The sequence below is a fragment of the Glycine max genome, chromosome 6 (genome assembly GCF_000004515.6).
Source record: "Glycine max cultivar Williams 82 chromosome 6, Glycine_max_v4.0, whole genome shotgun sequence".
Taxonomy (NCBI): Eukaryota; Viridiplantae; Streptophyta; class Magnoliopsida; order Fabales; family Fabaceae; genus Glycine; species Glycine max.
The window spans coordinates 19858050-19930138 of NC_038242.2; the positions used below are offsets into that span (position 1 = coordinate 19858050).

The 72089-nt window shown below is 33.3% G+C and overlaps 4 protein-coding genes and 1 long non-coding RNA gene across 21 annotated transcripts; 1 reads left to right on the top strand and 4 right to left on the bottom strand.

The window, feature by feature from the left end:
- Positions 1–8480: 8480 nt before the first annotated feature.
- LOC100783203 (protein SOB FIVE-LIKE 4) lies at positions 8481–10066 on the top strand. Of its 3 annotated transcripts, none has more exons than XM_041016082.1 (2): positions 8481–8672; positions 9395–10066. In XM_041016082.1, the coding sequence occupies exons 1-2, from the start codon at positions 8630–8632 to the stop codon at positions 9808–9810; spliced, it is 459 nt and encodes a 152-aa protein (XP_040872016.1). In that variant the 5' UTR covers positions 8481–8629; the 3' UTR covers positions 9811–10066. The 3 variants fall into 3 exon arrangements, with proteins under 3 accessions (XP_040872016.1, XP_006582035.2, XP_040872017.1); XM_006581972.4 differs by lacking the exon at positions 8481–8672 and adding an exon at positions 8699–9005; XM_041016083.1 differs by lacking the exon at positions 8481–8672 and adding an exon at positions 9080–9219.
- A 16890-nt stretch (positions 10067–26956) lies between these two features.
- LOC102665257 (uncharacterized) lies at positions 26957–27607 on the bottom strand. The gene has a single exon (XM_014776974.3). It carries the CDS (start codon positions 27605–27607, stop codon positions 26957–26959), a length of 651 nt encoding a protein of 216 aa, XP_014632460.3.
- Positions 27608–29212: 1605 nt separating this feature from the next.
- LOC121174994 (uncharacterized) lies at positions 29213–31321 on the bottom strand. Its single transcript, XM_041016141.1, has 3 exons — positions 30022–31321; positions 29667–29937; positions 29213–29522 (listed from the first exon to the last, which is right to left on the bottom strand). The coding sequence occupies exons 1-3, from the start codon at positions 31319–31321 to the stop codon at positions 29213–29215; spliced, it is 1881 nt and encodes a 626-aa protein (XP_040872075.1).
- Positions 31322–39495: 8174 nt separating this feature from the next.
- Positions 39496–41063, bottom strand: LOC106798944 (uncharacterized). Of its 2 annotated transcripts, none has more exons than XR_005891855.1 (4): positions 40869–41063; positions 40290–40479; positions 39988–40113; positions 39496–39845 (listed from the first exon to the last, which is right to left on the bottom strand). It is a non-coding gene; the product is annotated as an uncharacterized lncRNA (long non-coding RNA). The 2 variants fall into 2 exon arrangements; XR_001388701.3 differs by having other exon boundaries at positions 39496–39850.
- A 569-nt stretch (positions 41064–41632) lies between these two features.
- On the bottom strand, positions 41633–44996 carry LOC100784800 (clustered mitochondria protein). Of its 14 annotated transcripts, none has more exons than XR_001388700.2 (7): positions 44771–44993; positions 44472–44629; positions 44203–44338; positions 43946–44074; positions 42787–43670; positions 41907–42021; positions 41633–41801 (listed from the first exon to the last, which is right to left on the bottom strand). XR_001388700.2 is itself a non-coding variant. In XM_014776623.2 (6 exons), exons 3-6 carry the CDS (start codon positions 44288–44290, stop codon positions 41734–41736), a joined length of 402 nt encoding a protein of 133 aa, XP_014632109.1. In that variant the 5' UTR covers positions 44291–44341; positions 44472–44629; positions 44771–44993; the 3' UTR covers positions 41633–41733. The 14 variants fall into 14 exon arrangements, 8 of the variants coding, with proteins under 8 accessions (XP_014632109.1, XP_014632110.1, XP_014632108.1 ...); XR_005891853.1 differs by having other exon boundaries at positions 41907–42961; positions 43501–43670; positions 44771–44986; XR_005891854.1 differs by having other exon boundaries at positions 41907–43670; positions 44465–44629; positions 44771–44996.
- Positions 44997–72089: the final 27093 nt, after the last annotated feature.

Consider the following 72089-nt stretch of genomic DNA (forward strand, 5'->3'; position numbering starts at 1 on the left):
CCAAAAGTGGATTCCCACTTAGCCAGACGAGCTCGCCAAGCGAGATCTACAAATTATAAATATGTTCTTCAGCATAAAATGGACTATGATAAAATAAATTATGGACTGTGATTTGATTAGACATCAAAGTGTTAATTTATTTATTTGTAAGTGGAATGCTTTCTTAAGAACTATTTTTTTTGTGATTAATTGTCGATAAGTGTCTACCCACAAATTCTTTTGCGGGGGATATTTTATTGTAACTTAATTATTTTAAGAACAAGAATAAATAATTGATTCTTGGAATTTGTTTGATGTCTGAAGTATTGAGTTTTATAATAAAATATTTATTGATTAGATTTAATTATTGAAGTTAGTAGAAAATTATTTTTTGTGCGAGAAAAATAAATTCACAGTGTAAGGTTACACTATGTAAATTAATTACACAATGTAAACCTTATTTAGCAATCATAACAAGCTGAACAATGGGAGAAGGGGCTGATCAAAATGACTTCCCCTATCCCTTTTTAGTCACTTCAACACTCAACCCTCACACCCCACACTCCTAACCAATCAAAATTCATCCAAACACCTCATACTCCACCCACCCACTCACTTCATTTATTTCATTCTAGCTTTGTCCACAAGTTTGGGGCTCATTTTCTCTCCTCTTCTTCAGATGAACCAAACCCAAAGCACAAACATCTCATCTTCCCCTATCAATTACTTGAACCACCAAGAACCAAGGAGGAATCACCCAAAAAAGTTTCAACACTAGCCTTTAATGTGCTTGCAAGGCCTAGAGCTTGCACCCTTACCCTCTCATCATTTTTGTGTGAATTGAATTTCAGTGGTAAGGGGGTCTTTATGGTGAACTTAGCCCCCATGGGTACTTTTTGAAGGAGGAAACCATGGTGATTTGATCTTGCATTGTGTTGCACGCATCAAAAATGTCTTTTCTTAATGTTTTTTGAAACTATTTTGAAAAGCTGAAATTTTTCTCTTTGCATGCATGTTCGCTCTTCTTCTTTTGTTCATTTTAATGATTTGGAAGAGCTTCTAGTACAAAGGAGATTCTATCCATTTTTTTTAGATTTTATAAATCAAGTTTGGATTTTTTAAAATGGGCAATAAGAAGGGGAAGGTTGGCTGGAAGGTTTTTTCCTTTTGGCCAATGTCAGTGTTTTGAGCCAACAATGAAATCTAGTTGTTGGATTTTCATGAAACTTGTTTTGGTTTACTCCAGGCTCAATTTTCAACAACTTTTTTGTTGAAGCCCTTGAGAGATGAGACCCATCTATGTCATGCAAGGTGACTAACTAGTTGTGCAATGAGTGTCTTACAATGATAGGTTTTTTTTGTAGCTTTTGGATTATGTGGTTGTCATATGAATAAAAGCTTTATTGTTCATAAGACAAGAGAAGAAATTCAGGAATGTAAATTATAAAAAAAATATGGATTTCATCTTCATTTTATAAAGGTGCAAGCAAAACAAGGTTTTTGTAGGAAAGTCAATTTTGATGTTTGGGAAACAGGGTTAGATAGAAAAATTTATTGAGAGCAACATATGACAAATTTTTGTATAACTTTTACCTTTCTGAAAATATGATTCTTTTAACTTCACGCTGTAAAATGTAAAGTCTTATGGATTTGGGAAGAGGTAGAAATGCGCAAATCTTTGAACTATGTTCAAAGTGAAGTTCTTTTTTTTGTAGATTTTTGCTAATGAAGTATTTTCGTTGTTGGAAAGATAAGAAAATTTCCTTTAAGTTTGTATGAAAATTTTTCAATGATATCTTTTTTGTGAAATTTTACAGAGGCTTGAATCTGCCCTTTTTTCAAAGCTAAGTTTTTTGAATGCATGTTGATGTATTAAATTGTTAAATTTTCACTAAGTGTTGATGTGTTGCCTTGTTAATTTTTGTCTAAGTCTTGTGTGTTGAATTTGATGTTTTCCATGAGTTAGGATCTGTTTGTTTATGATTGAAAGACTCAGAGAGTGTGAATCCTGGGAACTATAACTTTGGAATGTGATCTTTTAATTGGACGTCGAAAGGTGTGACCCCGAGCAACTGTTGCATGTGATGTGTTGTGGACGATAATGATTTATGTGTTAAGGTCTGTGTGGATGGATATAGGGACTCGAGCATAAGTCCTAGTGTCAACTAGGACCCCATTCTAGTAGGCACATGGTGTCTCGAAAGATGTGCACCTTTGTGGGATCGATGTAGGGATTGAAGCACAAGTCCCATTTTGGACTATAACCCCATTCTAGTGGACATTGTGTGTGTCGAACGACATGCAATGCTTTGTGCTAGTTCACAGGAACTCGAGAATGAGTGCCCATGTGACTAAGGTGTTTTCATTGAGAGAATAATGCACTTGAGAGATGTGCAAGTGGACTTAAAATCGCAGCAGAATATAGAGATTTTCTTCAAGATAGTCAAATGGGGGGCATGCTGGATGTTGTGAGAGCTCGCTAGATGGAGATCGATTGGCGGTTTCCAACATGAGGTGTGGATGAAATCCCTATTTTGTGATGATATTATGTCTGGATGCTTCTTGAGCTTGCTTTTCCTTTTGATGTCATTTTGTTCCTGTGCAGCCAGGCCCATAGTGACAATAAAGTGAACACTTAATGAGGCGTGTGTTGATGAGTAAGTCCTCAAAGTTTGGGATGACCTTATAGAGTGACACTTAAGGAATGTTCGCTGACTTATTTCTTGGGGATGTGGCGCTGAGTTTGTGGTCATATTTTCCTCAATGTTGACTTGGCAATCCCAAAAAATACGAGACATAGGCGGCTTGTGAGAGCTTGCCATTATACCATGGTGAGGGCATACTCTTGAAAATCATCCAAGCTAAATTGTTATAAGATCACTGTGTTCTGGGAGTTCCAATGACAGCTGACCAGTGTGTTATATATGTTGAGAAAGTAAGATGTGATGCCTTAATATGCATGTGAGATCCGGTAGATAACCACAACACAATGCTTGTTAGTCATGTGTATTTTGACTCATGTTAGGGTTTTTTGTGTCTTGGTTGACGAAGTGGAAAGACGCACCCCTTATGTTTTTATTTTAGGATCATACGACGGGCAGAGAGACAACTCTCCATCTCGAGGATGAGTGCACTTGAAGGTGGCGGATACCCAACGTGAGAGGTGTGGATCACTTTCTTAGGTATCCCAGTTATGTGCAAACACCTGCTGAATTATTATTGGGTGTAGTTTCCATATTGGGTTTGGTGTTAGAGATGATTGCTTTGAGTCTAGGACCTTTACTTCTATATGTACTTATTCTTGGTAGGCCTAGCATCAGACTTTTACTTGTATGTTCAGTCATTTTCGCTTACTCATGCATTAATTACATATATTTCAGCAATTAAAGTTTATTTCATTTGTATTTTCTTTCATCTAAAAAGGGTGTATGGTTATATCCAAAAATGATTTTTTGCACTCATTAAAGTATATTGATAGATGCATTTTTTTACCAAGAAAATTATCTTTTGTCATGACTTGCAAGTAATAAAGAAATAAAAAGAAAAATAAAAGAAAAGGAAAAAAAATTACTCATGTTTTCCCAAAGTAAAATGCTTTCCTGACTATATTAAATAACACAGTTATCTAATCAGAGTTTAAATAAAGGAAAAGTGCAATATTATTCATACTAGATTTTAGGGTGTTACAACCTTCACCACAAGCAAAACGAGACCAAAGACCGAGGCAGACCTAAAGCAAACAAGACAAGGAAATGATAAAGCACTTAGAAAGTGTGTCGGGAGAGCTCGGATATTATTCTATGCTAAGTTTTCATAATTTAATAATATAAGAAGTAAAAAGAGGTAATATCCTATAGGGTATTACATCTAACACCTCCTTATTTTTGTAACATTCTATTTGCCAGAGTCATAGTCAACTCGGGATGTTTGGGTTGTTACGCTTTTAAGTTGAAAGAGTTATGTCCTGACTATCAGTAATAACTTTTGGTCCAATGCTAAGTGCTCGATCCAACATCTCCTCCATGAGTACCTGATTTCCATTATTGTAAAGGGAAGATCTACCCAAATATGAACTCACATATATCTTTTGATATGATTCTATATATATATATATATATATATATATATATATATATATATATATATATATAAAATATTGCATATTTGTGTTCTTTGTTAGCATTTTGTATCTTTTCTTAATGTTTATTTTGGAAGTGATCAATCATAACACAATTTTGCTGAGAGACACTTTTATTATCTTGAACTAAACAATAAAAATGGAAGGAGTTAAGAGTTTCAAATATCACATTTTAGTATTTTTACACTTTTAATATTTCTTAAAGGTTTAATTACATTTGTTTTCATCTTATTTTGAAAATTTTGTACATTTTATTCCTAATTGCATATAACATGTTAGTGACATTATCAACATGAAATGTTAGTATCATGTGTATTGTCACCTCAACAACAGTACATATTAGTAATATTAGAACATTATATTAATAGTTAAAATTGTCATGTTAGAATTAACTAATGAAATTGGAGGAAAGATAGGATTAATTGGATGGTTAAAAAGAATAAAAGAATCGAAAAGTTGTGATCTTTGATTCTTCCTGCTAACAAACCAATAAATAATATTTGCGATAAAAACAACTAATGACCCTGGATGAATAATTAACCAACAGACAAAAGTTGCTTTTTTAAGGGAAAAAAACAAAGGCTAAGAATCTATCCATTTAAGTAAACGGATAAAAATATGGATTAAACCTTTAATTAATCCATATAAAAACACCTCTAATCAAAATCACCCCACTTCACTTTGCCATGTTCATCGTCCGCTTTTGTACCAAAATGGTGCAATATGTTTCATAAATTACCAAAATAGATAGATCAATCTTTCGAAAGATAAATTCAATATGAAGAAATTGTATTTTCAAAAATGATTTCACTTTTTCAGATTTTGTTTTTTTTTTTTATAAAAAATAATTGTTTCTTTAGCCATTATAAAATTGACATTTGTTTGTTTCTTTATGTAACAAAATAATTCGTGATACTTTTAGAAGCAATGTGTTGGGGTTTTAAACCGTCATAATTTGTTTATAAAATAATTGAAAAAATGAAATCATCTTTGAAAGCATGATTTTTTTCATATTGAAATTATCTTTCAAGAAATGATTTACCATTTGATTATTTTTTTTAAAAATCTATCCATTTATGTAATTTATAGAAAAAAAAAATCACCATTTTAGTAAAAAAGCCGTTCATCGTCAGCTTCGTCAAGAATAAACAACTTTTGGTCAGGTTAATTTGTGCGTCGCTGTTTCTTAGGTGCTTCTTTTTGTTCACTCATGTTTATACAGTAGCAGTTTTGCATCATGTTGGTCAAGTGACATAGACATATACTGCCTACGTGTTAAGTACAATTTGCATTTATTTGAAGGTTACATCCAATTCGAGCATCCCTAGCTAGCTCAATTCTGGTCTGCCACAGCTAGCTTATAACCCCACCTATTCCTCAGAAGCAGCATAAAGGTCAAAAAGCATTCACGTTAACATGTGCTACAACTACAACTACAATAGTAAATCAAATGTGACGTACCTGCACGGCTGCACCATAAGGTAATAAACAAAGAGTAAATTACACTAGTGATATTTGAATTATATTATTTTTTAATTTTAGATAATTACACTTTTTTTCTCTTTTGAAGATAACATACGTATATCATACTTAATTTATGGTTTATGCTAATATAGACCAAGAATTTATGATTATGAATGAATCTAATAAAAATGTTTTTCTTTTACAGCTTTCAGAGTGATTATTTCAATAAAATAAAAAAGGTAAACAATGATATTAATAGTTTTACATTTTGATTTAAATCATTATTTCTTCCTCTAAACCCTCACAAATTCGATATATGTATCGTTACCCCAAATACAAATTGACCAATGATAGTTAATTGACAAATCAATTCTTGATCAACTTCATTTAAATGTAAGCATACTAATAGCTAGCTAGTTTCACTTAATTGAAAAAATTATTACGGGGTGATATAAAATTAGTTTTCAAATGCACATTGTAGTACGTACGTAAATAAAAGAGAACCATACCTTCAGCTTTGAAAACATTGTCTTGATGCCGTAGAATCATATCGGCAATTCCTACGTGGAGCCCTCGGAAAGACAAACAAGAAGAATAATGAATGGGCCTTACCCTGTCCGGTAATACACCATTATAAGTCATGGGGATGATTTTAAAGTGGGGAACTGCCAAATTGTTGCTTAAAAATAATGGGGCATGGCATGCTCATCAAAACCCTTCTGGCTTTTCGAGACTCTATTTTTTCGTCTTCGTCCTGCCCTTCATCAATCAACAAGGGTCCCATCCCTTTAAGAGTAGTCAATTATACTAGCAGAATTATGCAAGTCCTCTTTTGGTTTTTTACCCTCTCTGTCTATGCTCTCGTGACTTGGCAAAACCCAATTTAGCCCCAAAATATGTTTGGCACCTATTAGTAAGGTCATTAAGTTAGTGTGATAACTTAGAATATTGACGAAATTAGCTCAATAATTAATTGAAAGTTGAAAAATTAGCTTATAGTTGAAAATTAATTAAAAACTATAAAATCATCTTATTAAATCATAAATATTTAATAAAATTATTTGTTGAAATAACTCGAAAATATAAAATTACATAAAAAATAAAAAATTATAAAAATTTACCTTAAATAAAAAAGATTACAAAGAAAATCTAATAAATATTCAAGGAAAAAAAATATATAAAATATATAAACTAAAAATTAGTATTTTAAAAAAAGTTATTTCAAGTAACGTTTCAAATTTTTTTTCAATTAGTAAAAAAATATAAAAAATAACAAAAATATTTTGTGAAATACACTCTTAGTTGAAGTGTCATTTTGGTCTAATAAAATACTTTTTAAGGGTCAAAAGTAAAACCTTTTAAACTTAAGAGATTATTTTTTTTTTTTAAATGTAGATAAGGATCCAAAATTTTATTTTACCCTTTTCTATACCATTTAACTTGTAGCGTAAGTGGAAGGAATAAGAAGAATCATAAATAAGAGTTTTTGTTGAAAAAAAAATATATATTTGCATTTAATGACTTTCATATATTTTTAAAATAATAATGAGTAAAAGAGTGAATAAATAAATTTATCATTTAATTATTTCACTATAAATTTGTAATCATTTTTTTTCTTATGAGCAATTTGTAATTAATTAAAAGCATATATATAATATTGCATCATTATCACAATATATTCCAAACTATTTTATTTGTAATTAAATAGTGCATGAAACATAATTAAATAATATTATAATTACATCTTTATCACTGTTTATTATTATAGTTTGTGTATATTCTTTTTTATAATAAAGATATGTAATGGTCTGGAGATAACATATTATGTATTTTATTAAATATAATGTTTAAATTCGCAATATATAATGACCTTTATACCTTCGTTTATTTACATACGGAATGTTTAAACTATATAATTTTTTTGTAATACTTCTTTTGTCTTATTATAAGTGTGGTTCTACGTTATTTAAAAAAAAAATATGGACAAAAGAATAATAATTTTATAAAATTAACTTTATAATTATTAAAAAAATATTTTTTATTGGTTATGATTAATATTATAACTAACATAAATACAAAAATATAATTAATGTTAGATTAAAAAATTAAAATAATTATTATGACACAAAGAAAATATATATATATATATATATATATATATATATATATATTATATCCTGATATTTATAAATAAGGTTAAATTACTGATTTGTATATAGTTTTATGGTTTTTATCTTTTTAGTTCCTATCATTTATATTTTAATTCTATTTTAGTTCATGTAGTTTAAAAGTATTCTTTTTAATTCCTATAATTTATATTTTAATTCTCTTTTAGTCCTATAATTTGAAAATTATAAGGACTAAATTAAAAAGTAATAATCATAAAATTATAGAAATTAAAAAGAATATTTTTAAACTACAATGACTAAAAGAGAATTAAAATATAAATTATAGAAAATAAAAAAACCAATTTCAAACTATTATGAACTAAAAAATGAAATTATAAGGATCAAATGAATAATTTAACCTATAAACGATTTGTGGAAGACAAAAAAAAAAGTGGGGAACGTGGTTTCTCATGATAGGAAATATGATTTACTTTGTTCAACCATGCAATCCCCAGTGGATATATTCACATTCTATCTATCAAACTTATCGTATAAAACAATATCCTCGATATATATATTATCATCTATAGAAAATCATATGATTAATATTCGAAAATATATAAAATCCTCATGATATAATACTACCATCTGCTTATATTTCTAGTTAGGAAAAAAACAAAGCAATTAAGGTTTTGTTTTGAGGTCAGAATATCTTTGACACTTTGTTCTTCCCCAACTATATATTATCCAATAAGCTATAGCAAACTAGAAAGGCTACATAGGTAGCAATAAGAGCTGCAGAGAGAACCAGAGAAGTCTCGATCACATATCTTGCAGCAAGAATTAGCAGTACATGTGGGCTTAATGTGAAAAATCTTAAAACTTGAGTTTTTTTTTTTCAGAAGTGAAGAAGGGTGAAAAAAGGGCCTGTTTGTTTCTCATGAAGCGACAAAAAATTAAAATGATGTTAAAAGCTAAATCAGGTAATGAAGAGGTCCTATTTAAACAATGGGCCTTATATTCTCTCCAGTTTTGTAGCCTGTAGCAATTCTGCACATTTTGCATTTAAGGCTATGTCTTTATATTTAATGACCGATGCAGAGAAAAGTAATTAATGATGATGATGATCGCATCTTCTTCTCTTAGTATATTATTGAAATCCTCAAGTGAACAACAACAGCAACCCCTTGTCCTTTCAAATTCAAGGGAACTGTGGTAGAAAAAGTATATATTTATGCTTTTTGTTTCACTTTCATCGACAGCTTCTCTCTCTCTCTCTCTTTCTCTCTCTCTCTCTGCTTCTGCTGCCGCAATAGGTAAGTCAGATAACAATTAATGAGTTATGTAGATTTTCCAGGTGGTGTGGTGAGGTGAGTCTCATCCATGCCATGCCATGCCATTCATTAATAAGACGATATATTGCTAAGTGGCTTTTGTGGCTGCAATCTGGCTTTATCCTTTCTATATGGAAAAAAAAAAAAAAAATCTGATTTTGGGGTCAGAGAGATGAAAGGATAAGAGTTTTTTCAGGTGTCAAGAAAAAGCTCTTTTTTCACCTCTATTTGAGAAATATGCTTTATATTATATTATATAGATAGTTCATGTTCACTTAAATTTTTTTCTACAGTTTCTACATGCTTTGGTTTGTTTAGTGTTTTACCCTTCTCAAAAACTAACTAATTAACCTACACTTTTTTCCTTCTAGCTATGGAGCCACCTATGTTGGGGGGTGAAGAGGAATGTCACAGCAATGAATCTGGATGGACCATGTACATAGGGTCCCCCAGAGACGAGGATGCACAACATTGTGATGATGATGATCATCATCATCATAGCTTCCTAGAAGAAGATTATGATTATGAATCAGCAGCAGCAGCAGCACAACATTGTGATGTTGAAAGTGACGATTCCATGGCTTCTGATGCATCTTCTGGCCCGAGTAAATCAAAGGAGCAAGTGAATAAGAAGGACAACAAGTATTATTGCTCAGAAAAAAAGGTGGAAAAGAAAAATGAGATCATGGCTTTCAATAGCAAAGAAAAGGCTCCTGCAGCAGTTCATCAGAACGATAGCAAAGTCAAGGTGAATAAAAATTATATGGTGGGAACAAGGAAATCATAGATGTGTATTAATTTGAAGCTTATATGCCTAGATATCAGGTTAATTTAATTTAGCTTATTTTCTTATTAGGTTTTAATTACTTTTTTTTTCTGTCACAAATTACTATATATGCACTGTATTTCATTTCTTAGGCCGCATTAATTAGTATGCATTTGTTTAATTAATTTCTAAATATTTCCACTTCTTTTTCATGTGTGCTACTACACAGTCTACACTATAGTTTGTGTATGTATGAGAAAGATGAACACTAGGTTATGACGTGTACGAGGAGTTTGAACTGTGAGTCAAATTACTCTACAATAATAGTAATATTTATTTTTATCCTCTTTAAACAAGGCAAAGCTAGAATATACCCCCAATTACATGGATGGCGACTGAGCACCGAAACTCGGTTAGTTGATTTAGTCAAGAAAGTAGTTGAAATAGGGGAAAATGAAAATAGTTAAATATATATACTATTTTCTTCTTTTTTTAAAAAAATAAAACTGTATTTGATTTGATTACATATTCATTTGTGAAGTTCCCTTTAATAGAAAAAGAGACTATATCTTTATCCTTGCTTAAAAAACAAAAAAATACGAATCCTTATAAAATATCAATAACTACTAGGAAAATGTTACATTAGATTATATGGAAGAGTTTTAGAAATACCTGAATCCATAATGATTGATCAAACAAACGCAGTAGAATTTGAATCCGTAAGTGATTTCGGATTTATGTACTCTTTTTAGGATTTGTTATGGAATGCTGTAGAGATTACGGATAATCGACTAATAGCGTAACCGGTGGCTTCATGGTTCTTCCTCAATCGAAGCCTTTTTAATCCTCAATAGGACTTTCGTAACTCTTCTAATGGGAAGAAGAGAAACTATATGTAACGGCTCGATATATTGGGCACCATAACCTTCTTATAGTGTGTTAACCTAATAGGGTTCTCATTATCTTCTAATGGGCCAACACTGATATCTATTCAATTAAGTTCATATCATCTGATTTAGTTGTCTAACAGGATCACTTAATTTGATCACATAAAATAAAACCCATTAATGATAAATAGTTAACATAATTGTCTTATAATATTAGCCCACATTAACTATTGGAATAAAAAATTCCAACAATTTCCGACTAGGGTTACATATTATAACGATTATATCAAAATCCATAAGCGTGCATCCGTATACTATTTACCTTTAGACTTCCACCTTAACAATCTGGTCCACCTCATGTATCAATAATGGAATCACTACGACTTTCGTCACCACAACAAATGTAACTAGATCCCAATGACCACCACATCAATACACTCAATGACATAGGTCAATATGGATAAGTAGCATGAAAATTACATACAATGTAATCTCAGTCATACCTATTTCCAATTGATCCAAACTTTATTTTTTATAGAGATCAATCCAAACAAAACATAAATATTGCAAACAAAACAAGCTTATAATAAAATGATAAACTTCAACTTTCTTTCTGCAGAAAATCCAAACAACAAAATGTTTGTAAACCATAAGATATAGAACATAAGCAAGACTCCCACTAAACTAAGATACTATCAGGAATTACACCCATATGAACAGTGTGCTCATGAAAAATCTTTAAGTGTCAAACATTTAGTAAGTGGATAAGCTAGTATGGAATGAGTCCCTATATGTTTTATATAGATCTGTATTTTCTGAATTCTTTATTTAACAATAAAATACTTTATGTCAAAAAACTTTTACTTGGTTGAATCCTCAATAAGACCGCTAAGATATTGTCCCAATAAACATATGATGACTACTTAATGTTGGCAACAACAGGCAAGCCAGTTACAATAATTTAGGAGTCATAAATTCTAGTATGGTGTCTCATAGCAAAAAATATTAACTCCACCAATATGGTTAAATAAGGATCCTTATGTGGAGTGATTGCTATTAAGATATTTCGTACAAATCAAAGTCAGAATACCCAATGATCTTTAAACTTTTAGACTTTCGATATGAAAGCATGTAGTTTCTTGTTCTCTTCAATTAGCACATTATGTGTTTTACTACTTTCTAGTGTTGCATATCAAGATTACTCATATATCACCTTAGCACTCCAACTAAAAATTATTTTAGGACAATAAAAAATAAACTTAAGAATACATGACAAATTGTAATATAACTGTCTTGCAACAATAAATCGTATAATGCTAGTAGGATGTCATCAACATATAATATCAAAATAATAAATTTACTCCCACTGAACTTTTAGTATATACAATCATCAACCAAAATTACCTCAACACCATAAGATGTAATCTTGATAAATTTTGTAATATCATAGATGAGAGACTTGTTTAAAATCATAAATAGATTTCTTTAGTTTGCATACCATAGAATTTAGATCATCTTAAACAAGGTTTTTTGGTTGCATTGTATAAATTGTTTCATCAATGTTTCCATTTAGAAACGTAATCTTTACATCCATTTATGCAAAAAAAAATTATCAAAATGATCTATAGTGTCATTATAGTCCCAAGAAAGTCTTTCTAAGAAATCAGAGAGAAAGTCTCTTTGTGATCAATGCATTACTTCTTGTAAAACTTTTGACGACAAGACAAACTTTATATATCTCAATATTATCCATTGAATTCATTTCGACTATAGATATTTATCTATAACATATGGGTTTCACACTTTCAAGCAATTTAACGATATCCCAAATGTCACATTCAACCATCGGTTTTATTACATCATTTATGACATCAATCCACTTGAGAGTTAGAGCATAATATAACTTGACTAAAGTCAATTAGACCTTCTCAGTCAACCTAATGTCATATTCATGTTCTTAAAGAAATATGACATAATCATATCAAATTACATTTTTCCTTTCTCTAGTGGATCTTCTTAATGACACTTCTTGAGGCTATTAAGTTTGAACTTTAGGTGGTGCTTGAGAGGAAATCTTAGTGTTGTCTTGTCTTTTAATAATGTTAGGAGTAATATCATTATTTAATTATGATTTTTGTTTCTTGAATGATGGTAAGTACAAAGACTTATCTATTGTCAATAACATGCTATTCTTTAATAATAACACTCTTTATGTTTCTTTCCCCTCCAAACTCAATTTCCTCAAGTAGTCTTGCATTCCCGTCTCAAACTTAACTGGACATCCCCAAATGTGTAAATGCCTAATGTTGGGATTTCCCTGGCTCATACCTATAGGGGTTCTTAGTGACTACTTTAATTGGCACCCTAAAAGATAAATTGCATTCTTTAATGTTTTTTCCCAAAGAGACTTTGGTAGAGAAAAATTAAACTTCTTATATATCTGTACAAGTCTAGTTTCATCATTTTACAATTTTAATTGTATTCTTAAGCTTTAATTGATGGTTGAAAAGTTTAAATTCAACAATTGTATTCAAAATCTCATGAATATGTACATCATTTGTTCTTAGGGGTAGAGCTTCATTGAAGCCAAGGGGAGGCCATGATCCCCCAATTTTTTTTATACAAACTTTTTTAAAAAAATTATACATATAACATTATTTAAATTATTTATTTTTTACTTAACATTAATATATTCTTTTTTATAATATTATCATATATTCTTTAAAGTTATTTTTATTATTTAGTTATCAATTATTTTATTAAAAGAGTATAGAGAAATTTAATTTATTATTGTTTAGTTACTAAAAGAGTATAAATAAGTTAATCTTTCATGTTTTTTTTATTAATATTATTATTATTATTATAAACAATTAAATGTTAATAATTAATTTTTTACTTTGAGTTTTTATTTTTTATACAATATTAACTCTAACGGATGATTTAGTAATTTTTTTTTATTAATTAATTGTTTACTTGTAATAAAAAAATTTATTTATATGATTTTTATATCTTCATTTTGGTATATATAAGCTTATATAATATGACTTGAACTTACATGTGGTCATTTATTGTGGTCTACAAAAATTTTGCTTCAAATTTTACTATAATCTTGAGAAAAAAGAATATGGTTATTTCTTTAAATTTATTGAAAAATCATGATTTTTTTTTTTTGTGTATTATCATACAAATTATGCTTTTTGTTTAAAAGAACTTAGTGTGTCTTGTAGAAAAATTGTAAAAATAATCTCGTGATATCTAGTTTTTGACTATATAATTTGTGATTTTGTTTTGTTTAGAATAAATATTAAAACTTAAACATACTTACTGTTAGGTCTAAACGACCATGCATCTCATCCACCTTAGATTTTGATGTATAACAATAAGTATAAATTATTGATATTCTAATGAGTTTTGACAAGTGGACAAAATTATTATGTTAAAGGAATTTACAACATTAAATATCGTCCACAACTATAGAAAATATCACTACTACAAAAATAAGTTTTAACGTCTCCTTGTTAACATTGATTTTCATCAAAACCTATGTTACAAAAATGCATGGTGACATTTTTGTAAATAAAATGTCATCATTAGCATCGGTTTTAGAAAAATTGGTGTTAACAGGATGATGTTAACATCGAGTTTTAAAAAACTGATGTTGTGAATACTCATTTAACATCGATTTTTTAAAAATCAATGTTGTGACTGGTCGTCAACATATATCATATATGCAGTGTGTGTGTGCGGATTTGGCTAGAAAGCAAGAAAGAAAGGACAAAGAAGCTTCCAAAGATCTTCACACCACCACCAACCTCTTTTCCTTCCACTCTAGAATCGCTTCATGTGCCGCCATTGACACTCTCCTTAACCTCAAAGCAAAAGCCCACGCCACCTCTCTCCTCTGTTGACCCAATCCTTTGCAACCTTTCCCGCACCCTCTCATCCATCCAAATCCTAAGTGCCTGGAGAAAGGTTTAGAAATGAACTGCTCAATTTGTTGTGATCAACTCGAGAGTTTATGAAGACTTGTGAGAGTTTCATGAACTCAACTCGTAGACTTGTATATAAGAGTCTACTTGATATAAAAATAATAACAAAATATATATAAATAACATACCAATTAAATATTTCAACAATGTAATAAAGCAAAATAGTAAATCATAAATTTCACAATGCTAAAATAACCAAGTCTAACAATGCATCACTGTTAAATAATAACTTGCGGATGTTATAGTAGTGGTAGATCATTCTCATTGAAGGTTTGATGTTATTAGAAAACAAGAGTTTGATGTTATTAAATATGAGAATTTCTTTATTCGGGAACAACACACTAAATGAATGTATGTTATTACTAAACAGACAAAAATAACTCAAAACGACTTACATTTTGGTCTATTCTTTTTACCTTGTTGACTCGGTAATAAACTTGAGAGTCTACCGAATTTACTTAAAGTTTAAAGAATCTACCCAGAGTCAACTAAAAAGAGAATTTACACATGAGTCAACTCATAAAGGATAAGTGGACTCGTAAACTGGTAAGAGTTAGCTAGTTAACTCGAGAGTTTGATAACCATAATTTGTTCACTTCAAGTGTCACATGTGGAAGCAATTCCTTCAAAGGTTATTTTGATGATGCCAAAGAATTCAAGAATCAAGAGAAAGATTCAAGAGTAGTTTCAAGTTTCCAAGAATCAAGAATCAAGAATAATCAAGAACAAAATTCAAGAATCAAGAGAAGACTTAATCATGATAAGTATGAAAATGTTTTTTCAAAAACTGAGTAGCACATGGATTTTTCTCAAAACATGTTTACCAAAGAGTTTTTACTCTCTGGTAATCGATTACCAGATTGTTGTAATCGATTACCAGTAGCAAAATGGATTTGAAAAAGTTTTCAAATGAATTTACAATGTTCCAATTGATTTCAAAAAAGCTGTAATCGATTACAATGTTTTGGTAATCGATTACCAGTGCCTTTGAACGTTGAAATTCAAATTCAAATGTGAAGAGTCACATCCTTTCACTAAAAGCTTTGTGTAATCGATTACCAGTGGTTGTTTCTGAATAAATCTAAAGATGTAACTCTTCAAATGGTTTTGACTTTTTCAAATTGGTTTTAAGTTTTTCTAAAATTTATAACTCTTCAAAATGGTTCTCTTGACCAGACATGAAGAGTCTATAAAAGCAAGACTTTATTTTGTATTTTCAATCAATCTTTCTAAGCAATCTTTCTATCAATTCATCTCAATCATTTCTTTCAATCATCTTTCAATATTTTCTTTCATCTCTTTTAACAATTGCTCTGTTTCATCTTCTCTTCATCTTTCTAAAAGTTTTTGTTCAAAACTTTCTCTTCCAAGAAAAGTTCTTTGTTCAAAAACTTGTGTTATTCATCTTTTTCATTCCCTTCTCCCTTTGCCAAAAAGAATTTGCCAAGGACTAACCGCCTGAATTCTTTTTGTGTCTCTCTGCTCCCTTTTCCAAAAGAATGAAGGACTAACCGCCTGAATTCTTTTGTGTCTCCCTTCTCCCTTGTCAAAGAATTCAAAACGACACAGTCTGAGAATTCTTTTGATTCTTCCCATTCCCTTATACAAAAGTGTTCAAAGGACTAACCGCCTGAGAATTCTTTTGTATCCCCATTCACAAAGTATCAAAGGTTTAACAGTCTGAGATCTTTGTCTTAACACATTGGAGGGTACATCCTTTGTGGTACAAGTAGAGGGTACATCTACTTGGGTTTGACTGAGAACAAGAGAGGGTACATCTCTTGTGGATCAGTTCTAGTGGAGGATACATCCACTAGGGTTTCAAAGAGAACAAGGGAGGGTACATCCCTTGTGGATCTTTGCTTGTAAAAGGATTTTTACAAGGTTGAAAGAAATCTCAAGGACCGCATGTCGCTTGGGGACTGGATGTAGGAAGTTGAAAATAGAAGTTGGAAGTTGAAAATGGAAGTTACTAGAAATTGAAAGTTGAAAATGGAAGTTGAAAATTAGAAGTGGAAGTTATTGGAAGTTGGAAGTTAAAATTTGAAATTTAAAATTTACTATTTGAAATTTGAAATTTGAAATTTAAAATTGAAATTTAAAAAATTTGAAATTTGAAATTTTTTTTGAAAGTATTGTGCATAGTTAGTTGATTGTTAATTAAATTTAATTAATTTGAAATGATTGATGATTGATTGTGCTTGAAAACTATTATGATTTTTTATATTTAAAAGTTATGTTGATTATTTTGATAATATATATTTTTAAAATAATTATGCATGATTTTTGATGTAATATGTGATTAATGATTTATGAATGGTTATGTATGGTTTTATATCTCTTGTATGATTCTTGCATTTTTTTTAATATGACATGAGAATTACTTGCTTAAGATTCATTCATAAAGTTTTTCAAAATCCATTATGTTATATTTATTTATTTTTATAAGAATTTTCATATATAAAATATCTTTTTTTTTATTCTGAAAAATGTGTTATCAAGCATGAACATGATAAAGATATTGAGCATGTAGGTTTCAGACAAAATAATGATTACATGATTGACTGAGTTCTTTGAACTTTCTAAGTTTTTAAATTATCTTTAACAAATCTGAATGTTTGATAATGCCTGTGATCTATATCCTTCAATCCTTGTATAATTCTTGTTTGATATGTTTGAATTACTTGATTGATTGTTCAAAATATTTTTTATGCTTTTCAAAATTATTATATTGTATTTCAAACAAAATTATTTTGATATGATAAAACCTTCTATGATAATAAAAACTCATTTTGGTAAGTGTTGATAGTCAATTAGCACTTAGTCTTAGGAAAAAGGTGATTGTGTTTTAAAAAAAAATTATAGACACTAAAAACCAACTTGCTAACATCTTTACAAAACCACTAACCAAAGACTCTTTCTACACCATTAGAAGAGAATTAGGACTTCTAGATGCAAGTGACTTAGACAAATGATTTATGTTTTGATGACTTATGACTTATTTGTTATTTATGCACATATGCTTCTATTATAATATGAGGATGATTTATTATCTTGTTTGATTTTTATAAGTTTTTCTCTCTTGTATGAATACATTTATTGTATGTTTATCCATTTTTATATAATTTGACATGATTAGATTTTTGTCAAAATTATATTAATATGCTAAAATAATTGAGATAAGTAATGAGTTACCATGTATGTGTTTATAACTAATTTTTGTTACTTAGAATTAAGTTTTGATTTTCTGATAATAGATTTAGATTATAATTATTTATTATTTTTTAAAACCTTGTATTTGACTATGTTTTTATGGCATTTGAACACTTAGTATTTCTTTTAATACTTGCTTAGTATGACTGAACATGATGATTATATTGACTTGCTCTTGGTTGTTTATGATTATGTGTTTTAAACTTAATTACTTTAATAATATATGACTAGTGGTATGTACTTACATTTGATATTGTGTTTTATATTTTTTTTAATTATTCATATATGTTTTATTTGAATATTATGAATGACTTTCTCGATTATATGACATTCTATGAAGTATTATCTTTCTAAGATTGATGAATGGTTAAGATATCTTGTTTGATTGTTTTCTATTCTTGTGTATGTCATTTATGTATGGTTTTTATACTTCTTACCTTTCTAAGTTTGATGACTGGTTAAAATATCTTGCTTAATAGTTTTCTGTTCTCTTGTATGATTAGTCATTTATGTATGTTTTATATTACTTACGCACTTTGGCTTTTTGATGTTGCCAAAGGGGGAGAGAAAAATGGGTATTTTAAGAAATCAAGATGTTATATATTTCAAGACTTAAAATTAAGCATAAATTCAAAAACAAAGGGGGAGAATATGGAGAATTAAGTGAGTGATCGACTAGAAAAAAGAATGTGTAAGTGTTTCTTGATTTCAAGGTTGTCATCATAAAAAAGGGGGAGATTGTGGAAGCAATGCCTTCAAAGGTTATTTTGATGATGCCAAAGAATTCAAGAATCAAGAGAAAGATTCAAGAGTAGTTTCAAGTTTCCACGAATCAAGAGTCAAGAATAATCAAGAACAAGATTCAAGACTCAAGATTCAAGAATCGAGAGAAGACTTAATCAAGATAAGTATGAAAAGGTTTTTTCAAAAACTGAGTAGCACATGGATTTTTCTCAAAACATGTTTACCAAAGAATTTTTACTCTCTGGTAATCGATTACCAGATTGTTGTAATCGATTACCAGTAGCAAAATGGATTTGAAAAAGTTTTCAAATGAATTTACAACGTTCCAATTGATTTCAAAAAAACTGTAATCGATTACAATGTTTTGGTAATCGATTACCAGTGCCTTTGAACGTTGAAATTCAAATTCAAATGTGAAGAGTCACATCCTTTCACTAAAAGCTTTGTGTAATCGATTACACTGATTTGGTAATCGATTACCAGTGGTTGTTTCTGAATAAATCAAAAGATGTAACTCTTCAAATGGTTTTTGACTTTTTCAAATTGGTTTTAAGTTTTTCTAAAAGTTATAACTCTTCAAAATGGTTCTCTTGACCAGACATGAAGAGTCTATAAAAGCAAGGCTTTGTTTTGTATTTTCAATCAATCTTTCTAAGCAATCTTTCTATCAATTCATCTCAATCATTTCTTTCAATCATCTTTCAATATTTTCTTTCATCTCTTTCAACAGTTGTTCTTTTTCATCCTCTCTTCATCTTTCTAAAAGTTTTTGTTCAAAACTTTCTCTTCCAAGAAAAGTTCTTTGTTCAAAAACTTGTGCTATTCATCTTTTTCATTCCCTTCTCCCTTTGCCAAAAAGAATTTGTCAAGGACTAACCGCCTGAATTCTTTTTGTGTCTCTCTTCTCCCTTTTCCAAAAGAACGAAGGACTAACCGCCTGAATTCTTTTGTGTCTCCCTTCTCCCTTGTCAAAGAATTCAAAACGACACAGTCTGAGAATTCTTTTGATTCTTCCCATTCCCTTATACAAAAGTGTTCAAAGGACTAACCGCCTGAGAATTCTTTTGTATCCCCATTCACAAAGTATCAAAGGTTTAACAGTCTGAGATCTTTGTCTTAACACATTGGAGGGTACATCCTTTGTGGTACAAGTAGTACTTGGGTTTGACTGAGAACAAGAGAGGGTACATCTCTTGTGGATCAGTTCTAGTGGAGGGTACATCCATTAGGGTTTCAAAGAGAACAAGGGAGGGTACATCCCTTGTGGATCTTTGCTTGTAAAAGGATTTTTACAAGGTTGAAAGAAATCTCAAGGACCGCAGGTCGCTTGGGGACTGGATGTAGGTACGGGTTGTTGCCGAACCAGTATAAAAATTCTTGTGTGTTTGTTTCCTTCTTCCCTACTCTTTTACTTTCCGCTGTGCATTTAATTTCCGCTTTTACTTTCTGTTAAGTTTCTCTTCTACTTCTCATTCTCTATTCTCTTAACAATTTAGTAAAAGCCTTAGAAGAGTAAATTTTTTAATTAGTAAAGGTTTAGGAATAATTAATTCAACCCCCCTTCTTAATTATTCTGAGGCCACTCGATCCAACATCACAGTTAGAGCTCTACCTTGTGGCCATTATATGCATTCTGCTTGTTTCCAAGTCTATTTCACACCTATTTTAGGTTTTAGGTTTTAAGTTTCATTTCCCTATCCAAACGAGGGTAACCTATTCTCAAGGATTGTGGATTCAGTCTTATATTTTATTATATTATTTTAGGCATACACGTGTAGCCACTACACATGTCCAATCTGTAACAAGTCATTGGGTGATATGGCGGTAAGATGATTTTCTTTCATTAAATCTTTCCTTTGCACTCAACTAAGACTTTATTCTCCACCTTTATAATTCTCCATAAAAAAGAACAAAATATTTATAGATGCACAAAAATCTGCAAAGGAAAACTAAACAGGGTCGTTAGTTTGATAATGCTGTACTATCTTTTTAATATGTACTTGAGAGTTGAGTCCTCAGGTTGAGGCAAAATAAAAGATGTTAACAATTAGCATTTTGTTCATATAATTTAGTTAAATGCAAAGCTTGATATTGCTTAGTTTGGAAAAATTAAAACTTGAAAAGTATATGTCTATTGATCTTTAACAAATTTATGCATATGAAGTTGCAGTTTTTAAATTAGGAATTTAAGATATCTAAAGATTGTAAAAAGAAATTCATTCGTTTGATAAAGATGTAGTACATCTTTCACTGGGATTCAAACTTGGTTCGCTACATTACGAGAGACTAGCCTCTTTCGCTAGAATAAACTCTTGTTAGTATTTCCTCTTCTATTTTCCAAAATCAAATGTGGAAGAATATATATATGTGTGTGTTGCTTCACATGAATGGTGGCAAGGGAGAAAGGAGTTATGCAAACAACTGCTTACTGCAAGTACTATCTCTATTATCACTAAATTTGTTTCCTTTTCTTGTACATTGATCCAACTTTTATTTTAATTCATTGCAAAAAAAAAAAAAAAAACTAATGCTTAAAGCCAAACCCATACTTGAAGAAACTATAATGAAATTGTATCATGATTCTTCTCCAAACTGCATGAAAGTGGCAGATTTAGGTTGCTCTGTAGGACCACATGCACTTCTTGTGATATCAAATATTACTAACATTGTTGATACCACATGCACCATCTTGAATTGTGAACCACCCACATTCCAATTTTATCTCATTGATTTATTTGGAAACGATTTCAATACCATCTTCAAGTCACTTCCTGATTTCTATACAAGATTGGTAGAAAATAAGGGACACAAGTTTGGTTCATGCTTTATTAATGCAACCCCTGGATCCTATTATGGGAGGCTTTTTGCCAGTAATTCCATAGACTTATCTAAGTTGCGTTTCACGGTTTGTGATTCAGGTGGAAGTTGGGGAAGGATTGAGTGGTGAAGAGAAGAGAGAAGTTAAGTCAGAGATACTGAGGATTATGAAGGAAGCTTCTCACAGTCTGAAGCAGAGTTTGCCACTGTTAGCACGGAGAAGAAAGAGAAACATTTTTCCTTCTATGTAATTTTAACTCTAATTTCTTTCTTTTTTTTAGTTTTATCACTTGATAGTTCTTTTAATGTATATTTTTTGTATGTATTTTTAGGCCGTTCTACCTCCAGGGATTGACCCTTTTGTGTTTGCTAGGGAATACAACGTTCATCCTGACATAATAAGCGTTCATCCTGACATAATAAGCATTGGGTTTGCATTCCTCTATTCCTCATTTGTTTTTGCTATTTTATCATAGAAAAGGAACTGGTTATAGGAAATTATCATATAGTGAATTATCGTGTTTATTTTCTAGCAAGGTTATATTTGGGATGCTAATTGCTCTTCCCATTACGCTAGTTTACTACATTTTTCTTGGGCTTTGAAGCATGTTGAGAAAGTGAAAAAGGAATCAAGTGAATATTAAAAAAAGACTAATTGCAGTGTGGATCACACTACCCTTTTTTATATTTTTAGGTTAATTTTGTTGGCATCCTCTAACAATGGTAGAATTTCGGAATGAAGTTAGTGAGAGGGGGGAGTGACCTTATAATTAATCTCCAAACAAAAAAACATATAATTTTTATAATTTTTTATTTTCATATGAATTTTGTTATTGTAAGATAAATTTGATGTCTCATATTTTGGTATGGTTTAGTAGTAGGCCAGGCCATGTGGAATTTTACCTGCCTTTGAAGCAATGTTGTGAATGAATATTTGTATTATACTATGTTAACTGTTTTTAGAAAAAAAATAAAAATGCAGGGCTTGCTAAAGCTGCAAAAGAGGAACATGCTAGGGACCTACCTCTCATGAATGGCATAAAAGAAGTCATAAAATCTGTTGGGGTTTTGGACTCTAGCAACCTTGATTACCATGAGGCTTTGTACAACCTTTCTTCTCAAGTCAAGTCATTGCAGGTATGTTCAGCTCCTAGAAATAATTAACAATTCTTTTTGTCATGCTCTAAATTGGGATTTTTATAGTTTCTATCCGATTGCTAGCATGTTTGGAAATCCGTTGAGAAAAAGAAATCAAGCCTGAGTCGTGGAAGCTATAACTATTTGTGCATTTGGAAAAAAATTTCAAAAGTGATTTTATATGTCTTTTTGAGATCTGGATGTGTGTTTTTGTATATTAGGAGCATGATTTTGTTGTTAGTTTGTTTGTGATGGCAATGCAAAATACTTGTACAATCGAAATCCACTGTAAAAATTATTATTTGACTAATCGAAATTCTACATCTTAGGATAAGCATAATCCACACCTGGAGCTTACACTTAGTACTCGAAAGAAGATATCATCAATTTTAGAGCATCTAAACCGTAAATGGGGTAATTCAAGCATAGCAGCTGCAGAAGTAATGTTTTTTCCTTATGGTATTCAAAGGGAAAACTTGGTTAATTGTCCGAGATGGACCCAGGAATCTACTCTTAGTGCAGCAGATATATATGCAATGATTGGAAGTCCACCCATCTTTTGTTTAAGGTACCTCTTTTATCTTGCCTGTCTTGCTTTATTGTTATATTTGAAGTAACTAGACAATGACATGTAAGAAAACTATTCGAGTTTGATGTTCTTAATAATTGCTTAGATAAAAGAACCTGTGAAAGTTCATTCACTTCATCACTGATTAATTGGTTAATTTACATTCATGCTTTATGTGAAATGTTGAATTGATGAGGGAAAAGTAAACAAAATGGTTTTTAAATACTGAGTTATATAAACCAGCAAAATGTTTTAGGGATTCTATACATACAAGAAATGCTTTAAATGGAAAGCCATGTGGGCTACTTTACCTTCTTTATTGAAGATATTTTATTTGAGTTTTTGTTCTTAATTGCCTGTTATACAAAGATAGTAAATTAACTTAATGATGGAATTTGATGAACATGCTCAAGAAAAGTAAACAACATGAGGGCTTGTGTAAAGTTATGCTATGTTGTTGTGTTTAACTATTCGTTTTCCTTTTCTGAAGTCATACTTGTTAAATAGGTGGATCTGTAAAGCAGAAAGAAAATGTTGTTTTTATTGCTCAGCAAGAAAGAAAAGGTTGTATTCTTTGCATCTCAATTTTTTCTCCCACTCAAACAATAGTAATTTCCTTTCTTAATTGATAACAGAATGAAAGTAAAATACGAATGATGCCAACAGACAATTAAAATCTGAATTTCTTATCCAATTCGATAGGGTGACCTCCAATCCTGATGATATTGTGATTATAATTGGTAAGCATTATATCGGAGATACTTAATCATTATGTTTCAAAAAATGAGCATGATTTAGATTTTAGATCTACTACAATGGTAATTAAGAAAATAAGATGCCTACATTTTGTACTTCTAGGGAATGTTAAGAATAGAATTTCCTCACTCTTCCCTTTTAAATTCAGTTGTATCTCACATTTTGTGGTATGTTAAGAACAATATTAATTCCTCTGCTAGTTGGCTTGCATTGTAATCTGTCCTCCTATAAACGACGCATCTGTATATGATGGATGCAAGACCGGATTTAGCTATTGTGAACGTGGAATTGCTTGCTTTATCTTTTTTTTTATGTATTATTTTACAATATTATGTGAGCTTGAATATAAATAAGTCAATGCATTGGTCACGTGTCTATAAATCTATTAGTCTTAATAAACTCAAATTTCATTTTCCTTCTTTATATAGGTTTGGCAAATAAGCCACAAGAATTGGATGATGCAGTTCTTAGGAGTTAGGAGACAGGTAAGAATTTATTTACTATATCGGAAGTGTAGGAAATATAGTTCCCGAATGTCATGTTTCTCATATGTTATTTTAAATGATAAATGTTTCACTTTTAGGTATAAATGGTTTGTCTAGAAATCACAGATAGCCCTTCTGCAATGTTCATACAAAGACAGAAATCCTGTCACTGCAGGCAGATTATGGTTAGTTGGTTTACTCCTATGTGTAACACCTTCTACCCTTACAAATAACGAATAAAAGAAAATGAAATCATGCGGATTTTTTTTTAAACACATTGACTTTAAATTAATTTCAAAAGATAAAGAGTTCACACTCACTTAATGAAAACATTATAGAAATTGTTCAAATAAAAAAATAAAGTTATCCCGACTCAAAACAAGGCAATCCATATTAAATAAAAAGAAAAATAAAATAGAAAACATAACACAATTATATCATTTAAGGAAATTATAACATGCGAAGTAAAATCCTATGCCCCAATGTCACACTTATCAGAGCATGTCTCTATCACAGACTAAGTTTCTCCATCTCTAGCGTGGAACTCATCATGTGAATCAGTCCAAACACAAACACACACCAGGAATGAGTTATCACATTCATATATACTAAAACATTAGAGCATGTAAAACATATAATACTTAAAACTGAATTTGTATAAATAGCATCACTTCATAAAATCACACACATTATTCACATCCATTCAAGTTCACACACTCCAGCAAATAATATCAAACCAAAATTGTTAACTCAATGGAAGTCAGACACAAGCGTTATGCAACAATTATACTAAGACTCAAGCCTATATGCAATATGGTACCATATCAGTGAAAAACCACACTCTAACGCTTAGGAGTACATAACAAGACACACCACACAATAGGTATGTCATGTCACTCTCACTAAGTAAAATCATAGGGAGACCAGCCAGAGTCATGTTGTTTTACAAGAATGCTCCAATCATGTGGGATGGCACAGGCTTAAAGGAGAACTCAAACCGGGTGACCCCCAAGGCCTACACTCCAAAGAGTCCGTTAGGGCCTCTCCCTCCTAATTCAAGTCCAACCCCTAAAATAATTTTTTTTGCATGCAGTTCATGAATTATACAATACCCACAACCTCACTTATATTTTCAAACATGTTTAACAAGTTGCGCTATAGTTCAACCCTTCAAGATTCTAACTAGGAATCCTACAATTTTCCTTTAACACTGTGCATAAAAATTTTCTCGAGATAAACACTGGTCGGGTTACTGTATAACTCATAACTCACAAGACAAGTAATATCACAAAAAATATCAATCACACTCTCATTCACAACCATATCTCATGTCTACAATTTAACTAATTACAAAATATACTTAACAATTAGATAATAATGTATAATAAAAATAACAACACTTCTAATTTCAAGACTTGTATAACATATTAGTGCACAATTATATATAATACTATATATATATATATATATATATATATAAAACATTCACATAAACATTTAAAATATTAACATAATTATATTAAACCATGTGAATAATATATTATATTCAATATAAATTAACGTAATATACGTTATCGTAAGATATTAAAATCTTAATATAAACTTACTTATATAATATATATATATATATATATATATATATATATATATATAATATTACAAAAAAAATATCAACATGTCATTAAATAAATACAATATATATATATATATATATATATATATATATATATATATTGTTTTATATGAAAAAAATGTATACTTATATTCTAAATATATTTCAACTAATTCGTCAATATCAAGAAAATGCCTAATTACAATGTGAACACAACTTTAGGTAATTTCTTCAAATGATTTTAGTCAATTTAATTATCCTATAATTGCTACACATGTGAATTTCATGATGAGAAATCAGCTAGGCAAAATAAAATATGAAGTTTCCGAAATAAGAGTGTCAATATTTATACGTGTATACACTGCAGTGTGAAAAAAAAACAATAAAAAAAATAAAAATAAACAAGATTAAAAGGCCAACATATCTAGTATAAACAAAATCACTACCATATAATTTTTATGCTATTTATAAAGAATTCTAATTCCTAAGGTACACACCTAACATAGGAACACGTCAATTCTACAACAAATTCGCATCAAAACACCAATTGGTTCATCAAACACACTCAATCCGCGATTAAACATGAAAGCATAATTAAACTTCATAAACACCCCAAAATAACCCAAAAATTGATCCTCTAGGAATCCCTACACATGTTCATTCTAACCCCCAAGCGTGAGTAACTCATCCCTTACCTCGATGTAGTCGCTTAAATGTTCTCCGTTAGCAATTGTGGCGTCTCTGGTGCTCTCTAGAGCTCCTCATCTGGTTACTCTGTTAGGGTTCTTGTGGGTTAGAAAAGAAGAAATGAACAAAATGTGTTTTCTAAAAGCTACTCTAGGTTAACATTTGGCTTATATAGTGGGAATTTATGACCTAATTATTTTTTTACTTATTAATTAATTAATTAATTTCTTATTTATTTATTAAAAGTTATGGCTATTACAATTCCACCCCCCTTAAAAAAAGTTTCGCCCCCGAAACTTACCGGTATCGAATAAGGTAGGATATGCATCACACATCTGACCCTCTAGTTCCCAGGTGGCATCCTTGCCCGAAGCACTTCCCCATACTACTTTGACCAAGAGAATCTCTTTCCCCCTTAGCTGCTTAACCATACGATCGTCGATCCTCAGTGGTTGTGTTTCATATGTCAAGTTCTCTTTCACTTGGACATTGTCCAACTCGATCACGTGTGATGGATCATGGACATATTTTCTGAGCTGAGAGATATGGAAGACACTGTGAAGATTTGAGAGAGATGGTGGCAAAGCCACCTGATACGCAACTGGACCGACACACTTTAGGATTTCAAAAGGACCAATGAATCTAGGTGTGAGCTTACGAGACTTCAACACCCTGCCAACCCCAGTCCACAGAGTGACTCTCAGAAATACATGATCACCTACAGCAAATTCAAGATCTTTTCTTCTCTTATCATAGTAGCTCTTCTGCCTACTTTGGGCTGCTCTCATCCTTTCTTGGATCAACTTGACCTTTTCAGTGGTCTGCTGAACTACCTTAGGTCCTAAGGCAATGCTCTCACTAGAATCTACCCAACATAGAGGTGTCCTACATCTTTTACCATATAATGCCTCGTAAGGCGCCATACCTATATTGGAGTGAAAACAATTGTTGTATGTAAACTCTATCAAGGGTAAGAAACTATCCTAACTACCCCTCTACTCTAATACACAAGCTTGGTATAGGTAAGCAGAACTCAACCTAAGCTTGGTCCCCACGGCTTTATGAAGACTCTCCCAAAATCTAGAGGTAAATCTAGGATCTCTATCAGAGACTATGCTAGAAGGAACACCGTGTAGTCTAACTATCTCACTGACATACAAGCTAGTCAACCTCTCTAAGGAATATCTGATGTTAATTGGGATGAAGTGAGCAGATTTGGTCAACCTGTCTACAATAAGCCAAATGGAATCTAAACCTTTGGGGGTCCTAGGTAACCCCACCACGAAATCCATCGAGATGCTATCCCACTTCCACTCATGTATCTCTAAAGGTTACAACTTCCCTGAAGGCTTCTGGTGTTCTATCTTAGCTTTCTGACATACTAGGCACGCAAGGACAAACTCATTAACTTCTTTTTTCATACCCGGCCACCAAAACATATGCCTAAGATCCTGGTACATCTTAGTCGCTCCTGGGTGGATACTTAGACTACTTCTATGGCCCTCTTCCAAGATCGTTCTCCTAAGCTTGGGTACACTAGGAACACACACCCTATCCTGAAACCTCAAGACTCCATCAGTTCCCACTCTAAAACTACTCTCTCTCCCTGCAACTATGGACTATAATTGGGCTGACAAGAATGGGTCAGACTTCTGACCCTCACGGATCTTGCTCAAGAGTTCGCTGGTGACTCTCAACATACCCAACTTAATGCTACTAGAGGTGATCTCACATGCCAAACTCATGTCTCTAAACTGCTCTAAGAGGTCCAACTCTCTAACCATCAAACCAGACATTTGAAGGGATTTCCTACTTAAGGCATCAGCTACTACATTGGCTTTACCTAGGTGATAACTAAGTTCAAAATCGTAATCCTTAAGGAACTCTAACCATCTCCTTTGCCTCATGTTAAGCTCTTTTTGATCAAACAAATATCTAAGGCTCTTATGGTCACTAAACACCTCAAATTTAGATCCATAAAGGTAATGCCTCCAAAGCTTAAGAGCAAAAACTACAGCTGCTAACTCAAGATCGTGTGTGGGATAATTCCTTTCATGTATCTTAAGCTGTCGAGAAGCATAGGCCACTACCTGTCCCCGTTGCATAAGCACTCCATCCAAACCCATCTTGGACGCATCATAGTACACCACAAAAGGTTCACTCGGGTCAGGTAACACTAAAACTGGTGCAGTGGTCAACCTTTCCTTAAGGGTACGAAAACTACTCTCACACTGGGCATCCCACACAAAAACTTGACCCTTACGAGTAAGCTTAGTCAAAGGTAAGGCTAGCTTAGGAAAACCCTCTATGAATCTATGGTAGTATCCTGCTAAGCCAAGAAAGCTCCTAATCTCAAACATTGACTTAGGACTCTCCCAATTAATCACCACCTCTACCTTAGAAGGATCTACTGTTATCCCTCCCCTAGATATAATGTGCCCTAAGAAGCTCACCTCCTCTAGCCAAAAATCACACTTGGACAACTTAGCATACAGTCTATTGTCTTTGAGGGTTTGCAACATAACTCTCTAATGCTCTTCATGTTCCTCTCTAGTCTTAGAATATACCAAGATATCATCTATGAAGACCACTACAAAACTATCTAGGTAGGGGTGAAAGATCCTATTCATATAATCCATGAACACACCAGGGGCGTTGGTCACACCAAAAGGCATAACCAAGTACTCATAATGACCATAACGGGTCCTAAAGGCAGTCTTCGGAACATCTTCAGGCTTCACTCTAATCTGGTGGTAACCTGACCTAAGATCTATCTTACTGAACACACAAGCCCCTACTAATTGATCCACCAGGTCATCTATCCTAGGCAAAGGGTACCTATTCTTAATCGTTACCTTATTCAACTAACGATAATCTACACATAACCTCATAGTCCCATCCTTCTTCTTAACTAACAACACCGGTGCTCCCCAGGGTGACACACTAGGCCTCACAAACTATTTCTCTAAGAGTTCCTCTAACTGTTTCTTAAGCTCACTCAACTCTACAGGGGACATCCTATAAGGTGCTATGGACATGGGTCCAGTACCAGGCACTAGGTCTATAGAGAACTTGACCTCTCTCTCAGGTGGTAATCCTGACACCTCCTTAAACACCTCTGGAAACTCTCTCACCAATGGTATATCACTCACAGGGGTTTTGGTCTCAACACTCATACTAGCTAAGATCATGTATACCTGTGCATCCTCCCTTAAAGATGCCTTAACTTGGTTAGCAGACAAAAACATATCACCTTCACTCACACCAAACTTAGGAAAGACAACAGATTTCTCAAAACAATTTAATAAGACATGATTGGAAGATAACCACTCCATACCAAGAATAACATCAATCTGACTCAAAGGTAAAACAACTAAATCAATCAGAAACTGTCTATCAGAAATTAAGACAGGACATTGCAAGCATACATCAGAAATTAAAACAGACCCACTAGCAGGTGTATTCACAATCAAGTCAAATTTCAAGGAAGACACAGGCAAGGCAAGTTTTTCAACACAGACACGAGAAATAAATGAATGGGTCGCACCTGAATCATACAATACAACCAAGGGAACTTGACTTATGAAACACATACCTTGGATGAGTTCATCAGACTGTGCGGCATCAGCACCACTAAGAGCAAACACTCTCCCTGTGGTCCTTGGTTGTCCACTCTGGTTATTCAGACTTCCACTCTTCTTCTCCCTTCTCGGATATGGGCAACTGGTACTGAGGTGGCCCTTACCTTGACAGTTAAAGCAAGTCACCTCTCTATCTGTGCACTCACGAGCAATATGCCCAAGCCGACCACATTTCCCACACCTGAGTGGTGTAGTAACAATAGCAGGAGCACCACTACCACCACTACCTCTACCCGCAGGCTGAGACACCCTGTTAATTGGTTGAGGACTCCCACCAACTGGTTGAAGTCCTCCACTGGTCCTCTGTCCTCCAGAATGGTTTCCATATTTCCCGGGAGGGGCAGAATATGGCTTAGCACGACTGTGAGTCACATACTTCTTCTCTTTCCCATGACTAGCATTGGTATTCCTGTAAAATGCAATCTTCTCCCGCTGATCTTTGTCAAATATCCTACATATGTTGGTCAACTGTGCAAAGTTATGAATACCGTGATAATTCACCATCATCTTTACTTTTGGTCGGAGGCCATTGACAAATTTCACACACTTAGACCTCTCCCCAGCTTCCCCCTGATAATGAGGAAAATACCTTACAAGGTTCTCAAACCTCGCCGCATACTCTGCCACCGTCATACTTTCCTGTTTCAGTTCGAGAAACTCCATCTCCTTCCTATTCTTCACATCTTCTGGAAAATACTTCTCTAGAAAAGTTTGTCTGAAGGTCTCCCATTGAACAACAACACCACCTTCTCCTTCTAGACGTGGGCGAGTGTTCTCCCACCAATACTCTGCCTCATCTGCTACCATGTGAGTAGCAAACAACACCTTCTGATGGTCCTGACACTCCATCACCCGAAAGATCTTCTCAATCTCCCTCAGCCAAGCCTCAGCACCCTCAGGATCATAACCCCCTTTGAAGGTAGGTGGGTTGTTCCTCTGAAAACGATCTAAACCATGGTACATAGTTGCTCCTCCACCACCTCCCTGATTGGCCATAACTTGCGCCAAGTTGTTCAAGGCCTCGGTAAGGAGTCATTCTCGCTCATTTCTCCCAGCCATTACTTCCTATGTCACGCAAGCAACAAATATTGAAAAGAGAAAAATAAAATAAAATAAAATATATCAACACAATAGAGTACACCTCTAATCAAACAAAACAAACATAACACATCAGAGTACACAAGCAAACACAAAAAGCTCATTACACACATGGCCGAAAGGTCCGACCTGCTCTGATACCACTAAATGTAACATCCTCTACCCTTACAAATAACGAATAAAAGGAAATGAAATCATGCGGAATTTTATTTTTAAACACATTGACTTTAAATTAATTTCAAAAGATAAAGGGTTCACACTCACTTAATGAAAACATTATAGAAATTGTTCGAATAAAAAAATAAAGTTATCCTGGCTTAAAACAAGGTCGTCCATGCTAAATAAAAAGAAAACTAAAATAGAAAACATAACACAATTATATCGTTTATGAAAATTATAACATGCGAAGTAAAATCCTATGCCCCAATGTCACACTTATCAGAGCATGTCTCTATCACAGACTAAGTCTCTCCATCTCTAGCGTGGAACTCATCATGTGATGGCTCACCTGAACAAAATGACAATCAACCCAAACACAAACACACACCGAGAATGAGTTATCACATTCATATATACTAAAACATTAGAGCATGTAAAACATATAATACTTAAAATTGAATTTGTATAAATATCATCACTTCATAAAATCACACACATTATTCACAACCATTCAAGTTCACACACTTCAGCAAATAATATCAAACCAAAATTGCTAACTCAATGGAAGTCAGACGCAAGCGTTATGCAACAATTATACTAAGACTCAAGCCTATATGCAATGTGGTACCATATCAGTGAAAAACCACACTGGAGCGCTTAGGAGTACATAACAAGACACACCATACAATGGGTATACCATGTCACTCTCACTAAGTAAAATCATAGGGAGACCAGTCAGGGTCACGCTGATTTACGAGAATGCTCCAACCATGTGAGATCGGCACAGACTTAAAGGAGCACTCAAACCGGGTGACCCCCAAGGCCTACACTCCAAAGATTCCGTCAGGGCCTCTCCCTCCTAATTCAAGTCCAACCCCTAAAATAAATTTTTTTTTTGCACGCAGACACTATTCATGAATTATACAATACCCACGACCTCACACTTATATTTTCAATCATGTTTAACAAGTTGCGCTACAGTTCAACCCTTCAGGATCCTAACTAGGAATCCTACAATTTTCCTTTAACACTGCACATAAAAATTTTCTCGAGATAAACACTGGTCGGGTTACTGTATAACTCATAACTCACAAGACAAGTAATATCACAACAAATATCAATCACACTGTCATTCACAACAATATCTCATGTCTACAATTTAACTAATTACAAAATATACTTAACAATTAGATAACAATATATAATAGAAATAACATAACACTTCTAATTTCAAGAATTGTAAACAAGTATATATAACATATTAGTGCACAATTATATATATATATATATATATATATATACACTCACGTGTATACACTGCGGTGTGAAAAAAAATAATAAAATAAAAATAAACAAGATTGAAAGGCCAACATATCTGGTATAAACAAAATCACTACCACATAATTTTTATGCTATTTATAAAGAATTCTAATTCCTAAGGTACACACCTAACATAGGAACACGTCAATTCTACAACAAATTCGCATCAAAACACCAATTGGTTCATCAAACACACTCAATCTGCGATTAAACATGAAAACATAATTAAACTTCATAAACACCCCAAAATAACCCAAAAATTGATCATCTAGGGATCCCTACACATGTTTATTTTAACCCCCAAACGTGAGTAACTCATCCCTTACCTCGATGTAGTGGCTTAAATATTCTCCGTTAGCAATTGTGACGTCTTTGGTGCTCTCTAGAGCTCCTCCTCTAATTGCTCTGTTAAGGTTCTTGTGCGTCAAAAAAGAAGAAAGGAACAAAATGTGTTTTCTAAAAGCTGCGCTAGGTTAACATTTGGCTTATATAGTGGGAATTTATGACCTAATTATTTTTTTTTACTTATTTATTTATTTATTAATTTATTAATTTCTTATTTATTTATTAAAAGTTACGATTATTACACTATGAGCATAGTGTTTGATTATACCTGCTAATGTTGAATAAATTTTCTGTCAATTGTAGTTGTAAAGTTTAGTCGTCTGTATTGATTATACTAGTTAATGTTTAATAATTTTTCTTTCAATTGTAGTTGCAAATTTATAAAAGAAATTGCAAAAAATATCGGTTGGTTTAAAACTGATATTATAAAGACACATTGGTTTAGGCCAAAATTGATGTGGTATAACACATTCAACATCGGTTTTGTCAAAAACAAATGTTATATACAACTTTCAACATTGATTTTTTCATAACTGATGTAGAAAATACTTCAGAATATGCAATTTTGGCCATATTTCTACATCGGTTTCAGGCAAAACTAATGTAGATAATAATTTTCAATATCGGTTTTTAAATTAATGTTGAAAAATGCCTACTTTCAATTACGGTCGTTTCAATATCGTTTTTAAAACTGATGTTGAAACTCTTCCACAACCTATGTTACAACTCTTTATAGTAGTGTATGCTTTGTTTTAACCTACTGTCCAACATGCTATATTCATTGAACATCCACTCTTGTACATATTAGCATAACACACCTGTCATAAGGTAAATTCATGCGTCCAAAGCCTGAATACCACAAAAAAAAGGGGAAGTGCACATGTATTGTTTTACTCAAATTCTATTTACCTCTCTTACATTTGAATAACTAACATTTGAATTTAAGAAAATGATAGTATAGAAGAGATTAGAAGGCTTCCTTGGAATATTCCCTTGAATGTTACTTTCGGAGTAGACAAAAAGCATATGGTGTTGTTTATACTTTGGATAAAATCCTCGTCATTATGAGCTTGACGCGTCGTCCTATTCTCTTATGTCAGACAATGATCCTTTCGAGATAACAACACAAATTGCATAACGAATACTTCACTAAAATCTATAAAAAGATGTCTCCCTCAATGAAGCAACTAACAAAAAAACGAGAAAAGATAAAAACAAGAGTGATACTTGAAGCGAAACTCTACTAAAAACACTAGAGGATATACATTGTTTGTTCTTTGCGAAGCAAAGTGATTCTATATTTGTGCTTAACTGTATACTCATTGTTTGAGTGATAAGAATACTTGTATTGATTTAAACATTTATTTGTGAAAGTTAGGAGTGACTTAGTGTTAAAAAATACATGGGTTCTTATATTAAAGAGGAGTTTAAGAAGATACCAGAAGTGGTGTTAAGAATACTTGTAAAGTCTAGAGTAGCGGGTTAGAATACTTGTATTGTAATCACTTTTGATTAGTGAAACCCTTTACTTAATGTAAGCCAAATGTAAAGGAGAATTGAATGTAGCTCAGGTTGAGCGAACCAATACAAACCAAGTATTTCTACTCTTATCCATAAAGGTTTATTAATTAAGTTTTCTTATTACACTCTCTAACATCATTTTATATCAAGTGGTTATTTGAAAAATTATTTTACGAACCTTTTATTTACCACTAGACGACCATACTATTTTTTATTACATATTTTTTTTATCCTAAGTGGATAACCAGGGTTTTATCCTAATTTTTATTTTATATATTGCCATATACATTGATGCATAAAAGAAAAATAAAAATTACCCAACTAGAAGAAAATCATGAATAATATGTGTAACTCAGAACATAATAAACAAAAAATGAATAAATATTTGTTTAACAATGAATTTTAGAAAAAGATATTGATAAAATTTATTTAAAATATAAATTAAATATTGATATTTAAAATGAATAGTGACTATATTGATATTTGATTTTGATATTTAATTAAATATAAATTATTTAAAATAAATTTTAACCTTGATAAGAAAATAATATTTAATAAATTTTTTACTTTTTTTATAAAGAAATATTTAACCTTGTGTATTATAATTTATATAATAATTTAAGTCTAAATTTTTCTTGATACTTTCATTTTAATATTCAACCTCATTTGTTATATTTTTTCATACTTCCTATGCTTGTAAAATAAAAAAAATCAATAAAATATTTAAATTAGGAAGAGAAAACCATAAAAATATTAAAATTAAAATGACAATAATAAGAGGAAAATATAATTCCAGACTAAATTAAAATAAAATATAATTTTACCATAATAATTTAGATATTAATGTGACTTCAGTAAAATTATTCATTCTCATGAATTAAGTAAAGTTTTCTTAGTTGTGTTTATAAAAAATATATGTATCCTTATTTTATGTATAATTTTATATTTAATGTTTAAAATAAAAAGGTAAATTGCTCTAGGAACAAGTTTAAGAAGATCATACTGTAGAAGGTATATTAAATTATAATGTTTGGTTGATATAAAAGTTTCCACAGGTTTTGCAATTGACATTATTTTCATGTATAAAATATTTAGTGTATAATAATATTATATAATAAACACTAAATTTAAAAATATTTTATTAATACTGTCATCTTTTAACCTTAAAACATAAAAGACAAATTAGTGGAAAAAAGAATAATCATTATTGGAAAGAAGAATATTCATAGACAAACTATTACCAAAGAAGAATAATTTCGTAACGAAATATCCTAGAATGAACAGCAATAAAATTACAAAATACCAAACCTAAAAAAAATATAATCATTAATCATTTTATAAAAATTGTTAAGCACATAACAATATATCCTAGTCAGATTATCTAAATAAACATCAAAATCTGATTGTTTTGTCTTTCTTCAAGTTAATCCTAAAACACAATTCAATCCATTGCTCAGTAGAATAAAAGTTCCTAAAATGAAAAATGAGATGGAAAAAATAAATTAAATGTTATAAGTTCAAGCTCAAATTGTAATCTCATTGATCTTCACCCAAATTCTTTTAAAACTTATACATGAGAATCTTCCTTATCCCTAAAATGAAAGATGCTTCATCAAAACTTTGAGACAAAAAAATACAATTGAAATTTCACATAAACAAATTTTTTTTTTGGATTAATACAAAACAATACTATATTATTTATAAGCACCATCTCCATTGAAAAGGGAATTTTATTCTTACCAAAGTTAGTAATATATCAAGATGTTGAATGCAAAGATTGAAAATTAGTCAAAATGTATCAAAACTCAAACAAAAAGGGACAATATAAAAGATGGTACTTGCAATATATAGTGCGACGTACACAACCAATATTGAAACCTATACATCAACATTCCAAATTAACATGTTAATTAAGAATTGCATGAACCATATAAAAGAGGAAGAAAAGGTGGATAGACAGGAAATTAGAAGAAAGCTGTGGAGAGTTCCTGCGCACTGTCATTGTTGAGACGAAAGAGTCCGAAAAATCAAAATAAAGAGATATGAGAAAAAGAAAGTGAAAGAGGTAAGAAAATGAATCGTATACCATAATGAAATTTAAATATCATGAAGGTCGTACCAATGATTAAACTAATTGGTTTTTCTCCATCAAGCACGATCGCCGATGCTCCATCGAGAATCATCAAAAATCACAAATGTTGTTACAACCTTCACTATGTAAGGGGAGTATATATATGCAAGATTAAAAGTTTGAAAGAGGAATGGAAAGAGGTTATCAAAAGAAAGTACATAACATTTGAAAAAAAAGCTATATATTTGGACATCAATTTTAAAATGAAACGTTATTGATCCATATTTCTTAAATGAAAGTTTGCAATTAAAGCCTATTAATGCAAATGTTATGATTTTTTCCTTTCAATTAATTATCAAATGCTTCAAAAAAAATGTTTCCACAAATACCCCACTCTTCTCCTTATATATATATGGCAATTCCAAAATTATTTCCTTGAATATTATTCATTATATTGTAAAAAAATTATATTCTAATATTCAATCTATTAGTGCAATTCATAATTGTTTATTACCTGTAATTAATAATTAATTATTATAATTCAATAAAACTAAATTATTAAAAAAAATAATGTTACCCTACATACTCTAAGTCATATATATAGTATGTTATAATTGATTTTTATAATATAAAAAATATTATATAATTGACTACTTACATCTTAATGTTATTTTAAAGTTAATTATTTAGAATAACTGATATATATTTTTACATTAAAATACTTTTGTGTGATATTTTCTTATCAAAGTGATGTAAAATGTTATTTCTCCGCAAAATCAAATTTAAGAATATGTTATTGTTAAATGTTTGACATAAAAATATTCTTATTTTCATTTTTAAAGATATAAACTATCAATATAAATAATAAAAATGACAAATAATTCAGAATAATAAATGTTATTCTAAACAATAATATTAGTAAATTCAAAATTCAAAAATAATTCAGAATAACAAATAATAATTATTAGATTTTCTATATTAAATGCAATCAATCACATTTTTATTTTTTATTCATATTAGTAAATAATGAATGCAACCAATTCAATCATCAATTTTAATTTTTAACAAATTATAATTTGATCAAATCAAGCATCGGTTTTTCTTCTACTTTTAATTCATATAAACAAATTATTATATTTAATTTTAGTGAGATAAAATAATCAATTTAGTAAGTTTTAAATAATGATTCTTTTATAATTACAGTAACTTTATTATTATTATTATTATTATTATTATTATTATTATTATTATTATTATTATTATTATTATTATTATTATTATTATTATTATTATTATTATTACCACACATGTATTCTATCAATTTAATATAATGAATGATACTTAAAAAAAATATATTCCATATTAAAAATATAAAAAAAACATATTTTGATTAATATAACAATGATGATTGTCTTCAATTTAATTTGAAAATATTATTGATAAATTTTAATTGTGACCATATCTTTCCTTATATATTAATTAATACTACTACTTCAAATATTATTATAATTTATAATTTAAAAATATAAATAATCTATTATTTTTAATTCATAATCAACAGATTTTATATTAAAAAAATGGAAAAATGACAATTTAAACAATTAAATAATTCTGATATTAATCATAATTTACTATTATGACCGTACTATTCATTCTTTTCTCAACAATATAAAAAGAAAACAATGTAATTATAAAATTAATTTATGAACAAGTTTTATTTTCCTCTACGTCTCTTTGTTGCAATAGGTGACTATTGCTCCAACAACTTCACATCATTGCACATGTTTTTATTTTATACTTCAAGGTGAGCTTTATGAATTATGCTAATATATATGTTTCACAATCACGACATAACTTTTCTATTTTATTTTAAGTGTATTTTTAGTTTTAAGAAATTGTGCTAATATATCGAAGAGTTGATCTCTAACTCAAGTTTTGATTGTGTTTCTTATTGAATATTATGAAGAAAAATCTGTAATATTTTTTTTATGAATTGGGGAGGGGAGGTGATGCTAATATATATTTGTTTTTATTTATTTATCAGGCATTTGATTCTTTTTTGTGTAATAGGTATTTTTTTATTAGTTTATTTTTGGTATTTTTATTTATATATTAGTTTGATTTCTATGTTTCTTATTCAATATTTTGAATTGTGAGTTTGGTTATATAGTAAAAAAATATTGATTATCAAATATTAGATATTACCTAAAATAAATGATTATGTTGTGCATGATAAAGATAAACCTTCTAATGTGAAATGAGAAGGACAATGGAATGCATAACATGACCTAATCTTGAAATTAATAAGAGTAAAATATGAAAAATAAAAAATAAATAATTATTATAGGCCTTCTTTTTCTGAAAGTAATTCTTTTTTTTTATATTCTTTTTTACCTTTTTTCATTTTTATTCTTTAAAAGTAAGCTTATAGATATTATTATTAGTTAATTTTTTTATTTTTTTTCCAATAAATAACATTTTGAATTAATTTTTAACATTTTTTTTACAAATTATAGAGATACGATAGGTTTTATAAATGATAAAGATAGAACGTTAGAAATAGAATTATACTGTACAAAAACTGTAACCTTAATTTTTAGATTTTAAATTGAACATTACTTTCATGTTCATTTGTCACTACAAGAAAAATGACATATACCTACGCATAAAAACTGTCATTATAAATAAAAAATCAGTAGGTAAATGTATGATAGACTTTGTCCTACGGACGTTTTCTCTGTCAACTTTGAGGGGGGTATAGTGACGGCTAATTGTCTGTCACTATAGGTTTCACCTACTATGTATAATGTGTAGGTTAAAGTCATTAACTTCTACTTACATTTCCTAACTGTAGGTAAAAAGTCTTTAATATGTATCTATCATCTTCAATTGTAGGTAAAAGTCATTAACTTCTACTTACATTTCCTAACTATAGGTAAAAGTCTTTAATATGAACATCACTTGAGACCGCAAGAACCTTCTTTCCCATTAACCGATGCCACAAAACTGCACTGTTTAGAAACAAGGCCAGAACCTAGGATTAGATATGTTCAAACATGATGTAATAATCACTAGAAATCTTCAAGTAATCTTCAAGGAAAAAAAAGTATTCTCTTTTTGTTTGTTGCAATTTTCAATTAGTACTTACCTGTAGTAGTCAGGATTGGGAGCAAAGGTGGTGGTATTGAGAAGGCCATAGTTCCCTCCAATTAAAGTCTGCCTGCAATAGACTTTAGTGCTGTAGCAGGATGCTATTCCAAGTTGATCTAAGTACCTGAGCCATTTAAATTTCAAAACTTACAATAAATCACAACCAATTTAAAAAAGAACCAATTTTATATTTAGCAACATGTTTTGCTAAATATAATAGAAAAAACATCATAACCCATCCTTTAGAAATTAAAAAAGAACAAAAACTGATGGAAGGAATGGACAACCAATTTTACCCACCAAAAGCTGTTTAGAAATCTGTTAGAAACATGATTGCCACCACTGTTGTATGCCCCTCCAGCTTCTCCTACCCATGCAGAAGACCAAGGACCATATATTTTAATGGTTTCTGAAAGATTGCCGAAAATTGATTCCACCTTGCTCAAGTGCTCAGGATCTAGAATCTTCCTTTCAAGATGCTCATCATTATCTGAAAGAGAAATCAACTTAGAAACACTGATCAGGAATGACAGACAATAGTATTTTTCAAGCAAGTGAACAAAGTATATCACCCTTGGTACAAGATAAGCTGATAAGGTTAAATATTGAAATGAATATATTATATATCAGTTGCCAGTGCATATCTTTCAATGCAAGGAAAAAGTAAGCACTTATGAGAAAAACAAATTAAACAGAAATGATCAATATTATAAAATTACCACTCATTCCCACAAAATATATTATGCGTGCAATTGTACATATCTAATAAGATAAACCCTTGTTCGACCTTAGGGAATCATGAACATTTAAAATTTGTACATTGACCTGAATCAATCAACATAATTACTTACAAAGATATGTTATAACTCAGTAACTCACCGTAGATCGTTCAACGTTATAGGGAAAAAGAATCTGCTGCCAAACGATGCCACGAAACATTTATGCAGTTATCTTCAACGACACAAAAACAAATATATGAGGCACCAGCTAGGCAAGCAAACAGGCCGATGCCGAAACCGTGCAAGTGCTAATAGATCTATTGATTTTGCAAAGACATTAGCAGTGGGATCTAAGAAAGCTCTTCCGCATTGAACTTGGTGTAAGCTTCCTGTTTTTAAGGTCAGAAGAATAAATATAAGTGTAGTAGTTTAACCTTCATATAGTATAAAACCATTTACACTGTCAAGCAATTAAAGATCACATTGAAATGACTTAAAGTAATTATTACAAAGTTAACAATAATTTTTTATTGGATGACAATGATGATGTCTATACTCTATACATTCTAATTAAATTCTATAAATAATTAGTGTCAACAAATTTGGTTGGAGATGTATTAAAAAATTATGGATATGTTAATGTTTTCAGCATTTCTTGTTGGGCGTGGGAATTTTCCAAAATAAATATCTATTATCCGGCACTTGAATTCTATAGAGAAGTAAAAGGGAAGATATATATGTTCAGCTTAATGGTGTGATTAAAGCAAATCCAGCTAGCAGTAGCTCAATAAAATTAAGTAGACTTATATCTGGTAAAAGTAAAATATAATCGTGACAATTAACCAAAGGGATAAAAATGGGTTTATACTTTTATGTAAAGTAGTATATTATTTCTACATGACTATTAATAAGGTACCTTAAGAATGTCAAAAACCTTCTCCGCTGTGTATTTCTGTTCAAGAGTAGCACCTTTCTGTTGAACTTTATCTGGGTGAATACATAAATTTGCTTTTCTATACACTTTTTTAACTGCAGAAGAGGTAATCATATCTGTCAGAGACACTGGCTGCCAACCACATTCTGGCCAAAGAACCTGCATATAAACTCAATGGTAAGACAGAGTCATGGAATAAAACAAATTGTTGTAAGATGGGATAAAAGGTAAAAGCTTAATTTATCAACTATCATATTATTTTACCACCAAAAGGAAATAAAAGACATGAGAAAAGTCCATCATCTTCCTGTTAAATAAGATCCTGGAGATGGCTGAGGAGAGTTTTGGCAGAGCCTTCACTTAACCAAAGGCATATATACTACACAAATAGTGAAATAGCCCAATCAATGGTACCTTTAATTTCAAATAGTTATTTATATATATCGTGTGTCTGAGTTTAATTTCAAATAGACTAAGTTTCTATCCTCCTTACCAAAAGAAACTTACATAATGTTTGGTAAACAGGCTAGAATGAAAAAGAACACAAGTTCTGCTATGTTAGTTCATTTTTAAAAATACAAAAGAATTGAAAATGAGGTTAGAAAATAAGTACAATTTTGTTCCACCAATGGAATACTTTGAGCAATTCTATTTTATCTGCAATTCTGCAAGCCAAATGCTATTTTATAGGCAAATCTTAACCTTTATGTATGGACTTTCAGTCAACAACTCAAAATATTCCATTTGGACCACCATGTTGTCATGTTGGTTTATGCAAAATTACAAACAATTTAAACACACAAAAAAAAGGCAGAACATTTGATATGACAAGAGTTAACAATAGCAGAACAATTTAAACTAAATTCTATTATTCTTATTTCTTCCATTATTTTTCGTATACATGTAAATATATTATTGATGTTGTATTAAGAATTGAGCTAGCAGTTAGAGAAATAAAGTTATTAGTTACTTTTGTTTGTTTGCTCAAGTTAGCTAGTCAGTTGCCAAATTGGCCACTGATGACTGATATATAAACAATGTATCTCTCTCGATATATATTTCCATCAATTTAAGCTCAGAATCCCAAATTCAGGCACTCTCAGAATCCTACATATCAAAAGAAGAAGCAATGTCCGTTAATAACCTTCCTTCTTGGGTCTCCAGAATTTTTCCAAGCAGGTACAAATGCATTTGGAGTAGCAAATGAACCTTCTTGAAGTGGTTCTCTACCTCAATATGCGAAAACTGCTGCACCAATAGCTGTGAGATTCGTGAAGCTTTTTAAGAGTTGAAAATATCTACACCCATTTTCCTTTTACCTAATTAATTAATATCATAGAAATCACACAATCTTAATATATATGGCTACTTATTTTTCATTGAAAGTCTTTTAATAAGTTTACACTGAAGAATTAATGCATAAAATCCGTACGTACTCTAGAGTTAAAAAACAGAGAAAAATAGTAATTAATAAAAAAATATTATAATCAAATTGAAGTAAAAGAATACATTAGTTCTCTAACAACTTGTGAATATAAAAAGGAGCACTTATAAAAGGAGCACTTATAAAAGATATTGAAAATATATTTATGTACTGAAATGAATATAAAATCAGTTCATATAATAATAAAGAAAATAACTGAAGAAAAATAATATACAACATATGTTCATCCTATAAGCTAATAGAAATAAGAAATTTAAAAGACTTGCCATGTTTTAAAACCAACTTAACACATTTCAGAATGTCCTAATTCTTTTTTCTCACCATATAATAATATTTTACGTTAAAATGAAACATTTTAAAGTTCGCTAATTTCTGTGCTATTAAGATCTTCAGAACTTGAACCATCATCTTTACCCCCATTAGGAACCTGACTTTCTCCATGAACTGGAATGGAATCTTTATCAGAAGAACTTTGCAAAGAGTTGGAGCTCCAAGATTTTGAATTAGCATCCACAAGTTTCTTTGACAGCTTCTCAAGGTCAGCATCAATAGCAAAACTAAAGAATATATTGTTGTGCACATACCTATCACATAAATTACAACAATGAGCGAAAAGGCATTCCAAGTACAAAGGAAAACTCGTGGGTAAAGAGGCAATATCAAAGATACCAACAAAGTATATGAACATGCTTTTCACTAGTAATATTTCTGGGCCAATGAATGATTGTATTCAGTTCCTCTAGACATGCAACTTCCTCTAGACATTACTTTTCAACATTTTAAAATAATATACTAGTAAAATGCAGGAATAACTATTTAGAATTTCAAGAAAAAAGTTTCAAGTTTAAAAGACACTAACATGTGAAAGCATTCAGGGTCAGTCGGGTTTATCGGAGGAATGCAACCACTGATCACTCCAATAGCACCATTAATAGCTGCATCAACAAAGTCTGATGTCACTTTATAAAGTGCCCTATCCCGCAAAATCCTACAGCAATAAATAAATCACACAAGAAACAAAGATAATCAATAATAATAAGTTATTGCTGACCAACCAAACTAAAGAACATGCCTAGTTCCAAATCCATTTATACGAATGAGAGAAAATAAAGGCACCTCTTCTGAGGAGATGTACGAGGAAATTCTCTACAAGACTGCAGCTCTTCATTCCAGTCTCTTTGCATGCCAATTGGCTCATTGCCATAAAGAAGAGTCAAAGCATTCTCAGCCCTGGCTGCATCATGTCTGTGGTCTGCTAACACATGAAACCAAATTAAGAATACATCAAGCCATTAAACCATAAACAAGTACGACAAATCAGATACTTGAAATGTATCTGCAATAAGTCAATAATCACGAACTATAATCAATATACAACTTTATACAATTTCGGCAATGAAACGCGATCGTATTCCTCGATGAGGTTTTGTGAGATCCTCGTCGGAGGTGATGGAGACAAGAGCATCGAGGTCTTCAGAAGGTAATTGGCAGCGGAGGTGCCTCACAGAGGCACCGCAGAGCTCCTCTAGCTTCAGCAATAGCTCTGTAGTGAACGACACACACGCGATTAGGGTTTATGATTATAAAACGAAAAACACAAAACACAAACGAGATCGTCGGTTAAACTACGAGAAATTGAAAATTCAGTTAGTGAGCGAGTGAGTGTGCGAGAGAGAGAACTGACCGGAGAATGGAATGGAGCGATCGACGGCGAGGACGCAGGTATGGCCGCCGAGGTAACGGAGCTTGCCATCGGGGTAACGAAGGAGAATTTTGCCGCCGTAGCTACAGAGGAATTTGAGAGTGGATTTCGGAGGTTTGGAAGCGGTTCGGGTTGAAGAGAGTGAAGGTGCCTTGAAGTTTGGACTTGCGCCTTCAAGCCTATGAGTGGTGGCATTTGTCCCCTAGTTTTTCTTAATTTGTTTAATTAAAAAATAGATCTTGAAAATTAATCCTTTTTTTAGCCTGAACATTAATCCTTAGTCAAATATATAAATATAAATTTCACTAAAATATTTTAAAATTATAATATTGTTAATTTACTTTAAAACAGATGTCAGCATAGACCATGGTGCACAACTTTTAATTAGCATTAGATTAGATTCATTATTTCAGGATAATTTTTTTGGGATAATTTTCAAGCCTCCACAATCCCCCACAATATTTTATAGGTATAAGTTTTTTTTATAAGGTTTTACCTACACTACATAGTTGTAGGTAATTTTTTTTTTACCAAGATTTACTTATACTAAAAACTGTAAGTATAAGTCTTTAAATTTAACTACATTGAATAATGGTAGGTAATAAAGTATTTTTAAATTTTACCTACACTAATTTATGTGTGTAAGTAAAGGTGTTTGTAGGTATAAGATAATTTTCTTTTAAATTTTTGTTTTTGTTTAAATGGTGTGTATCTTTTATTAAATGTAATCTTATTTGAATTAAATAGAATTATTATAAATAGAATTGTTGTACGGGCAAGAAACTTTTATTTTATATTTTGAATATTTCGTATTAAATAATTTAGAAATCTATATATTTTCTCACTATTTTATTTTTATCTTCATTTTTTAAAAAGCTTCTCTCTTTCTATTTTTTTAAATCAAACAAATACTAATATTGCCACATCATTTAAATGTCTTTCGCGATTTTTTTTTTTGCCTATACCGTGCTTTTGTCTACATCAAATAATAATTGGTACAAATGGTTGAGTTTTACCTACATTAGTCAGTTGTAGGTAAAAGTATTTTTGAGATTTACCTATACTAATTCATGTCTATAGGAAAAGAGCGTTTGTAAGCATAGATTATTTTTCTTGTAGTGACACCAATGGACTGTAGGTACAAGTTTTATAGGATTTTACCAACACCAAGTAATTGTAGGTATAAATTTTTTGAAATTTTACCAACACTAAGCATTTGTAAGTAGAAGTTATTTTGACTTTTACCTACACCAAATAATAATAAGTACATATTTTTGAATTTTACCTATGACAAACAACTGTAGGTATATGTATTTTTTGACTTTTACCTACACTAATTTATGTATGTAGGCAAAAGCCTCCGTAGGCATATGTCATTTTTCTTGTAGTGTGTTTTTCTCTAAAATATATTTATTATTTATTAAAAATGAATTTTATTGCTAGGGAAACAACACAATGTACATATAAAATTCATTCATGTGATCAATATTTTTATAATGTATATCGTTAATTTTTTTATAGCTTTAATTTATTTTTTTATCTTCTTCCTCTAATGTAATTTTTCTTTTTATTTATGTTTTATAATTTGACTTTGTGACAAGAAATATACTATTACCTATTTATATGATATCATTAGAATTCATCATTTATAGACTTTTCAAATATTTTGTTAAAAGATTAATACCAAATATAAATATACCATTATATATTAAATTTCATGCTAATTATATTTTATTAAAAATTGGTTGATATATTGAATATTTGATTGCATTAATAGTGTTTGATTGTATCTATCTACAAATATATTTAAATATTTATTTGACTGCCTTAGCCGTGCATATGCAAGATATCAAAGTAAAAAGATTCTATTTAGGACAATACTCTCAATGATAAGAATTTTTTGGAGCATGTGTGTATAGAAAAATATATTTAAATTTATTGAAATATCTACTAACATTCATTTATTAAAATTTAAACTAAATAATTAATAATATATTTAAAATATAATCCTATAAATTATAAAATATGAATTTAATATTTGTGCAAGATACGAGATACTAAACTAGTATTATATAAAAGAATGTTTTATATAATTGCAAGCTGTCACATGGCATCTTTTTGATCATTCTCTAATTAAATGCAATTAACTGAATTTTAATTAATTAATTAAAAAATAAAATTAATAAATAATAAATGTAGATTTAATCATTGATTTAATAATTCAATTCTTTCATTTTTAAATTAATTTAATTTTTCATAAAATTAATAATCAATAAAATAATAAATAAACAATAAAAAGCTCAAGTAAATAGTGATATATAAGATAATAATCATGATATGATATATGATTTTGTATAATCTTAATATTTGATTTTTGAGTTTGAATTAACCGTTCATACTATACCAAAACTTAATATTTATATTTTTGAAATTCATTCCTTGTGTGTTAAAAATATGTTTAGTGATTTTGAGATTTGTTTTTTGTATATAGTGATTATTAGCATTACACTAACAAAATAAAACAATTTACTTAATTAAATAATGTCGTTAAATTAATTCACCATCTAATTCTCTTTAACAATCTTCTACAAATTTTTTCATTATTATTATTACTATTATTATTATTATTATTATTTCCAACTTTCATGTGCCTATAAACAAACAAAAAAAAAAACTCCCCCAAAACGTATTGTGTTGTTTTGTGCTAAGTCATCCCTTGAACAGTGGACCTTTTATTATGTTTTGAAAGCCTTAAAATTGCTCAAAATTACCTTTCATTAGAAAATTGGGTTTTAACATCGATTATTAAGAACTTTTAACATCGATTAACATCGACGTTGAAAGTAATATCGTTAACATCGATTTTGGAAAATCGATGTTAACATAAAAATGACAACATCAGATTTTTAAATAATCGATGTTATGCAGTAAGAATTATAAAAAAGTCATATATCTTGATATTAACACCGGTTTTTACCAAAACCGATGACTTATACATACAACATCAGTTTTTACTAAAAATCGATGTTGTATGTATATATTAACATTAGTTTTTCCAACAACCGATGTTGGTAGTCAGCAAACAACATCGGTTTTTAGTAAAAATTGATGTTGTTTTCTGATAATCGATGTTGTATGTTCAACAACAACATTGATTTTTACATTTGATGTTGTTCAGTTGTAATCTTAACATATACATACAACATTGGTTTTACTGAAAATCGATGTTATTTTTTGGATTTTTTTAATTTGTTGTCTGTTTTTTAATAACCCTAAATTAACCTGTAAATTTAAAAGTAGAGCCACAATAGATAATTTTCATTTTGTTTTCAAATAGTTTTTAGCCAAAATTCCTTAAAAAAATTGATTATTTACTATGAATTAAAAGAATATTTAATGCGCATATAACATGAATTGTAAAGAATGTAAATTAACTAAACTACAATTCCAAAATTGCTTAAACACCAATTGTTTCATTTTTAACTTTCAAATAATAGGTTGCCCACTGGATGCGAAGCGCCTTCAATCTCTCTGATTCGAATAATCTAGCATCATTAAAATACTGCATTATATAATAAAATATAAGTCAATAATATATAATACCAATTATAATAAAATGAAATATGTTTGAATTAAACAATTACTGTTTTCCAATTATTCTTGAAGCTTCCAAAGATTATAGTTGACATCCAGTGCATCACGTAATACCCACATTTAGTGTTTCCTTTTTGTCTATTACACTAAATACATTATGAAATTTAAATATTCAATGTTAAGTACAAATTAGTCTACACAATATTAAAATATAACTATAAATAGTGTTTAAATAACTTACTTTAATAATAATCCACCTAGCAGCAGCCTTGGATTTACTTTGTGGAGTATCGTCAAATCCTTTCAAAGTAGTGTTCAATACAAACATGGTGTTGGACAAGTGGTCTCAATAACTTAAGAGGGGGGTGAATTAAGTTTAAAAAATTTTCACCAACAAACTTTTAACCTCCTTCTAAATGATAGACTCAAAATACAGAAGAAGAAGCATTAATCAATTTAATAATGTTCTTTAAACATGCAAGACAAAATTGGTTGCAATAACATAAATGAGACAAGGGAAGAGAGAAATGTAAACTCGATTTATACTGGTTCGGCTACTTCTCGTGTCTACGTCCAGTCCTCAAGCAACCCACTTGAGATTTTTACTAACTTTGAAAAAATCCTTTTTACAACTTCTGAACACCCGAGGAATCCTTTTCCCTTGTGTTCAGGAAAGTCACAACTCAAGAGATCACCAGTCTCTTGATTACAACTGACTTTCTGAGGTGAACATAAAGATTTCTCTCCTTTAGAGCGAATGATACAAATTGAAGTTCCTGGATGAACTCTCAATAGATTTGCAAGTGTTTGCCAAGAGTTGTTGAAAGAGTATTTGGCAATGAAGTTCTCTTAGAATATCTCTCTCTTTTTCTTTTTTGAAGTCAGACACACATATATATAGGCTCTTCGTGCCTTTTCAAAATGGTTTGAAGAGATGTGTCTTTTCAAAAAGCTTTCTCTAAAAATCTTCATTGGTAATCGATTACAGATTTCTGGTAATCAATTACACAGTTATATTTTGAAGGGTCGTGACTTTTCAAATTGAAATTCAAGAGTTCTGTTGCTGGTAATTGATTACACATCAATGGTAATCGATTACAGCTTTTAAATTCAAATTTCAAAACCCTTCTAAAAGCTGATTTTTCAAAATTGTCTTCTGGTAATCGATTACACTGTCTAGTAATCGATTACCAGAGCCTTGGATGTCTTGGAAACACTTTGTTTTCAGGCAAAACTTGATCTTGAATTAATCTTGAAGCAATGCTTGTTTGTTGAAGCAACCTTGTATTAATCTTGAAGCAATGCTTAACCTTTGAATGTTTGTTGAAGTAATCTTGAACACAACCTTATTTGATTATTCTTTGGCATCATCAAAATCATATATTCATACATTTACATTCTCCTCCTTTATTATGATGACAATCATTATCAAGTAAATTCGTTTTGACATCATCAAAACCTACATGATTCACATTCTCCCCCTTTTTGACGATGACAATCATTATCAAACAAATTCTTTTTGACATCATCAAAACCTGCATGATTCACATTCTCTCCCTTTTTGATGATGACAACCATCTGTGGAAGCAAAGCTTCATGATGAATCAACAATGATTCAAAGGTGTTTTGATGATAACAATGATGACAACAAAAGATGATGAACAAAAAGCTCAAGTTAATCAAAGAACATCTCAAGAGAATCAAGAACAAGTCAAGAGTTCAAGAATCAAGAAGAATTCAAGACTCAAGAAGAAAGCCTACAAACAAGTATCAAGATTCAAGATTCAAGATCTCAAGAATCAAGATCAAGATTCAAGAATCAAGACTCAAGATCTCAAGAATCAAGATCAAGATTCAAGACTCAAGATTCGAGAATGAAGAAAAGACTCAATCAAGATAAGTATTAAAAAAGTTTTTTTTTTCAAAACTTTGAATAGCACATGAGTTTTTGACAAAACCTTTACCAAAGAGCTTTTACTCTCTGGTAATCGATTACCATATTGTTGTAATCGATTACCAGTAGCTAAAAGAGTTTGAAAAAGTTTTCAAACTGAATTTACAACGTTCCGAATATTTTCAAAAGGCTGTAATCGATTACAATGTTTTGGTAATCGATTACCAGTACCCTTGAACGTTGAAATTCAAATTTAAATGTGAAGAGTCACATCCTTTCACTCAAAAGCTTTGTGTAATCGATTACAGTTATTTGGTAATCGATTACCAGTGACTGTTTCTGAAAAATCTAAAGATGTAACTCTTAAAAAAGGTTTTGACTTTTTCAAATGGGTTTTAAGTTTTTCTAAAAGTTATAACTCTTCTGAATGGCCTTCTTGACCAGACATGAAGAGTCTATAAAAGCAAGGCTGTCGCAACGTGCCCTTCGCGGGCGAGCGAGGGCGAGGCTCACGGGTGCGCTTTCCAAAGGAGGAAAGGTGCGCGGAGTCGCCACCAACGTTTATTTGTGGAAAACGTCGGGAAAACCGAAGGAAACCGGTCAAAATGAAAATTCTAAGTTCGGGAGTTGTATTTATGCTTGAGGAAGGTATTAGCACCTCTTACGTTTGTCTCGAAAGACAACAACCTTATTTCTAGAATTGTGGAATTGTGTTATCTTAACTTTTATTTCTTTTTATTTTTTGAGGTCGACAAAAGCGGGGTTTTTGCTCCTACGTACCCTCCTTTGGAGAGGAAATCAGACCTACGTAGTTCTTCCTTATGCATGGATCAAGTGATTCTCTTTACTTGAGGGGTGATCATTTTAAGGCGTTGGACCTTAAGAATGATCCTTTTTACTTAGTCAGAAACTAAAATGATGAACTTTCAAAAAAACCTATTTTTGTGGACGAGCTTGACTAGGCGAGTTGATTTTAGCCTTAGTTTCACTTTCGTTATTTAGTCAATTCAATTAAGAATGAGAAATCCCAAAGAGAAAATGTCCGATTGATTTTTTACTTTACTAAAAGGTATTTTTTTATTATTATATCATTATTTTACCTCTTTTTTAATTTCCAACGTGGTTACGGCACGACCGAACGGTCGAAATTCATTTTAACCGAAATCAACGAATGATACAATTCAAACGATCGGTGGAAATTTATTTTATTTTTAGGTTAAGCGAGAAATGACTTAAATAAAATGGCTTAAGCACGTCAAAATGGGGTATAAAAAGTAAATGAAACGAGAATAAAAATACACGAAACACAATGTGGACCACCACAGGTACATATAATGAATTGAAAAGCTTGGTTCGAGGTACTTACCCGTTGAAGATCGAAGAACAATGAAGAACGAATGAAGAACGTCGAAGAACGGTTGAAACCTTTTGCGAAATTCTTCACGGAAACGTTACGGAAACGTTTCGGAAGCGCCTCGGCTTAGATTTTCTTCACGGAAACAATTTTTCCAAGCAAATTCGAAAGAGAGAGAAGTGCCTAAGGGGCTGAACCCTTTTCCTTCTCACTTCCTCTCCTATTTATAGCAAAATAGGGGAGATGCTTGCCGCCCAGCTCGCCCAGGCGAGCCAGGTTGCTTCCTCCAGAAGCAACAGCCTTCTGGAGGAAGCTTCTGGAAGGCCCAAGTGGGCCTGATTGCTATTTACACCCACTTTTTTACTAAATGCACCCCCTTTCTATTTTTTTGTAATTCTTTTTCTGTAACGTTACGAAACTTTACGAATTTCGTAATGATACTTATTTTCCTTCCGCAAGGTTACGAATACTTACGGATTATGTATTTACTCCTTTTTTACCTTCCGAAGAAGTCACGGAAACTTACGGATTGCGCAAAAACACCTCTTTTCGACTTCCGCCACATTACGGAATTTCACGGAACGCGCAAGCCTGCTTCCTTTCGATTTCTGAGACGTCTCGGGACTTCATTTATTGCATGTCATCAAGTAATAATCCCCGGACGAAATTAGGGTATGACAGTTGCCCCTCTTTACTTACCTCTCATCGGAGATAAGAGGAAAGCAAAGATAGGACACTGATTTCGTCCGTCCTGCCCTTTTCGCGATGACGACTCTCATCTCTACTTCTTCTTTTTTTCTTCTGCCTAAAACAAAATACAAACAACAACCAGAACAACGAATATAATACAAATATACACATATACACATACTTGGCGAAGGAACCGATCTGGAAAACAACAGAATAACGTGCTTCCCAGTCACCAGAAGCTTCGCACTTGATAAGGGAGAACACATGAACAGCGCTAGGCAATGACATTCATGGTGCTCCGAGCAAAGGTGGAGTATGGAGGATTGCCTTGAGGGTCCGCACTTAGGCAATCATGAAACTGAGCTCCAAACTCGAAAGTGGAGGACACATGAACAACCCTAAACAAGAACATTCATGTGGCTCCAGAAAAGGATGAGAATGGAGGATTGCCTTGAGGGTCCTCTCTTAGGCAATCATGGAACACAGCTCCAAACTCAAAAGTGGAGGACACATGAACAGCCCTAAGCAATAACATTCATGTGGCTCCGAAAAAGGACGAGAATGGAGGATTTCCTTGAGGTTCCTCTCTTAGGCAATCATGGAATACAACTCCAATACTCGAAAATGGAGAACACATGAACAGCCCTAAGCAATAACATTCATGTGGCTCCGGAAAAGGACGGGAATGGAGGATTGCCTTGAGGTTCCTCTCTTAGGAAATCATGGAATACAGCTCCAGACTCAAAAATGGAGGACACGTGAATGACAACGCAATTCACTCACACGGCTCCGGAAAAGGATGAGAATGGAGGATTGCCTCGAGGGTCGTCTCTTAGACAATCATGGAACACAACTCCAGACTCAAAAGTGGAGAACACATGAACAGCCCTAAGCAATAACATTCATGTGGCTCCGGAAAAGGACGAGAATGGAGGATTGCCTTGAGGTTCCTCTCTTAGGCAATCATGGAACACAGCTCCAGACTCAAAAGTGGAGAACACATGAACAGCCCTAAGCAATAACATTCATGTGGCTCCGGAAAAGGACGAGAATGGAGGATTGCCTTGAGGTTCCTCTCTTAGGCAATCATGGAATACAACTCCAGACTCGAAAATGGAGGACACGTGAATGACAACGCAATTCACTCACGCGGCTCCGGAAAAGGATGAGAATGGAGGATTGCCTTGAGGGTCCTCTCTTAGACAATCATGGAACACAGCTCCAGACTCAAAAGTGGAGAACACATGAACAGCCCTAAGCAATAACATTCATGTGGCTTCGGAAAAGGACGAGAATGGAGGATTGCCTTGAGGTTCCTCTCTTAGGCAATCATGGAACACAGCTCCAGACTCGTAAATGGAGGACACGTGAATGACAACGCAATTCACTCACGCGGCTCCGGAAAAGGATGAGAATGGAGGATTGCCTTGAGGGTCCTCTCTTAGGCAATCATGGAACACAGCTCCAGACTCGAAAGTGGAGGACACATGAACAACCCTAAGCAATAACATTCATGTGGCTCCGGAAAAGGACGAGAATGGAGGATTGCCTTGAGGGTCCTCTCTTAGGCAATCATGGAACACAGCTCCAGACTCGAAAATGGAGGACACATGAATGACAACGCAATTCATCCACGTGGCTCCGGAAAAGGACGAGAATGGAGGATTGCCTTGAGGGTCCTCTCTTAGGCAATCATGGAATACAGCTCCAAACACGAAAATGGAGGACACATGAACGAAAACGCAATTCATGGGCTCCAGAAAAAGATGTTGGCGGGACCGAACGGTCCATCGGGTTTTTTTTTCACCTAACAGGATAACATGCTTTTTGCAAAGAAAAATAAATCATTCGCGAGAGCACCACATCTTAGAGAAACAATATACTTGTGCCAAGGGTAATCTTCCTTGCAACCGAGAATGAAGGGTAGGACGTCAACTTCTAGCTTTCAAATGAACACGCAGGGGAAACATGGGGCTAAGCTGAAAATAAATCACTCATGGTGTATAAAACTCACAAGGCAAGTGTCTTATCCTATTCCCAAACCCACAACTGCACCATGACTCTATTTTGCACGCGACTTCCTATCGAATCATAGATCAAACGTACGATCATGGACCAATAGGATTTTCTCGAGGTCAGCATTTTTTTTGGAGAGGAACCTGGGTGTTTCGGTCTTTTCCTCTTTGTTCATGTGGGGTGGGATATTGCCAATCAAGAATGATTCTGAGTGGCGATCTGGCTTTGGAGACTTTCTATCCTCTTCCTTTCATTGATCGAGAATTGCTTCTTTTCCCTTTTCACTTCCTTTCGATCTTTGATCGGGAATCCTTCCTTTTCTTTCTTTTGTTCTTTTCTTTATTTTCATCTCTTTTTTCCTCTTTTCTTTCTTTCCATTTCTTCCTTTTCTTTCTTTTCACTTTTCCTTCCCCATCCCTTTCTTTGGGAAATTGGGTTTAGCATTCTATTTGCTCTCCCTTGAGGAGATTCTGCTGTCCTTTGCTTTGGGGAAAAAGAGGAGGATTCTTTTTTTTTTTTATAGGCCAAGGTTCAACGAGGTCTAAGGTTGTGTCTCAATGGGATCTTTTATCGTGGGAACCCCAATCTTGATATCTGGGGCGAGACAAATTTGGGGGTCAAGGTGTCGCTCTCGGCCCGAACTTCCGTATTATTCCATAAGGCACGCGTGACAATGATGATTTGAAAACAACGTGCAAAATCAGTCATGGCTACAGCCAAGTGGGCACTCAAGCATCCTGTTTATGGCATTGTGATTCTACGGTTGGGAATTTACACAGACAAACCCAACGTTTCCAAATTATGTTCTTTCATCAGCTCAATGCATTCATCCATCTTTATCTCGATTCATTCCGGAAAATAAACTCTTGGCATCAGTCCCTTGTTTCCAGAAGATGCGTTTGCTCTTTACGAATGATTTATACTTCTCAACTATGACATGTCGACCTTCGCGGTCTTTCTTTCTTTTTCTTTTTGTTTTATATGTTCATTAACACTATACACCCGTGGTCCTTTATGAGGAAAACTTTTCTTTGTACATCTATATGACAAACTGTTTTTGTACACACATTAGAATTCTTCCTTTTCACGTCACACGGTCTATATACAATCCCTATTTACATTCAAAGATTTTTTTATTTCTCACAACACACACTTATACACAAAAGTACACTCGTTGCTCACACGCACAAGAATTCCTTTCCACGCATCATTTACACACAGGAATCCTTCTATACACATTTTCCTTCTACATACATGTATAGATAAAAAAAACCTTTTTTTCTTTTCTTTACGATTTGACTTTTATTCACAACGCTTCTTTCTTTAGGATTTTTGGTTCATTTTATTTTATTTTTTAGGACGACGTTCCTAAATGAAAAACTCTACACGGTTCCGGAACTTCAACAAACACTATTGACAACAACGAAACAAGTACCGATGGAGCAACTCAAATGATATGTATGTACAAAACAAAAGTCAAAACATGAAACAAACGTCAGTCCCTTAGTCAAACAAAAGATAACATACAAATGATAAATGATGGAACATACGAATTTGGGGATCCCACGGTCATGTGGCTCCGCATGCCCCCGGACTCTTGGGTCACGGTAACAAAAAGTGGGGTGGTCGACAAAAGCAGGGCTTTTGCTCCTACGTATCCTCAATTTGTGATGAGGAACTCAGACCTACGTAGTTCTTGCTAACTTTGAGACTAAAAATAGTCTCGGTGTTTTCTTCACCAAAATGCGAACATGCTTTAGTAAAGAGACAAAACTTCCAACTGATCAGAGCAACATATGCTTTTGGATGAAAAACAATGTGTCTATCGGGGAAGGAGAGTATGCTGATGAAATTTTCTCATAACCGTAAATGAGATTTTGGATGTTAGCATTTCGTTTCTAAACGACCATTTAGAGGAAACACTGGGTCCAACAAAGATAGGAGAAAATCACTCAAAGTGTATCAATCTCACACAGGTAAGTGTTTTATCCTAATTCCGAACCATAGATATGTCACGACTTGATTTTGCAAATCATTTCCTATCAAATCAAAGATTACATGCGTGATCATGGATCAATAGGACTTATTTTGGGAATGGTTTTTAGATGGGGAATTTGGCTTTGAGTGTTTTTCCCTTTTCCTTTTCTGTTTTTGTTTAGTGCGTGGCGAGAAAGTCGCTAGCGCACAGGATTTTGGTTGGCAATCAAAGGGAGAGGGCCACTTTGGGTCGTGGTTTCCTTTCTTTTTTGTTTACTTGGTGACAATTCTGTATTGTTCAGATATTATCTGGTCCGAAGACCTTTCTGCATATTTCTTTTTCTTTTGATCCTTGATCGAGAATTTTTCTTTCTTTTTTGCTTTCTCGCACTCTTTTATTGGGAATTTTTTTTTTTTTTTTGTGTCTCCTCCCTTTCTTGGATTGGGAATTCTCTCTTCTTTTTTTTGTGTCTTCTCCCTTTCTTGGATTGGGAATTTTCCTTCTCTTTGTGTTTTCATCCGAGGGTAGGGATTATGGTGAGTTAGGATTTTGGCTCAATGCTTGTAGAACGGCTGGTCATGATACATGTCAGGATTTGGCCAACGGTCCGGGGATAAAGGGGATGTCCCCACATTATTCCCATGATACACATGCAACAAATGATGATTAGGAAATTTTATGCAAAACTGGTCATGCATGCACCCATGTGGACACTAAAGCATCAAGTTTTTGTGGTCATGTGACACTAGGGCTCAGGATTCATTTTCCCTACTTAAGTCAACCTAGTGTTTCCAAAATATGTTTTTTTTAATTCATCCGAGTCCATTTTGGGCGTTCGGGAAATTTTTCACAGCACTCACCCTTCAGGTGTATACACATTTTTTCAAAAACTGGTTATGATCAGTGAATTTTTCAAAGAAAAGCTGGAAGTTATCTCTTTTCACAAGCATGTCACTTTTTAGCTAGACAACCTTTATTATTATCATTTTTTCTTCTTATTCTTTTCTTGCTCGCTCTCTTTTTGCTCTTTTTTTTCCATGAGGTATTTTGCTACCTAAACATACGTATATTTTTGTGAAGTATTTTGCTATATACATGCGTGTCCAAGGTATCTTGCTACCTAAACATACATATATATGTTTTGTGAGATATTTTTGCTATATACATGCATATCCAAACATACACATATATATTTTGTGAAGTATTTTTGTTTACATACATGCATATCTTAGGTATTTCCACTACCTAATCATTCATATATATATTTTGTGAGGTATGACTACCTTCCGAGCTTGTGCTTGTTTTGTTTAAATTCCTAGGATCATGAGCAACTAGGTGTGTCCTACTATGACTTGAGAAACAAAAGTGATCAAATAACAAGCAGAGATTTAAAAGGTACTAGGTTGCCTCCTAGTAGCGCTTCTTTAACGTCTTGAGCTGGACGCTTGATGGCTTGTCGGTCACGGACCTAGAACTTTGCTTACCTTTGGCTCTGGACTTGGTCGCCTATTGCTTGGCCATGGGTCGTAAGCAATGCTCTAACCTTTTTGTGGATGAGCTGAGGTGAACTCTAGAGGTGATGGCGGTGCGTCTGTTGCCCGCTGCCAGCCATCCCCAGGCTGTTGTGGTATTTCGCCCTACGCCTGCCTGGGGACGCAGTACTTCTTGATGGCTTGATTAGTAGGGGGTCTGATGCCCTTGCTGGAGGTGACAGGTACTCCGTAGAACTGACAGAGACCCGTAATTAGAGCTTGACAACTCCAAGACCCTGTTGGACTTCTTCGGGTCCACTGGGTGTCCTGCAGGCGCGATCCCTGCAAACAATAGATGAAATCAGAAATCAGTTGAGTAATGTGCATACTTACCTATGATGATGTGACCTTGCCGGGGGGAACGAGCACCCTGTAGGACTACAGAGGCCCGTAACCTGAGCTGGAAACCCCAGGGCCCTATTGAACTTCTCCGGGTCCACTGGGTGTCTTTGTGGGTGCGATTCCTGCAAACAATAGATGGTATGAGAAATCAGTTAAACCATACGTATACTTACCTATGTCACGATGGCATGACCTCGCTGGGGGAACGAGCACCCTGTAGGACTGACAGAGGCCCGTAACCAGAGCTGGAAACCCAAGGGCCCTGTTGGACTTCTTCGGGCCCACTGGGCGTCTTGTGGGCGCGATCCCTGCAAACAAAAGATGACATCAGAAATCAATTGAACCATGTGCATACTTACCTATGTCATGACGGCACAGACCAACCGGTACATCTGCAGGGGGAGATTGGCATTGTGGTCGCCGGGCTGAATGTTACTAAATAGCAACGTCATCCATATCCATGTAAAAGTTGTCATGTTGGTGCGCATGATCCAAACTCGTCTTTTTGCAACGACACGGGTGAAATCTTGCCCCGGTATGCATAGTAGACGCGTGATAGCCTCCCTCTCTGGATGTGCTCGCACAGTTGGTCACCCTCCAATATCAGGGGGTGACCCGGGAACTGATAAAAGGAAACTACTGGCCCCTTAACCGGGAGCGCAAGTCTCGGTGAAGCATCTAAGGGCAAAGGACCTTATATTCTTCTAAGGTGTGGGTATGGAGCACACTGAAAATGAGGACGCGTGGCCCTCTAAAGGCGAGGGTGTGCAGCCCTCTGAAGTTCAGGACGTGCCGCCTTTTGAAGGCGAGGGAGTGTAGTCCTATGATGGCGAGGACGTGCAGTCCTCTAAAGGTGAGGGCGTGTCGCCCTTTGAAAATGGGGGACATGTAGTCCCTGATGGCGAGGATGTGTAGTCCTCTAAAGGCGAGGACGTGTATTCCTCTGAAGGTGAGGGCGTGTAGCCCTACAAAGGTGAAGGTATATGACCTTTTGACGACGAGGACTTGTAGTCCTCTAAAGTTGAAGACGTGTAGTCCTCTGAAGGCGAGGGCGTACGGCCCTCTGAAGGCGAGGACGTGTAGTCCTCTGGTGGCGAGGACATGTAGCCCTCTGAAGAAGATAGGTACTAGTACCCAAGGGTCCACCTTTATGAGAAAACAAGAGGTCGGCCCATCGAGAGGGCCGGTCATCCAACAAGATTGGACACGAGATGTAGGAAATCTATGCAATTAACATGATATTTAGGGATGCAGATGCATGCAACCTTTGTTGTGAAATTTGGTAACGCTGATCCCATATGAAACAATGCAATGCAATGGAAAGTTGCACAATGTGCATGACATTCTTTCCCTATTTTGTGATTTTGATTTTGATTTAATCTTTTTGGAAAACACAGATTGACTGTCCTTTTGAAAAAGGTGATAATTCATGCAACCTTATCCTATCTTTTGCAAATCTCTCCGGGAACTCCATCAGAGTGTATATTCTGGTTGATTTAGTCACTTGACCATTTTGGAGTGACGGCAATGGAGCCGTTTGACGTTTAATCAATCTATTGAAATTCCAGGGTTTGTCTCCCCCCTTTTTTTCTTGTTTAAAAAACATCGACGGGTGAGAACTTTTGATCTGCCCCTATGTTCACTTGAGGCTCATGCACGATGCCACTCATTGCCCCAGTGTAAGGCTTTGAGGTACTAATTGTTATCTTTCGTCATGACCTTGTAGCTGGGAACCTATCGGGTGAGAACTTCTAATATGCCCCTAGGCTTGCTTGAGGTTTTTGCATGGTACCTTTCATTGCCCCTGTGTAAGGCTTTGAGGTACCAATTGTTGTCTTTCGTCATGACCTTGTAGCTGGGAACCTATCGGGTGAGAACTTCTAATCTGCCCCTAGGTTCGTTTGAGGTTTATGCATGGGGCCTTTCATTGCCCCAGTGTAGGGCTTAGAGGTACCAATTGTTGTCTTGTATTCACAACCTCGCAGTGAGGAAGAATGAAAGATGCAGTTGATTCTTGCAAAAAGAATTTTCCAAGGACGAGAAATAGTTGAAGGATCTTTCAGTTGATGGATTAAGCCAAATGACTCCTATGTAGACGCAAGATGTTTTGATGTCTTAATGATGCTAAAGGATCAAGTGCTTCTAAGTTTTACTTAAGACAAGAATCCAAGAAAATCAAGATATATGATCAAGTTGATCTCTAGAATTTTTAGGAAGAAGTTTCCAAATTGAAAATACAAAAGGTTTGACCAAAGAATTCTATCATTTCAAATTGAGATTTTCTCTATGGTAATCGATTATCGACAGTTGAAAAATGTTTATCACAGTCACTAGAAATTTGAATTCAAAATTTATAATGTGTAATTGATTACCAGAGGGGATTTTCAGAAAATAATTGCCAAGAGTCACACGTATTCAAATTTTTTATGAATGACCATCAAAGGTGACTTGGAAACACGAACTTAAAGGGAGTTTTCATTGCCCTAAAAGTTTTATCCTCTTAAAAGATTAAGAGTTTTTCTGAACTGAAATATTTTATCCTCTCAAAAAGATTCCTTGGTCAACCACTTGCATATTCAATAAGGAATTTTGATTGATCTTCATTTTACAATCCATCTCTTTTAAGAGAGATTTCTTCTTCTCTTCTTCTTATTTCTGAAAAGGGATTAAGAGACCGTGGGTCTCTTGTTGTAGGGGATTCTTGAACACAAGGGAAGGGTTGTCCCTGTGTGCATCATTAATCCGAAAAGAGAGTGAAAGTTTAATTGGGGAATAATCTTCATATCTTAATTCAACCCCCCTTTTTCCTAAGGTAACTGAGGCCATTTATCCAACACCCTATTCTTGATAACTCACTTCTCTCTAAAAAGACAAACTTTCCGGAATGATAAAATGAGGTCACATGGACGTCTTGAAAACACAGTCAATCAAATGCTTCTCCTTTTTTTTTTTGAACTCTTTTTATATTATTTTTTATTTTTTTGAAACTTATTTGTTGTGAACTTTACTTGTTGTTTTACGGCAGCCCCACCAACGCGCAAGACGAGTAATCTCTGATTGAACGGTCTTGGAAGTCCAAACTCAGGAGCACAGGTCGCTTGAGCAAACAGACCAATGGCTTGCACCCACTTCAGGTGAAAGTTGAAAATCCTGATGAGTCATTAGAGACATCTAACAACAACTTTCAAAATTGCCCCATGTGTGGCATCTCTTGTCAATGTCAGGATTGACACGCGATTCTCTTCAAATTTCAGCCGGCCCATATCAATTAGACCTTGCACCTTACGCTTCAGAGCCCTACAATGCTCAATGGAATGCCCCGGGGCTTCTCCATGACAAGCACACATTGCGTTCGAGTCGTATTCTCGGAGAAATGGAGGTTGATGAACCTTGGTTTGGGTTATGGCTACCATTGAATTATCAAGTAGGCATGGGAGCAAGTCAGCATAAGACACTGGAATTGGGGTGAATTCTACAGGCTTTCTCGCTGCAAAATTCATTTCTTGGTTGGCATTTTTGGATTGTGCTAAAGGTGATGTTCGTCATTGGAAGTGCGGTAGACAAACTTTGTGGTTGATTTTAGGGATGGCCTTTGTGGATAACTGGGCGATGGGTAAGGAGAAGGTTTGTTATTGGCTGAGTAATGACATTGTTGGGTTGGTGGGAAACTTGGCTGTATTGGAATGGCAGTCACAGCATGGGCTTCTACTTCATCCTCACCCTCTTCATTTGCCCCAGTTTTCTCATTCGTCCAAGCAGGATGATTAAATTTGCCTCTTTTCAGACCCACATCGATCCTTTCACTGGCAAAGACCAGATCCGCAAAGCTTTGAAGGTGCGTAGTCCACCATTTTCCCTAGTAGAATACTGGTAATGTGTCTATTATCATTGTCATCGTTTTTTTCGTCATTGAGGTGCCACTTGAGCTGCCAGGTTCTCCACCTTTGGGCGTATTCTTTGAAAGATCCGTGCCCCTTTTTTTTGCACATATTTTGTAGTTGCATCCTATCTGAAGCCATTATACCGACACAGCCTAACGAAGGCAACCATTAGGTCCTTCCAAGAATGGACTCGAGAAGGTTCCAAGTTAGTGTACCAGGTAACAACTACCCCAGTAAGACTTTCTTGGAAGGAATGTATCAGCAATTCCTCTTTTTTTGTGTATGCCCCCATCTTCCGACAATACATCTTTAGATGGTTCTTGGGGCAAGTAGTCCCGTTGTACTCGTCAAAGTCCAGCACCTTGAACTTGGGAAGGGTGATGATATCGGGTACTAGGAACAACTCTTCTAGGTTAGCAAAGGCATAATCTTCACCTCCTTCAATGGCCCTGAGCCTTTCCTCTAGATGATCCAACTTTCCCATTTCTGCCATAGCATGAGGGTCTTTACTTGTCGTGGAATGCAAGAGGTGTAGTTGTGGGTGATACTGAGGGCCCTCCAAAGGGTTTTGTAGGGGTATACCACCAACTGCTTGCCCTTCAGTGGCATATCCGAGCCAAGGCTCGAAGTCGGCTAGATTGTGATGGGGAATTTCATGTGTCTCCCCCACGGTTTAAGAGACATGTGCATGATCAGTTTGGGGTTGCTGGCTCTTAATGGGTATAGGAGTGAAGTTATTGACATTCTTATTGGGAGTGTACACCACATTGGGTGGCGTATAGTTGAGAGGCAAGCCATATGGCGGGAAGGCGTGCTCGTTTTGAATTTGCACATCATGGGGGCCACCCATACTTCCCAAATCTTTGCCTACCATATCTGAGGTTGGATGATTCATTGATGCCGGATGGGGACGTCGGGTTCACCTTAGCAACAACGCTGGTAGCGGCAATTGCAACCGCATTGGCTTCCATTATCTTCTTCACGCTCATCATGGTCTCCATCATTGTGGCCATTTTCTCTTTAATTGCCTCCATGTCGGCCTTCATCTTCTCTTGTATCTCCTCTACTTCACCCATTACTCTAGCTCCATCAAGTTCGGTGAGGGCACCGTAAAGCATGTTTTTTTTCTTTTTTATAACAATGATTAAGTTCTTCTCTTTTTTTTTTCAAGGAAAGAATGCAATGAGCAATGCAACCAATGAACAACATGGATGTATGTGAATGATGCACAGTTGAAGTATTGCAAATTTTTACACTGGATATGGGGTTGAATCAATTTAGATTTTCAACATGGTCCATGACATCTCCGTCAAGGTGAAACTGGAAGTAACAGGGACATCAGCAGCCCTAAATGTGTTTGGCAGTAGACGAAGCAATGATGTAACACGATCCATCTTTTGCCCCAATTTTTGCAAGATGGTTACTTCCATGCTTCAACTTGACTTGATGAACCTTTTCGTAAAAGCACGAGCTTGGTTCAACCCCATAACCCAGGGAATGGCAATTTTGATCGCCAATACTTCATCAACAATTCACAGGGATGAAAGACTCGGGAATATGCATGCTATGCATGGAAAATGTAATTATGAGATTAAGATGCCCGAAGAAACATCCTTTCTTAGTTAACCATGCATTAGGTACCATGTTCAATCATTTTGTTTTTAAGTGAAATGGGTTTATGATCCCAACATGGTTGGCTCATGGTACCGAATATATGCAACTAAGAATGCGGCGTGAATTTTCGCGCTTTCTTTTTTGTTTTTGTCTTGCAGGGGAAAACGCAAGGGTCACGCATGAGCAAACATGAAAACAATTGGTATGCAATTTGTAGATCAAAAAAGTTTGTTGAATGCATATGCACGATGATGCAATGACTCATGCAAAATGTGATGCTGGAATATGATAATGGACAAATGTAGGAACGATATGTTCATTATGATGCCATGAAGAGATGCTTATGCGATGCATGATATGAATGCATTTACAGACACAAGAGCCCGGAAAATTATCTCTCCTTATTGTGCATTTGGGGGCACAATGCCCCATGTGTGCAGTTAAGAAGACGATATGGATCTTCCGACTTCCCACGAAAAAAGATGAGACCAACATACAACGCGTGCGTGACGACATGATGTAGACGCGCAAAAGCATAACACGGGGATACACATAGTACGACAATATCCACAAATAATTACAAGCAAAGGCATACATGTCATTTAGGGCTACACGCATGACAGTGTTTAAAATGGCACGCAGCGTGTTCGCTTCGTGCCCCTATTTTAGGGACCTATAGGATAATATCTAGGGGTCTCTAACAACCACTCCCAACAATTCATAACTCACATGACTGTTTTCTAGAGGTATCATCACTCAAGATAATAATATTGTGGCGGTATGGAATACCAGCGACAACACATTATAAAGAGAGAAAGCTCTAGACGAGGTTTCACTATTATCAAGCAAGTCGGAGACCTAGCATGATGATAGATTCACCTCTACTCCTTAAATTCCCATGAACCCGGGTGTAGGGCCCCTTTTTTACTCAAACCCGTGGGTGCTTAGAATGCAGTGTAAAGAATGCGAAATAGACAACAATTATTTACATTTTACACAGTTCAACAAATGCACACACGAAGCTTTACAAATCCACAATTCCTTAAAAGTAGGCCTAACTCACAAAAATTCCCCAGTGGAGTCGCCAACTGTCGCAACGTGCCCTTCGCGGGCGAGCGAGGGCGAGGCTCACGGGTGCGCTTTCCAAAGGAGGAAAGGTGCGCGGAGTCGCCACCAACGTTAATTTGTGGAAAACGTCGAGAAAACCGAAGGAAACCGGTCAAAATGAAAATTCTAAGTTCGGGAGTTGTATTTACGCTTGAGGAAGGTATTAGCACCTCTTACGTTTGTCTCGAAAGACAACAGCCTTATTTCTAGAATTATGGAATTGTGTTATCTTAACTTTTATTTCTTTTTATTTTTTGAGGTCGACAAAAGCGGGGCTTTTGCTCCTACGTACCCTCCTTTGGAGAGGAAATCAGACCTACGTAGTTCTTCCTTATGCATGGATCAAGTGATTCTCTTTACTTGAGGGGTGATCATTTTAAGGCGTTGGACCTTAAGAATGATCCTTTTTACTTAGTAAGAAACTAAAATGATGAACTTTCAAACAAACCTATTTTTGTGGACGAGCTTGACTAGGCGAGTTGATTTTAGCCTTAGTTTCACTTTCGTTATTTAGTCAATTCAATTAAGAATGAGAAATCCCAAAGAGAAAACGTCCGATTGATTTTTTACTTTACTAAAAGGTATTTTTCTATTATTATATCATTATTTTACCTCTTTTTTAATTTCCAACGTGGTTACGGCACGACCGAACGGTCGAAATTCATTTTAACTGAAATCAACGAATGATACAATTCAAACGATCGGTGGAAATTTATTTTATTTTTAGGTTAAGCGAGAAATGACTTAAATAAAATGACTTAAGCACGTCAAAAAGGGGTATAAAAAGTAAATGAAACGAGAATAAAAATACACGAAACACAATGTGGACCACCACGGGTACATATAATGAATTGAAAAGCTTGGTTCGAGGTACTTACCCGTTGAAGTTCGAAGAACAATGAAGAACGAATGAGGAACGTCGAAGAACGGTTGAAACCTTTTGCGAAATTCTTCACGGAAACGTTTCGAAAGCGCCTCGGCTTAGATTTTCTTCACAGAAACAATTTTTCCAAGCAAATTCGAAAGAGAGAGAAGTGCCTAAGGGGCTGAACCCTTTTCGTTCTCACTTCCTCCCCTATTTATAGCAAAATAGGGGAGATGCTTGCCGCCCAGCTCGCCCAGGCGAGCCAGGTTGCTTCCTCCAGAAGCAACAGCCTTCTGGAGGAAGCTTCTGGAAGGCCCAAGTGGGCCTGATTGCTATTTACACCCCCCTTTTTACTAAATGCACCCCCCTTTCTATTTTTTTGTAATTCTTTTTCCGTAACGTTACGAAACTTTACGAATTTCGTAACGATACTTATTTTCCTTGCGCAAGGTTACGAATACTTACGGATTATGTATTTACTCCTTTTTTACCTTTCGAAGAAGTCATGGAAACTTACGGATTGCGCAAAAACACCTCTTTTCGACTTCCGCCACATTACGGAATTTCACGGAACGCACAAGCCTGCTTCCTTTCGATTTCTGAGATGTCTCGGGACTTCATTTATTGCATGTCATCAAGTAATAATCCCCGGACGAAATTAGGGTATGACAAAGGCTTTGTTTTTCATTTTCAATTAATTCATTGAATCAATCTTTCTATCAATCTCTTACAATCCTTTACAAGCCTTGAATCTCTTTAAACTTCTTCTTCTTCTTTTGTACCAAAAGCTTTCGGAAGTTTTCTGGTTTTCTAAACCTTGAAAACTTGTGCTATTCATCTTTTCATTCTCTTCTCCCTTTGCCAAAAACAATTTGCCAAGGACTAACCACCTGAATTCTTTTTGTGTCTCTCTTCTCTCTTTTCCAAAAGAACAAGGGACTAACCGCCTGAATTCTTTTGTGTCTCCCTTCTCCCATGTCAAAGAATTCAAAACGACACAGTCTGAGAATTCTTTTGATTCTTCCCATTCCCTAATACAAAAGCGTTCAAAGGTTTAACCGCCTGAGAATTCTTTTGTATCCCCATTCACAAAGTTTCAAAGGTGTAACAGCCTGAGATCTTTGTCTTAACACATTGGAGGGTACATCCTTTGTGGCACAAGTAGAGGATGCATCTACTTGGGTTTGACTGAGAACAAGATAGGGTACATCTCTTGTGGATCAGTTCTAGTGGAGGGTACATCCACTAGGTTCAAATAGAACAAGGGAGGGTACATCCCTTGTGGATCTTTGCTTGTAAAAGGATTTTTACAAGGTTGAAAGAAATCTCAAGGATCGCAGGTCGCTTGGGGACTGGAGGTAGGCACGGGTTTGTGCTGAACCAGTATAAAAATCCTTGTGTGTTTGTTTCCTTCTTCCCTACTCTTTTACTTTCCGCTGTGCATTTAATTTCCGCTTTTACTTTCTGTTAAGTTTCTCTTCTACTCCTCTTTCTCTTAACAATTTAGTAAAAGCCTTAAAAGAGTAATTTTTAATTGGTAAAGTTTTAGGAATAATTAATTCAACTCCCTCTTCTTAATTATTCTGAGGCCACTCGATCCAATAAGTGGTATCAGAGCAGGTTTCTTGTACAATGGCCTCTTTAGACTCTTTGTCTTTCAAGAGCTTTTTCGGGAACAGGTTACTCAAAGATGATGATGGAGACCAAGTCAACATGTGTCTCATGACAAAATCTGATGAGAATAATAAAGAAGATTCTATAAGGAAGAAATGGTACATAGACAATGGATGTTCCAAACACATGACCGGTGATGTATCCAAATTCACAACTATTTCCCCCAAGAAAAGTGGACATGTTACATACGGTGACAACAACAAGGGCAAAATTATTGGAGTCGGTAAAATAGGTACGAGTTCTTCTACTCCTATTGAAAATGTGTTACTAGTAGAAGGTTTGAAACATAGTTTATTAAGTGTTAGTCAATTATGTGATAAAGGATATAAAATATCTTTTGATTCTGAAAAATGTGTTATTAAGCATGAGCATGACAAAAATATTGAACATATAGGTTTTAGAGAAAATAATGTCTATATGATTGATCTAAAACAAAAATCTATAAATGATAGATGCTTTTTAAGTAAAGACTGTGATCCATGGTTATGGCATAAGAGAATTGCTCATATTAACATGGATCATCTAAATAGGTTAATTTCAAAAGATCTAGTTATTGGATTGCCTAGATTAAAATTTGAAAAAGATAAGTTATGTGATGCATGCCAAAAAGGGAAACAAACAAAAGTATCCTTTAAATAAAAAAATATTGTTTCTACCACTCAACCATTGCAATTATTACACATGGATTTGTTTGGACCATCTAGGGTCATGAGTTTTGGTGGAAGTTACTATGCATTAGTAATTGTTGATGATTATTCTAGATATACTTGGACTTTATTTCTTACTCATAAGAATGATGCATTTCATGCATTTAGAAGACTTGCCAAAGTTATTCAAAACAAAAAGAATCTCAAAATCATCTCCATCTGAAGTGATCATGGAGGTGAATTTGAAAACAATGATTTTGAAATGTTTTGTGATGAGTATGGTATAGAACACAATTTTTCTGCACTCAGGACACCCCAACAAAATGGAGTAGTAGAAAGGAAAAATAGAGCCCTAGAAGAAATTGCTAGAACTCTTTTAAATGACACACCTCTTCCAAAATACTTTTGGGCAGAAGCGATTAACACCGCATGTTATATTATGAACAGAGCCTTAATCAGACCTATTCTTAAGAAAACTCCATATGAACTTTTTAACAATAGAAAACCAAATATTGCACATTTACATGTTTTTGGATGTAAATGTTTTGTTCTAAACAATGGTAAAGAAAGTCTAGGAAAATTTGATGCCAAGGCAGATGAGGGTATCTTCCTTGGATATTCCTTACATAGTAAAGCATTTAGAATATACAACAAAAGAACTATGACAATTGAGGAATCAATACATGTTACTTTTGATGAAACTAACATTACCTCCCCGAGAAAGGAGTTTGTTGATGATATTACAGATACTTTGGAAGATACTCGAAATGAAGAAAGAAATATGAAAAGAAAGAGAGATGATGAAGGCAAGGATGATCAAGATGACACAACACAAGAAAATGATAATCTTCCTAAAGAATGGAAAACTTCGAGAAATCATCCTCTTGATAACATCATTGGCGATATCTCAAAAGGGGTAACAACTAGACATTCTCTTAAAGATTTATGCAATAATATGGCATTTGTTTCAGTAATAGAACCTAAAAACTTTAAAGAAGCTATTATAGATGATCATTGGATAGTAGCTATGCAAGAAGAATTAAATCAATTTGAAAGAAATGATGTATGAGAATTAGTAGAAAAACCTTCAGATTATCCAATCATAGGAACTAAATGGGTATTTAGAAATAAATTGGATGAAAATGGTATAGTAATTAGGAATAAAGCTAGACTTGTAGCAAAAGGATATAACCAAGAAGAAGGTATAGACTACGAAGAGACTTTTGCACCTGTAGCTAGATTAGAAGCTATTAGGATGTTATTAGCATATGCATCTATTATGAATTTTAAACTATATCAAATGGATGTCAAAAGTGCTTTCTTAAATGGTCTGATTCAGGAGGAGGTATATGTGGAACAACCTCCTGGGTTTGAAGATTCACAAAAACTAGACCATGTCTATAGATTAAAGAAGGCACTTTATGGCCTAAAACAAGCACCTAGGGCTTGGTATGAAAGATTAAGTAAATTCCTATTAGAAAAGAATTTTACTAGAGGGAAAGTAGATACTACCTTATTCATAAAAAAGAAGGATAATGATATTTTGTTAGTACAAATTTATGTTGATGATATAATCTTTGAATCTACTAATGAATCTTTGTGCAAGGAGTTTTCTATTGATATGCAAAGTGAGTTTGAGATGTCTATGATGGGTGAGTTAAATTACTTTCTTGGGTTACAAATCAAACAAACAAATGATGGGATCTTTGTCAATCAAGCAAAGTATTGCAAAGAACTCATTAAGAGATTTGGAATGGAAAACTCAAAACACTTGGCTACTCCTATGAATACAAGTTGTTATCTTGATAAAGATGAATCTGGACAACCTGTTGATCCGAAGCAATACAGAGGTATGATTGGATCTCTACTTTACTTATCTGCAAGTAGGCCAGATATTATGTTTAGTGTATGCATGTGTGCTAGATTTCAATCAAATCCAAAGTTTTCACATTTATTGGCAGTAAAAAGAATCATAAGATATCTAGTAGGAACAATTAGTTTAGGATTATGGTATCCTAAGAATTCTTTATGTAACCTAGTAGGATACTCAGATTCAGACTTTGCTGGATCAAAAACAGATAGGAAGAGTACTAGTGGTACATGTCAATTCATAGGGTCTGCACTTGTTTCTTGGAATAGCAAGAAAAAAAATAGTGTAGCTTTATCCACAGCGGAAGCAGAATATATTTCTGCTGGTAGTTGTTGTGCACAAATTTTGTGGATGAAACAACAACTATCTGACTATGGAATAGTATTAGATCATATTCCCATAAAATGTGACAACACAAGTGCCATAAACATATCTAAGAATCCAGTTCTTCATTCTAGAACCAAGCATATAGAAATTAGGCATCATTTTATTAGAGATCATGTTTTAAAAGGTGATGTTGTTTTAGAATTTGTAGATACTAAAAATCAACTTGCAGACATCTTTACGAAACCACTAAGTAAAGATACTTTCTATAACATAAGAAGAGAATTAGGACTAATAGATGTTAGTGACTTATCAAAATAAATCTCTATATTACTATGGTATTTGAACAATTTATTATTTCCTTATTTGCATGGTTTGGTTGAACAAGTATGTTATTTGACTATGTGGAGTTTATAATTTATCTATGCATGGGTGTTTGCTTCATGGTTTCATAGTTCTTGCTTCTTGCTTCATGATTTGGTTGATATTTTTTATGAACATTAAATGGATGTTTAAATTAAATTTATTTGATACGCGCTTTGGCTTTTTGTTGATGCCAAAGGGGGAGAGAAATGAGATTAAATCAAGAATTCACATGAGTAATCACCTTATTTTTAAGATAAGCATAAATTCAAAAACAAAGGGGGAGCATTTATAAGAGTGATCGACTAGGAAAAAGTGTGTGTGTGTTTCTAGATTTCAGAAGTTGTCATCATCAAAAAGGGGGAGATTGTTGAAGCAAAGCTTCATGATGAATCAACAATGATTCAAAGGTGTTTTGATGATAACAATGATGACAACAAAAGATGATGAACAAAAAGCTCAAGTTAATCAAAGAACATCTCAAGAGAATCAAGAACAAGTCAAGAGTTCAAGAATCAAGAAGAATTCAAGACTCAAGAAGAAAGCCTACAAACAAGTATCAAGATTCAAGATTCAAGATCTCAAGAATCAAGATCAAGATTCAAGAATCAAGACTCAAGATCTCAAGAATCAAGATCAAGATTCAAGACTCAAGATTCGAGAATGAAGAAAAGACTCAATCAAGATAAGTATTAAAAAAGTTTTTTTTTTCAAAACTTTGAATAGCACATGAGTTTTTGACAAAACCTTTACCAAAGAGCTTTTACTCTATGGTAATCGATTACCATATTGTTGTAATCGATTACCAGTAGCTAAAAGAGTTTGAAAAAGTTTTCAAACTGAATTTACAACGTTCCGAATATTTTCAAAAGGCTGTAATCGATTACAATGTTTTGGTAATCGATTACCAGTACCCTTGAACGTTGAAATTCAAATTTAAATGTGAAGAGTCACATCCTTTCACTCAAAAGCTTTGTGTAATCGATTACACTTATTTGGTAATCGATTACCAGTGACTGTTTCTGAAAAATCTAAAGATGTAACTCTTCAAAAAGGTTTTGACTTTTTCAAATGGGTTTTAAGTTTTTCTAAAAGTTATAACTCTTTTGAATGGCCTTCTTGACCAGACATGAAGAGTCTATAAAAGCAAGGCTTTGTTTTTCATTTTCAATTAATTCATTGAATCAATCTTTCTATCAATCTCTTACAATCCTTTACAAGCCTTGAATCTCTTTAAACTTCTTCTTCTTCTTTTGTACCAAAAGCTTTCTGAAGTTTTCTGGTTTTCTAAACCTTGAAAACTTGTGCTATTCATCTTTTCATTCTCTTCTCCCTTTGCCAAAAACAATTCGCCAAGGACTAACCACCTGAATTCTTTTTGTGTCTCTCTTCTCTCTTTTCCAAAAGAACAAGGGACTAACCGCCTGAATTCTTTTGTGTCTCCCTTCTCCCTTGTCAAAGAATTCAAAACGACACAATCTGAGAATTCTTTTGATTCTTCCCATTCCCTAATACAAAAGCGTTCAAAGGTTTAACCGCCTGAGAATTCTTTTGTA

Coding starts and splice junctions, on each gene's coding strand:
- LOC100783203 (XM_006581972.4), top strand. CDS start 8,924: ATGCTTTTTGTTTCACTTTCATCGACAGCTTCTCTCTCTCTCTCTCTT. Junction 9,006..9,394: donor TGCTTCTGCTGCCGCAATAG/GTAAGTCAGATA, acceptor TTTTCCTTCTAG/CTATGGAGCCACCTATGTTG.
- LOC102665257 (XM_014776974.3), bottom strand. CDS start 27,607: ATGGCGCCTTACGAGGCATTATATGGTAAAAGATGTAGGACACCTCTA.
- LOC121174994 (XM_041016141.1), bottom strand. CDS start 31,321: ATGGCCAATCAGGGAGGTGGTGGAGGAGCAACTATGTACCATGGTTTA. Junction 29,938..30,021: donor TCAGATTGATGTTATTCTTG/GTATGGAGTGGT, acceptor GTGTGAGTGAAG/GTGATATGTTTTTGTCTGCT. Junction 29,523..29,666: donor TTGAGTGAGCTTAAGAAACA/GTTAGAGGAACT, acceptor GATTAAGAATAG/GTACCCTTTGCCTAGGATAG.
- LOC100784800 (XM_014776619.2), bottom strand. CDS start 44,270: ATGCAAAGAGACTGGAATGAAGAGCTGCAGTCTTGTAGAGAATTTCCT. Junction 44,075..44,202: donor CGTACATCTCCTCAGAAGAG/GTGCCTTTATTT, acceptor TTATTGCTGTAG/GATTTTGCGGGATAGGGCAC. Junction 41,802..43,500: donor AAGTCAGGTTCCTAATGGGG/GTAAAGATGATG, acceptor GTTTATATGCAG/GTTCTTTGGCCAGAATGTGG.